Source organism: Hydra vulgaris, chromosome 01 (genome assembly GCF_038396675.1).
Source record: "Hydra vulgaris chromosome 01, alternate assembly HydraT2T_AEP".
Classification (NCBI taxonomy): Eukaryota; Metazoa; Cnidaria; class Hydrozoa; order Anthoathecata; family Hydridae; genus Hydra; species Hydra vulgaris.
Genome location: NC_088920.1, coordinates 41154690 through 41223008, shown reverse-complemented (window position 1 = coordinate 41223008; position 68319 = coordinate 41154690). Strand labels below are relative to the sequence as shown.

Here is a 68319-nt window from a genome sequence, read left to right as displayed (position 1 = left end):
AGTAAGGAAAAGAAATCGGAAACAAAAATAATTAAGAACTAGAATAAATTCTTGTATTAGTTATTATTACTGTAAAGACATGCAAGAAACACATAACAACCTCACAGTATTAGTTGAAAAACTTCAACTTTATACTTGTACTCTCTGGCATCAGACCTCAAACTCATCAACATTTTGTTGGGAATTTCGGTATTTAAGTTACTTAAATAACTAAAATTTATTCTTTAAATGAAATATTTTTTTTTAATCTATAAATATTTTTAAAACTAAAAAATATTTATAGACTTACGGTGGAAAACTCACAGTTGTTCCTGGTGTGACGGAGAAGCTGTTCTTAAATCTGGTAATCTCAGAAGTTCTGGAGACCTAGGTAACTGTTAGTATACTGATGTAGGCTTTCCTGAGAAACAAATGATAAGTTTTAAGGTTTCTAGTTTTAATTCATTAGTAATCTAATAAAGAGCTTTTTATACAAAACTTAATATTGTGTTCCATTTATTTTCAGTGAAGCCAGTTGTCTTATAAGATGATCCTAAAAACCTAGTCATAAATGTAATACCAGAACTTCATCTTCATCTTCTCTTGGGTTTGGTAAATTACATTTGTAGTTATATCATACCCCTCTGAGCAGGTTTAAAACAATACGTTAATAGCCTTGTTGTTATACAGAAAGGTTATCACGGAGGTACATATAATGGTTATGTTTCAAGAGCAATATTGAAAAATGTAAACAGTCTTGTATTAGTAATTCCGATAGAGCTGTTCCCTTTAATTGATACATTAAGGAAGTTTGACAGAGTTGTGACTGGTACATTTAGTGAACCACTAGATCCATAGTATCACAAGTTTATCCAAGACTTTACAGAGAGTTTTGAACATTCTCAAACATACTGTTTAAAAGTAAGTATGATATAAACTTATAATGTTTAATAACTTCTTTTACTTTAAATGTTTTCTTTATATAAACTTATATATTTTAGTTCTTGAATAAAAGCCTTTGTGTGTCATAGAAAGTACATGCAACAAGTTCTTATCTAGGAGCCTTCATAGATATAATGAACTATCAACAGAAGCCTCACACCAAGAAGCCTGTTGTAATAAAATGAAGCCTGTTGTAAATAAATTTAATGTTTCTGTCCTTAGCCCAAAGCACCGTGAAAGAAGTAAACGAATTGCTGAAACTTTTTTCACTGACATGTGTCTACGACGCTAATTTTCCAATTGTTGAAAAAATAATAAAATAAAAAAAAGCTCAAAAAGTCCCTGGATTACAAAGGGATTAAAAAAATCGTCAAAAGTTAAACAGAAGTTATATATTAAATATCTAAAAACATAAACACCTGCTAGCGAAAAAATAAATAGAAACTACAAATATCTATTAAATACGTAAAAACTTAAAAAGAAATTACTACTCAGAACTAATAAATAAATTTAAAAACAATTTGAAAGGCACATGGGAAATTATGAAAGAAATTACTGGAAAACAAAAATCATTCCCAGGTTTTCTGCCGCAGATGATTAAAGTTGGTAACATAAGCTTATATGACTCAAAAAATTTTATTGGGATAGGTCCTTCCTTATCAAATAAGATTCCAAATACGACGGCCTCCTTTAATGATTTCCTCGTACCTATGGATAGTTGCATTTGCTTTGATGAGTTAACCTCAGAATAATATTTTAAGGAATTTGAATCTTTGAATTCTGTGAAACGAAAAAAAGCAACAGGAGCAGATGAAACTTATGGAAATTATAGATTGTTTCGATATATTAAAATATATTCTTTTTAAAGTTTTTAAAGCGTCTAATAATCAATGAATATTTGCAGAGCAATTAAAAGTTGCTAAAGTTATAACTATCTTTAAAGAAGGTGACATATCAAGTTTTAGCAACTATCGTGCCACCTCAAAAATTTTAGGAAGAATAATGTCTAATAGAATATATAAACATCTCAACCAAAATAACTTTCTATACAACAAACAGTTTTCACTTTAAAAAAGGTAACTCAACAGAGCATGCGATAATCCAGTTTGTGCATAAAATCTCGAAATCTTTTGAAAAATTAGAGTACTTTTTAGGTATCTTCATTGACCTATCAAAACAGTAGATCATCAACACAGTTGATTATCATATTTTACTTCTAAAACTTAAATATTATGGAATTAGAGGTTTAAAATGGTTTAGAAGCTACTTAGCAAAAAGAAAACAATTTGCAATTAGTAACGACGGTTATCAAAACAGTTATCTTGATATCGTATGCGGTGTTCCTCAGGGTTTAGTTCTCGGACACCTACTTTACTTAAAAACTAAATATAAATGATTGAATTAATCTTCTAACCTTATAAGCATCATATACGCAGATGATACCAATTTATTCCTCTCAAGCAGTAATATGAGCTCTTTACCGCATTGAATAAAGAATTAAAACATGTATCAAATCGGTTTAGATGAAATAAGCTAACTTTAAATGTTAATGAAACCAAAATTATTCCATTCGTATTTGGATTTAAGCTTAATGTCAATTCCTTCTAAAAAATTAAATGGCTTCCCATTAACCTAATTTTCCAAAGGTATAGCATGACTTTTTAATTGTCCAAATAAACTACTTTTGATTATTCTTTCTATTTTTACAATGTCAACTGTGGCATTCCAACCAAAACAGCCCTAGACCTTAACACTACATCCACCATGTTTTACAGTCGATAATGCACACTATTTTATCATTCAACATTTTTTACAATACAACAATTTTTTTTTCAAAAATATCAAAACATCTAAAAATGTTCGCTCTAAACTTATCAACAATTGTTAAACTTATCAACAAAAAATGTTCGCTCTAAAAATGTTCGCTCTAAACTTATCAACAAAAAATGTTCGCTCTTAACTCATCAACAATTGAAAAAAAATTTTATATAGCATAAGCTTGTTCAAATCAAATTGTCAGGATAATACTGATCAAACTGAGTTGATTTTATGATGTTATTGCTTTGCCTTGGTACAGCAATAAACACATGGAGACAGGGGGGTCAGAGGGTATATTATCCTAGGGCCTGGCTATGTTTAAGGGCCTGGACTTATGAGTTATAAAATATTGTATTCAAATATTTTGCTAGTGACTTTGTTGATCAAAGCTAAGGTTCATTTTCGAAAACACAATTTTCGAAAAATTTCGATTAAAACGTTACCGATAAAAAACTTTTTTTTCGGATTTTGTAAAAACTTTCGAAAGTTATCGATCAGCTAAAATAATTTCGAAAATTTAAGTTTGATTTTGAAAACCCATTTTAATTAAAAAAAAAAAAAGTGGTTTCGATATACTAAATTAATTTCAAAGTTTGAGTTGAATTTCGAAAAAAAAATGAGTTTCGAAATGTTAAATTAGTTTCGAAAAATAAAAAGGCTTTCGATTAAATGAACTTTTTTTGAAAAAAAAAAGAGTTCCGAAAAGTGGAAGTCTATTTGCGCATTCAGAGAACGCGGACGTTTACCAGGGCCGAAGAGGAGATGGGAAGGGGGGGGGGTAGAAACGGCTTTTTTTTTTAAATTATAGATATAAACAACTTTTTTCAGAAATTGACGACTGTGCCCCTCCACTTTGAAACCCGTGTGTCTGTTTACAAAAACTTTTAGTCGCACGGACGCCTACAAGGTCAAAAGTACATGCAACGTTCGACTGTTGGAGGGTACATACAGGGAATTGTCTCACATCCAACTAACTTTAAGGATTCTGTCTTTTTCTTTACCCTCAAAATTTATTTTAATTCAATAAATATAAACCTACAACAGCTAATACACTTGGTTTAACAAAATCATGGGCTCAGGTTAAATTAGGGATAGAACTTTTACTTCCTTTAAGTTAAAAAGTTATTTTTAAATGTAAAATAATAAATATACTACTAAATTAAATACTATTAAATTTAAATAATGATAATAGCTATAATAATAATAATAATAATAATAATAATAATAATAATAATAATAATAATAATAATAATAATAACTACATATTAAAAGCATAAAGTTAAAAGTGCGTAGTGAAAGTAATTTATTTTTACGAATAAAAGTAATTATTACATTAGTAATTAACATAAAAAAGTTACTTATAAATAATAATAATTAGGGTTGTTCATTTTTGCAAAAGTTGAGTTTTCGATTAAAAAAAAACTTTTCGAAATTCTATTTTTGTTTTGGTATAGTCTGGTCGCTACATGTAAAAAAAAAAAGGAAAACTAAACATTTTGAGTGGACATTTTAATTTTTATATAGACTTGTTCCTTGTAACTTAAGAAGTTTAAAATTTTTTACGTGCCACTTGGAAACTGCTTATAACTTTAGTTAGAGACAAAAATAAATGCAACTTTTTGAAAGGATTTCAAGTATAAATTATCCGCCATGTTGTTTACAAATCGAATACTGCAAAGCATTGATTTAGTTTTTACAAATTATCGACAGGGGGTTGATAATATGTAAAATTAAATTTTTTAAGTATAATTATTAAAATATATTTAATCAAAATTTCATAAATCTTTTTCAAAAAAATTTTTAAACTATTTTTTAATATTGTATTAAAATAATAAAATAGTTGTAATTTAATGAATCTAAAAAAGAAAATTTGTTCCCGTTATTTGTTTAGGTTAAAAATGTTTACTTTTCAAAAACTGTTTACTAAAAAAACGTGTTTTATTAATTTTTATTTATTTATCAATATTAAAGTAAATAATGGCGAGTAGCAAAAAAAACACAGCATCTTAATCTAGTTCCTAAAAAAAACTTAAAAATGCTTGCATACTTCATCAAGGAGAAGTTGCCCATAATAATAACAAACTGCGGGGTTTTACATGCGCTTGCGAAAGTGAAGAATGCTTGGTAAGTCACAAACTAAATGTCCAACTCAATTTATTTCTTTATATATGCCTAAAACAATGGTACGGAAAAAACAATAAAGAGCATGGATTTGATAATAATATTTCTTTTTACTATAGTCAAATTCGAAATGACTTTAAAATCATAAACATTCTACCTGATACGTGCCCAACAACTCTCTTGTTCCATCAAAGATGTTACGATAAGTATGTAAATATAAAAACATTAAACATTCTACAACATTGGAAAAGCAGAGCAGAAAAAGTCAACGAGAATGTAGGCGTGAATAATGTATCCTCATCTAAGCGCAGAATCTCAGCTCGGAAAAGTGATAGATCAGGTAAATTAAAAAACCTTTGGGTGGGAATTGCAAAGCAAAAAATATTACCCTCAGTTTTCACGTTTTTCATTGTTTTATGTACTACTTCAAAGTTAAAATAATTCCCTTGTTTTAGGAAAAATTATTGCGGATGAAGAATGTTGCATTAGCTATTGCAAAAAGACTAATAAAGATAGGAACGGATATGAAATGCTTACAAAATGCGTAACGGAAAGTGCAGCAAACGTGTTAAAAGAAAACGCTGTAAGTAAAGCTGACAACCCACGACTCATGGCTAGTATATCAGGCACAGAATGGCAAACCATAATTTCCTTAGAGTTATATTGTCATCGGTCTTGTTACCTTAAATATACAAGACCCAAAAAAACTCCTTTTATTACAACAAAAGATGCAAATATGCGTTTGCTCTTCGACTATGTGAAAGAACACGTATTAGACAACTTAGAGATTATTTATACAAGTAAGCTATTTGAATTTTACAAAGAAAACTGCACAGATCGAACAAAGATTCCAGATAGAAGGACTTTACCGGATGCTGTAGTTGCAGAATTCGGCGGGTCTGTTCAGTTGTGGTCACCAAAATACGGCTATTCTCTCTTATATAACGATACTATTGAGAAGGGAAAAATCATTGAAGTTTTTTTAAAAAACAATTGAGAATTTAGAAAAAAAGAATAATCCAAAACCGATTGAACAGCTTATCGATCATGTCGCAAAAGAGATTCGCAGCGAGGTTTTGTCTATGAAAAAAACATACTTTAAATGGCCTCCTAATGAAGACGAGTTACTAAGAGTTAAAACTGAAATTCCACCTCTTCTGCATCAACTTTTTGCAAAAATTCTATTTTGTGCTACAGTTAGTAAAAGAGGAATTGTCAAAGTAAATTCTCTTTGTGAAGATGTTATTTATAACGTAACAAACGGCCATCATCGATGCTCTAAACACGTGTTATTAGCCGTGTTAAACACGTGTTAAGTGCCAAACGAAAAACTGGATCAAAAGAGTTAATGAAATGACTAAGTAAATTAGGACATGGAATTTCCTATGATGAAGTAAATTATTTAGAAACATTTCTTGCACAAAATACAATGCAAAGTCAAATTTTTAAAAGTTTTTGTCCTTCTGTTCTCCGGCCCTCAAAATTTGTGACCTTCGTTTGGGACAACAACGACATAAATCCTGAAACTTTAAAAGGAACTTCTATGCACGTCACAAATGGTATTGTCATTCAGTTACAAAATATTGGTCAAGTACACAAAAACGAGGTTAACGAAATAATTTCAAGAAAAAGAGAAAGATCTTTTAAAGCAATTGATAAAGAGTTGCCTCTGTACGTAAAGTATAATCGAGAAGAACCAGATTACCTACGTCAAACAAACGCGTTATCTAAAGACAGTAAGTTACTGGTAGTTTCAGAGAAACTGGATTTCTTTTGGACTTTACTGTATCATTTTTCTAGTGATATCCCAAGCTGGACTGGGTTTAACTACCTAATTACACCTAAAAGGATATCAGAAGACATCCACACTATTAGCTATCTTCCTGCTATTAATTCATCGCCTACAAACTAAAGCACAGTGCTTGAAGTTCTGCTCCAGTCCAAAGCTAAAGCCGAGAATCTTGGTCTCTCAGAAACTGACGTTGTAATGGATCAAGCGATATATGCAAAAGCGGTGGAAATCCTGATGAACCCTAGTCATATTGATCTTAAAAGATTTATTGTTCTCCGAATGGGTGCATTTCACACATCTTGTATTTTTCTAGCTGTTATTGGCAAAATATTTAATGATGCCGGATTACAAGACTGGATAATTGAAGCTGATATACCCGGTGAGTGGTTTCTTTATCTTTTTAAATTTTATTGACATTATATTACGTAGCAAATATTGCAACAGATTTTTTTTTGACCAAAGAAGGTTGAATTACTAAAGACATTTTTTATATATTTTTAAGGTAAAAGTTCATTGGAGCGTATTATGAAGGAAAAGCAATATAACCGTGCCGTTCGAATTTATCAATATCTGTATAACGCACTAACCCAGCTGAGGATAAAACATTTTGAAAGTTGGTTAGTTGAAAACAATCTTCCTCGTTGAATAACTTCTCTTCCTCACCTGAGTTCATTACTTGTTTAAAGGAGGTAAATAAATTTGCCTAAGTATACTTCATGTCTGTGAATTTAATGATGATATTAAAATTGTACTTTGATTATTTCTAGACGAATTACGACAATTTGAAATCGTTTTTTGATGATGATTTCTTCAAAACTTTAGATGATCACTTAAATGTGCTAAAAGATATTGATATTTCCGGACCAACTTCCGCTTTTTGGTTTTCTTTAATTGAAATGTTAAATATTTTTTTTGCTTTTCTCCGTTCAACGAAGGTTGGTAACTGGACTCTTCATTTGGAGGCAACACGCCAAATGCTACCGTGGTTTTTTGCATATGATCGTCCGAATTATTCTCGCTTCCTTAACTTTCTATTGGACCGAAATGATGCAACTTCCTGAAACTCATCCAAGTATTTATCAACAGTTTATGAAAGCTTGTACTCCAAAATATTTCGTTTGGATTTCAACAAATTTTAGTTTTAAAAATAGTTTCAAATTAAATCTTTATAACTTATTATCTTTTTAAAAGCAGGGATGGAAGAAGAACGTAAGAAGAACGAGCAGTACGTTAAACAAAGTTCCATCTGACCAATGCATTGAACAAACTATTAATCGTGATCAGAAATGCCAAGGGGGAAAAGGGTATAGTGCGTCTGAAGGAACCATTCAACGCTGGGTACTTACAAGTCATACTGTTTCAAAATGTATTTCAATTTAAAAAAAAATGACATGGGAATCACAACCGAGAAACAAACACCAAAAGATCTAAAACCATCAAGAAAAGATTTCAACAACGGATGTGTAGAGAGAGCTTTGATACTAATAACAAATTGGGGTCCTTTTGAGCAAAGAGATTCTTTGGTGAATATTTGTTCTGGAATTGAAGCACTTGATGAGTTAAAAGATAATTTATTGAATGCACAATCCATCGGGGAAGCAGAGTTCCAAAGATTCTTTAGAGAACGCATTCAATCTTCAACAGTTTTCTTTTACGCTCCAATCAAAAAGTGTCGTCTGCAAACATTTAACAATTTAAATTTGAAAAAAATTTATTTTCTTTAAGAGAAATTATTCACTATATCAGCCAAACGAAGCATGTTTGGGAGATTGCTAGTTATTGCAAGAGGTAGAGAAGGTCTAACTTTGAAACAAATACTATTTTATTCTTTGAGTCCTACCCCATGGACGTTGGGATTACCTGATGGTAGCCTCGTCAAAACAAACAAGACGAACCTTCTTCGTAAGTTAATTTACAACTGTTACTATAGGTATTGATAAATCATCTTATTCAATTAGCAGTTTAACTTAAAATAGTTGCTGAAAGCCGAAATCATTTGTTTGTTAAGAACATATTAGTCGTTCTAAAATAATTAATAAATACAACCAGTTTCGACCAAATAGAAAAGTTTATATGCCAATTATATGGATTGAAATGCAGTGATACAAACAAAGGAAGATACCTCAAGTTTATTGCCAAGAAAGAAGCTCCGGAACCCCAAAAGCTTCCACCTACTAGGGATGTTCTAATGTGTCATTGCAAGAGAGTTTCGTATGTAACAGCAATTGTCAAACGATCACTAGAGGCAAATCCCGATATTCCAAAACCCAATGGATATAGATGGCGAGAAATTGGCGATCAACTTGAGGTTGAATGGATGCTCATTCCACCTGCTCCAGAAGACGTTTTGCAGTTAATTTCCTATGCGTGTAAAAAGTCAAAATGTGAAACACTGGTTTGTCTTTGTCGATCGCATGGATTGACTTGTACGGATTTGTGCAACTGTTCATCTTGTGAAAACACATTATTCGACTGATTCCGATGCAAGTTCAGGATTTTCTGAAACTGATTGAATATTTATTTATGATATATATATATATATATATATATATATATATATATATATATATATATATATATATATATATATATATATATATATATATATATATATATACGCACACACACACACACGCATGCAAAAAACCGAAAATGTGTTTATCCTTGATGTAAATGAAGTCATCAATCAAGAACTTCGACCCTTAATATTTTCCCTTTAAAAAATCTGTTCACGAAATTCCTTTTTGGTTATTTTTTTTTTCTTTCACGAAATTTGGAAAAATTATTAGCGTGACGTCATCATTACCAAGTAAGGGCTCAAATTTGACCCTTAAAGCACTTTTAGGATTGCTCGTAAGTTTTTCTCAAGGTTTTATTATTTATAATAAGGTTTTCTCAAGAGGTTATGTAATTTTTGACGTAAATATGTATTTTTTAGTTTGATTTTTTAAAAAATATATCAGCATGACGTCATCAGTACCAAATAAGGGCCCAAATTTGACCCTTTAAGCACTTTCAGACAAGCACGTAAAGTTTTTCTCATTCAAGATACCAACCTTAAACTATTTAAGTAGTTTTTGTAATGTCCACTTCATTTCCAAGAAAAAGTTACACGTAGCGTCCAGACTAGTAAGTTTGAAACGATTTCTAATTATTTAAATTTGAACCAAAATGAATTTCGTATTACGAAATTCATGATATTCTATCGATACATTTTTTAACTTTCAAAATCCTAAAAATAGCATCGAAATTATTTTTCGCTTTCGAAACTTTAAAAAATGTATCGATATATATATATATACATTATCGAAAATTTACCGATACAAATTTTCACTTTCGAGTCTATAATTTTTATCGAAATATTTTTATACTATCGAAATTCTATAAATGGCACCGAAACATTCTATCACTTTCGAATCTCTATAGTTTGTATTATTTGCCTATATTGCCTATTATTTGCCTATATTGCCTAATTTTTGCCTATATTGCCTATTATTTGCTTATTATATTGCTTATTATTTGCCTTTCAGAAACATGGTGTCACAATATTGAAATTGAAAACAATTCAAATTTTCAGTTAAAAAATTATAAAGTAGTTCATCAACTTAGAAACTCTGAAAAACCATGTGGAGGAGTATGCATCTTTATCCACAACTCAATAATTTATAAACCGCGAAGTGATTATTGTACAGCAAGTAATGATTGTGAGTCATTGTCAATTGAAATATTTAGTAAAACTACCAAAAACATAATTGTGCATATTTTATACAGACCGCCAGACCAGGCAGGGCCGTTCCGAAGGGGGGTTGTGAGGGGTGTCACCCCCCCCCCCCCCCAAAGCTGTTATTTGTGCATGTCAGTTGGGACATTTGTACATTTAGTATTTGAGTTGGCATTGATGCCAACTTGTACATTTAGTGTTTGAGTTTTGTTAAATATTTTTTTAAATAAAAAATGTAAATTCCATATTAATATATTATATACTTTTTGATATTTACGACTTTCGGAAATGAAATAGGGTACCGTTTTGGTGACGTTAAAAAAATTACTTTTTAGGCATATCAATCCCTTAAGGAACTGCGGTCTTTAAAACCACAACAAAGTTGCACTTGATGTTTTGTTTTCTTGAGTTTTATATATTTAAATTTCTGTTACATTTTTAAATATTTAAATTTCTGATTTCTTGAATGAGTAATATAGGGGCAAAACGTAAAAGATTTAAAGTTGAATGTCTAAAATGTGGCAGTATATTTAATAACGATTTTAAAAAACAAACACCAAGAAAAAGTACATAATGGGATATCAGTAAATATAAAACACGTTGGTGCTCCCGAAAATCCTTTTCAAAGTGCAGTTAAAACTTCCAAAGTTGCAGGGAAACGAGAATCGGTATGTACCTGGTTTAATGTAATATTAACTTTAACGATAATTATGCTAATAAATTTGTAGAATAATTTAAAACATCTGAGTTTTAATTTAAGTTAAAACGTAACATTTAAGAAATCAATTAATCCATTATGTATTTTTTAACAAATCAATTAATCCTTTATGCATTTAAAAAAAAAATCAATCAATCCATTATGTATTTTTTAAGAAATCGATCTATTATGTATTTTTTAACAAATCCCTAATGTATTCTGAATAAAGATCACTTATTCAAAGATAAAAATACTAAAATCGTTTTTAAAAAATTAAAAGCATTTATTTTATAACTTCTTTTGGATTAATTTAATTGAACTTATTAAGCTTTTTTAATTAAAATTATTTCCTTATAACTTGCTATTTATTATTTTTTAAATTAAAGATATAAGTTACTTGTTGGTTTAGATTGAAATATTTGGTATATTTATATGATATAAAGTATAATATAATTTAATATAATTTAGAACCATGAAACATGTCGTTTTCAAATGTTAGAGGAGGATTTATTTCAAGAAAATTCAATTCAAATGTCTCCAATAGATGAACCTGACATACAAAATGATGAAGTCAATTGGTTATCGTGTGCTGGCCTGTTAGAAAATATTGTCACAGACTTAAACGAGTGTGGTACCATTTTGTCTAAATTAAAATCTGAAATATTTCCAAATCCTGTGATATTCTTATTGGAAAGCTTCAGGTCATTAGTAGAATAAAATCAAGTTCTAAAGAATTCTTAAAAAATGCAAATATTTTATCGGAACAAATCTCAAAATCACCTGAAAGTTCCAAACCAATTAACAATATTATTGATAACATAATTAATCATGATCCAGGCAGTCGTGATTCGGTTGCTTCAGCATCTCAGCATCAATACCTTATTGCTTTAGGGCCACATCAGCCAAAATTAACTAAATATCCAGTTAATACTACAGTTAACAACATTAAACAGCATAGTTTTAATCCTAAATGGTACAATGAATATCCATTATTAGAATATAGTATTGTTACAGATTCTGCATACTGTTTTGTATGTACTTTATTTTCAAATGGTTCAGAAAGATCTTATCAAGATTCAGCATGGGTAAAACCTGGTGTTCGTCAATGGCATAAAATGAAAAGCTGTGGAGTTAAAAAATTAGGTAAATTACAGCAACATTTTTCTTGTTTTTCTCATAAAGCAGCGTTACATGATTATTATCAATTTATGACAACTGAAAATCATATTAATATAATTTTAAACATATCAAATAGAAAAGAAGCAATTAAGTTAGAACAAGAAAAAGATTTCAATAAACAAATTGTAGTTATATTATTTGATATTGCTAGAACATTATCACGACAAGGATTAGCATTTCGAGGTGATGGTGATGAAAGTGGAGGAAATTTTATGCAATTTGTTCAATTACTCTCTAGGCATAATCCCTTATTGAAATGCTGGATGGAGGAGTCTTCTTTACGATCACATAAAGTTACTTACTTAGGTCCACGATCTCAAAATGAATTTATTGAACTACTAGCTAAAGAAACACATAACATAATAATGAAAGAGATACATGAAGCAAACATTTATTCAGTATCTGCTGATACTACACCAGATATATCAAATCAGGATCGTTTATCAGTATGTGTCCGATATGTTAATAGTCAAGGCAAATCTGTTGAGCGACTTTTGGGAATTGAAAAAGGAAACGATAAAACTGGTTCGGGTACAGCATCACAAATAGTCAACATTTTAGAAAATTTTTAATATAATTTATTAAATCCGGAGTTAATACCCTTTCAATCCTATGATTTTGCAAGTAATATGTCAGGGAAATTTAAGAACATTATGTACAAACTAAAGTATCTTACTGAAACTATTGAGGCAAAAAATTTGTCTATAATTGATGCAACAACTTTAATTGACAGCACAATGAAAATTTTAGCATCAATCAACTCTGATAATTATACAATGAACAATTTCATCAATAGTGCTAAAGAGTTTGCCAACTTACTTGGAATAGACTCTGAAGCTGATTTTCGAAACCATCATCGCAGAAGATTAGCTCCTAAACGATTCGATTGTAATTCTACAACACAAACAGAATTTACAATGAATTTATTTTATAGAAAAGAGTTTAAAATAGTTCTTGATACCGTTTTAAAACTAACAAATGAAAATTTAAAAACATGTATTTCTTCTATTGAACCATTATATCTATTGTTTTCTCAACCATTTAATAAACTTAATATTTCATTGGATAATGTACAAAAATCTATTTCAATATTTCCACCAGCCAGTCAAGGTGCAAATCTTCAAGATTATGACTTAGTTCAAACAGAACTAGAAATATTATTTAATATGTTAAAAGAAGACGAAACATCATTTAATTCCTTAATGGAAAAATCAGAAGAAGTAAAGCATATTTTACCATGTGCTAATCAAAATTTGTCGCCTTAGCCTTGACTATAACTCCAGTTACTGTTGCAACAAATGAAAGAACATTCAGTAAACTAAAATTGGTAAAAACACATCTTAGATCAACAATAGCTGACGAGAGATTGAATTTAGTGTTATTGGGTGTAGAAAAAGATATTGTTGACCAGTTGGATATATAATAAAACAGCACATCAATGGTCGATTTTAAAAAACCGCCGTATAAAAATTTAAGAAGTTTAAACAATTTATTATAAAATTTTATTGCTAACGTCAAGAAATATTGTTTAGATATTATATAATTTTAATAATCTTCTTTTAATAAATAGTATTACAGTATTAAAACTGTATTTTGATATCGTAATATACGCCCATTTCATATATGATAGTTATTACTCCAATGCTCAGTAGGCCAGAATATTTTTTCCGTGGTCGAAAGTCCCAAAAAAGTGAATTCTTCAAACATTTTCTTTTTTTTATTATTAAAACATAAGTACTTTACTCTACTCAAAAATATTTGGCATTGTATATTTATAATTTTTTGACCAACAAGTTCAGAAAGTTTAACATGGGTTCCATTAAATTTCCCTCAAATTACTTGCAAAATCATAGCTTGCCTTAGGCAAGCTCGCTATAACCATTCATAATGGTTTTAAAAATGTCAAATCGTTTATTTTATTTAAAAACTTATCCTTAAAACTAAACAAAGGATTAGGAGTTGATGAAATAAGCAGTAATGTTGTAATAAAATCTATGCATTATTTAATAACACCACTGTTACATATTTTTAATCTTTCTTTAAAACAAGGAATTCCAGAAAGTTTTAAAACTGCAAGAGTTATACCAGTTTTCAAATCGGGTGATCCTTCTAATGTCTCTAATTATAGACCTATTTCCATTCTTCCTTGCTTCTCTAAAATACTGGAACGAATAATGTATAATAGACTATTCTCTTTTCTAGAAACAAATAATATTTTATACAACAAACAATTTGGGTTCAAAAAAGGTCATTCAACTGATCATGCTATTCTTAAACTTGTTCATGATATTTTTCGAGGCTTTCTAACAGAAAGCAGAATGTTTCTTACGATGGTGGTAAAACTGACAATAGGACAATCACTTGTGAAGTTCCTCAAGGATCCATTTTAGGACCGCTTTTATTTTTAATTTACATTAACGACTTAAACAGAGCTTCGAATATTTTAGACTCTGTTTTGTTTGCTGACGATACCAATTTATTTTATTCCCATAGTAACATAAAAACTCTATTTAAAACACTCAACGAAGAACTGTTAAAATTAACTGAATGGTTTAATACAAATAAATTGTCATTAAACTTAACCAAAACTAAGTATATTTTTTTTAATCGCTTTTATCAAAGAGACGAAATTCCTCTAAAGCTCCCAAATATTAGCATCGGGAATCAATTTATAAAAAGAGAACACTCAATGAAGTTTCTAGGTGTTCTTCTTGACGAAAATATCACATGGATAAACCACTTAAAATTAATCGAAAATAAAATTTCTAAAAATATTGGCATACTTTATAAGGTAAACCCTTATCTAAATCAAACTTGCTTAAAATATATCTACTTCTCTTTTATTCATTGTTATCTCCATTATGCTAACATTGCTTGGTGCAGCACCAATAAAAAAAAACTAAACAAACTATTTAACAAACAAAAAAATGCCATAAGAATAATATCCAACGCAGACCGTCTCTCTCATTCACAACCACTATTTATTAATCTAAAAATCTTAAATATTTACCAAATAAATATATATCATCATTTAATTTTTATGTATAAATACAATAACGATACGATACCAAATATTTTTAAAACGCTATTTAAAAAATACAGCACAAATACCTTACCAGACATGCAAACAATAATTATGTTCAAGCTAAAAATCACTTTGAATCCACTAAGTTTTCTATCACAGCTAGAGGCCCACAACTTTGGAGTAAAGTAATTAGAAATGACATCAAAACGCTTGCAAACATAAATATTTTTAAATCAAAACTAAAAGAAATAATTTTAATTAATCAAAACTTGAAGGACTTCTTCTAGAGCTATATTTATTTGTTGGCCTTTAAAATATTGTATAGTATATTTTCATTTTATTTTCAAAGGTTTAAAACTTAGTTCACTCAAAAACTTATTTTTTATTTTTTATTTTCTTTTTATGAAAAACTAAAGGTCTTGCTATAGAAGTTTAAATTCTTTTCATTATAATTAAAAATTAAAATTTCTTAATTAAAAATTCCTAATTAAGAATTCTTAATCGCAATAATTAAAAACATTTATATATAGTTTCGAATATCTTTATTGTTTGTTTGTTTCTTTTTTATTTTTGCTTTGTGTTTAATTATATTTGAAAATAAGTTTTAGAATTTATTATCTTTATTTTTTTGTCTTTTTTTTTTTTGTTTGTTTGTTTTTTGTTTTGTTTTGTTGTTGTTTTTTTTATTTTTTGTTTTGTTTTTTTTAAAAAAAAAAAAATTTCTTTCTATTTTTTCTTTTTATATTTGATAACCTTTTTAATGACAAGATTTGATAGCTATATTATTTACGGATTATTGGGAGCTTGGCGATAAGACTATTTTGTCTTCTTCTTGCCCCCGCCATGTGTATATTTTACCAATAAGAGAGTTGTAATTATTTTAAACGGCAAACTTATAAACTAAAAAAAAAAAAAAAAAAAAAAATTGTATCGAAAAATTTTTATGCGATCGAAATTTTAAAAGTGGCACTGAAGCAATATTTCACTTTCGAACCTCTATAATTTGCGTCGAAATATTTTGATATTATCGAAATCATAAAAACGGTATCGAACAATTTTTTACTTTCGAAATTTCTTAAAATCACTTTAAAATATTTATTTTATTACATTAATTTTGAAACTGCATGTAAATGAATATTTATAATAACAAAAAATTAAAACTCGGGCAAATTTTGCAAATATATGAACATATTAATTTATAAATTTTGTATACACATAAATTCGGACAAATTTTGCTAATTTGTCCGAGCTCATATGTATGGGGCTGTTCATATGTATGAAAAACATTCTGCCTGGAAGAAAAAAACAACAATAATTTAGTGTAATGTTGTTTGTTTCCCAGATGTATTTGACTTAAATTCGATAATCTTAGGAGCGATTTTTATATCTAGAAAAGTTGACAGAACACAAACGAGGTAAAAAGATTTCTCACCTTGCATGTGCTGGATGCATGTTAATAGTGAAATTATATAATAACTATGTAATTATTGCGTTAACAGTGAAATTGCATAAAAAATATATAACATAATAAATAAATTTTCTTATTGTTGTGCTAAGAGTAGACGTTTTTTTGTCTCTTTCTGTAACGTGATTTTTTTGTTAATGCATCTTTCTACCATCCGGGACAAATATGCAGCTGTGGCCTTTCTTTGATCTTAGACACACATTAAAATATGCAGCTGTGGCCTTTCTTTGATCTTAGACACACATTAAAATATGCAGCTGTGGCCTTTCTTTGATCTTAGACACACATTAAAATATTGTTTTTGCTAGTTTTATTTATAGTTTAGTTGTTCTTAAAAAGTTTAGTTTAGAATTAATTCAAATATTTACAACTGCAATATGATAAAAAATAATATATTTATCGGGTATGAAATTAATTTAACCCTGTCTTTTCCAATGTTGCCATTTGGCAACACAAACTTTAAATTCAAAAATCAAACCCTGTTTTATCCTTTTTTTAATTTTAAGTAATGCTTAAGTTTTGCTACTTCCGACTAGATGGCAACATGTGCAATTTAAAAATGAACGCGCCGATTCGCAATGTTTTTTAAAAATATTGAATGTCCTTGTAATTTTTTTTGTCTTTAAATTTCATAAATAGAAAAGTTTTTCTTTGTTTATACATTTTTATTGAATTTTTATCGATGCTTATATAGTATCCCTTTAATTAAAAATGTTTAAAAAATTTTTTCTGCCACATTTTTTAAACTAACTTTTTTTGGCTAGCGTTTTGGCATAGTGATACAACTACAGCGTGAAAGTTAGCATAAACAGAGTTTACGCTAACTTTCACGTTTTTTTTTTTGTTTTAACGTGTTTTTATTGTGTGGCTAAAGGGTGTCATGACAGGACGCGACCAACCCTCTGATGTTTCTTTTGGTTTCATATTCTTTAAGGAGATTCATCACGCCTTTATACTGATCTTCCCCTAGGGATGATGCTAGGGAAGGTACTTCGAGAAGATAAAACTCTCCATTAATATTTAAAAGAACTGCTAATCTATCATTTTTGAATCGCTTGCCTTTTTTTAATTCAAATAAGGTTTTACCATCGAAATAAATGATAAGTGGATATTTGGAGGCTTTTAAAGCAGCTTTAATGGCATTTCTGGCTTGTTTACTTATTATTAAGTTTACCTTTTTCATATGTGATGAGGCTGCTGAAATGCTGCAATGAAGTTTACTCACATCCACACAAGATTTATGAACAACAGAAGTGACAATTTTCTGGAGAACTGCAGGAGATATATCATTAATTGATGCTGCAAGAGCAACAATACCACTGTAAATATCTTTAGGAATTGTGCACGTAATTGGTTTTTCTATTTCTTTTCTCCTTGTCCAATCTCCAGGTTCAAAGTCTATATCATTCAACATTTCTGTATCGCTTTCATCTAAAATTGGTTCCTGATCTAAATTTTCTGTAACTCCTGGAGTGTTGTGCTTTTGCATTTTTTCTTTCTAATACTCTCTCTAGACATTTGACTATTTCTTATCCTCGGTTCCGAGAATAAACTTTCTATCGCTTTCTTGATCATCTAAAAACTTCAAATCTTCGGCTTTGTCTTTATCTAATCTTTTCTCGTCGTTCATTATGGTACGTCTAAGATTTGGTGTACGAATCCAGAACAATTTCTTTGTCTTCTGTATAAAATAGTTTTGTTTTTTTAAATTTGAATATGATCCTCTCTTTTCATGCTTTTTTAAATTGTAGTATTCTTTTTCTAAGCTATTTAGATGCTTTCTAAGAGTTTTTTCATAAACTATTGGAAATCCAGCTTTATTCCAAGGAGCTTTAATCAAAGATAATATGCACTTGCTTTTGTCATTTTTACATCGATTCTTTTTCATCGTATTAGGCATGCAATATAGTATTAATGACTTTTTCACATTTTTTTCCAGTGTAGATTTGATATAGTAAAAGTTTTTCAATACTTCCATTCCTGTTGGATGTTGCATACCTTAACAATATAAAAAGTTTATTTATTGATGTGAATAATATACATACTTCAATATTTCATTACTTACACTAAAAGCTTTTTTTTTTTTGAAAAGCATGTTAATATAAACAATAGCCTTATCATTTTTTATATAAAGTACTCGTGTACGCATTAAATTACGCATACAATGTATCATTTTAATGCAAAATAAAAAGTATATAATTATCAATCAAAATAATTACAATATAGCACCTGATATAGCTGGATTAGCTTCTCCAATAAGGAAATAAAACTTTTTTTCTTGACCTAAGCTTTCTTTTTTCATCTCTGTTTTCCTAAAATACCATAAGTCATAAAACATGGATAAATGAATAAATAAATAGTACTTTCAAAAATAAATTTTACTGTATGTTCAAAAAAAGAAAAAGAAAGAAAGACAATTAGTTAACGTACCAGTAAATTCAAGAAAACTGCAAATTCATAAATTTCGGCAACAATAATACGAATAAAATTCGATAGGGTAATAAGTATTTTTTTTAATTATTATAATCTAAACAAGTAAAATTGTTATGGTCTCACAAATATAATAGAGAAAAGAAAATAACTGATCAAAAACAAAATTAAAGTGTAAAACAAAGTATTTCATCATTCTTATAATTCGCGGCAAAATAATTCTTTTTTTTTGTTGCGATTTTTAACACTATTTAACACAATAAAATAGCAAAATATTCATATTCTACCTTAACTACCCTTTTTATTAAAAATATAAATCAATAGCTGTATTATAAAAAAAAAATCAGTTAAAAATGTTTATATTATCACCTTCCCCTAACCTATCAAACATAGCCGTTTTTGGCGGTTTTTTGACCATTTTTTTTTAATTAAATGGGCTCTGGGGGAGGCACAAGAGTGGTCCGATCAGGTTAATTTTTTTCCAAAGTTAGTTTTAGCACCAATGTCCCACGTTTCATGGGGTAGTTTATTGAAATTCAAAAATTTCCTCAAAAGCAAGTACCTATTAAATATAAATGGAAAATAATCTAGGCTATAAAAATCTTAGTTTTACTGCGCAGTAAAAATTAACTTTTGAAGCAAAACAAATTTTGTGCAGAATTGAAATGTAGAAACCTTCAGTGTTGCAAATGAAATTGAGAAGTTTTCTTATTATTTATTATGTAAAACAACGCAATATTGTAATAACGATATAAGATGTATAAAGCTGAGTTAAATCGTTTATAGCAATTTGCGATATAGATGAGGACGATACAAAAAGTTCTTACAAAATAAAACTGAAAACCATATGAAACTTTTATGAAACCCACAAACAAAAAAACAAAAAACAAAACCTCTAATTTCCCAATTTGCTGACGTGTTATAAATGTTCAAGTCCTATTTTCACAAATGAACATATCTAAAAAAAGGTCCCAATTTACCGACTGATTTATTGAATGGGAGTATGTCACCGTCCTACACTCCTCCCACACATACTCTTTACGCCGGCCTTGACTACATCTAGCCATCAATATTCATTCGTATTTAAAAGGAATAGGAGATTTTGAGAATTGTTTTGTTCTAATTTTTATTAGGGCAAAACAATTCTCATTTGTAACCCCCTTCAATTTAAGAGGGTTACACATTTTATATGGTCATAATTTTCAAAAACTGAGAGATAATACTATGAAACTTAAAATTTATCAATGAATATAAGTCTAGTTGAGAAAAGTACAAAAAATATTTATCAACTTGGTACCTCTCACGTTTGGAGTAGGGGAGGGGGAAATGAAGTTAAAGAACTTTTTCATTCCCAGCCTCCAATCATTGCAATATTTTGCAAAGCATCATTGTTTGACATAAGTATAAACACAGAAATGTTTGGAGTTTGCTCCATGTCTGGAAGTTAGCTATCTCAAACATCCTGGATCCGTCACTGATCGCAATGATAGAGTTTTTGCGGTGATAAAAAATATTTTTAAAACTAAATCATTTAACAATCGCAGGATTACACCAGCAGCAACAAACCAGAAAAAAACAACGATAATAAGATGCATTAAAGTTAAAAAATAAAAATTATTTTTATTAGTAACATCTGAATTACTTTTTTATGACTTACTTTAGCAAATAATTTTCATTTATAAGTAACTTTTTTATGTTAATTATTTATGTTAACTACTTTTATTTGTAAAAATAAACTACATTTACTACGCACTTCTAAAATCAACTTTATGTAATTAAATTTTAGATGCAATTTAGTTATTATATTATTATTATTATTATTTAATAATCTAATTTTAATTGTAAATATATTTAATATTTTACATTTAAAAATGACTTTTTTACTAAAAGGAAGTAAAAGTTCTATCCCTAATTTAACCTGAGCCCATGATTTTGTTAAACCAAGTGTATTAGCTGTTATAGGTTTGAAGCTATTTTTAGGATTAAAATAAATTTTAAGGGGAAAGAAAAAGACAGAATCCTTAAAGTTAGTTGGATTTGAGATAATTCCCTGCATATACTCCCCAACAGTCGAACGTTATATGTACTTTTGATTTTGTAGGCGTCCGCGCTACTAAAAATTTTTGTAAACGTCCACTTTCACTGAATGCGCAAATAGACATTCCACTTATCGAAACTCATTTTTTTCTCTTTAAAAAAAAATTAATTTAATCGAAAAGCATTTTATTTTTCGAAACTAATTTAATTTATCGAAGTTCTTTTTTTTCGAAATTTATTTACCTTTGTAAAACTTTTTTTTTTCCGAAAATAATTTAGCTAATCGAAATGGGTTTTTTTTTTTTTGAAACTTATCTAACTTTTCGAAACTCATTTTTTTTTTCGAAGTTTATTTAACTTTTCGAAATTCAATTTATATTTCGAAATTAATTCAGTATATTTTTTTTTTCGAAATTAAAATGAGTTTTCAAAATAAAATTTTTTGAATTTATTTTAGCTATTCGATAGTTTTTGAAAGTTTTTACAAAATCCAAAATAAAAGTTTTTTAATGATGACTTTTTAAGGGAAAATTTTCGAAAATTGAGTTTTCGAAAATGAACCCTACTTATAAACGAAAATTATTTTCCAAAGTAAGTCATTAAAAAGTTATTTAAAAAATTATAACTCTTTTTTAACTTAATACATCTTATTAACGTTGTTTTTTTCAAATGATTTTGTTAACTGCTGGTGTAATCCTGCGATTGTTGAATGATTTAGTATTTAAAATATTTTTTATCACCGGAAAAGCTTTATCATCGCGATTAGTGACGGATCAAGGATTTTTTGGTGTTTGAGATTACATTGAGCTTACATTCAGACATGGAGCAAACTTCAAACATTTGTACGTTTATAGTTATGTCAAATAATAATGCTTTGCAAAAAATTGCGATGATTGGAGGACGGGAACGAAAAAGCCCTTTAACTTGAAGTTAAAAGGCTTTTCGTTCCCAGTCTCTAATGATCGCAATTTTTTGCAAAGCATCATTATTTGACATAAATATAAATATACAAATGTTTGGACTCCACATCTGAAAGTTAGCAATCAAACACCAAAAAATCCTGGATCCGTCACTGATTGCGATTTCGATATATCTGAAAAAAAACCATTTCAGGCTATGTCCACGTTTTGAATTTGTAAATATTTTTCCCAGTTTGTAGAACTGTTGAAAAACAAGAAAAATTGTTGATATAATTATAGGGAGAGTTATAGAAATGTGGTTATATATTCCTTTTGCAAATTAAAATTTGCAAAACGTATATATGACGTTATTCTAATGGGCTGTTCATATGTATGAAAACATTCTGCCTGGGAGAGAAAAACAACAATAATTTAGCGTTATGTTGTTTGTTACCCAGATATATTCGATATGATAATCTTAGGAACGATTTTTATATCTAGAAAAGTTGACAGAACACAAACGAGGTAAAAAGGATTTTCACCTTGCATGTGTTGGATGCATGTTAATAGTGAAATTATATAATAAATGTGTAATAATTCTGTTAATAGTGAAATTATTTGATAAATATGTAGTTAATTTCTTATTGTTGTAATAAGAGTAGACGATTTTTTGTCTGGCTTTTTTCTGTAACGTGAGGGAAGTGTGACAAGAAATCTTTGATTTTTTGCTGTATTTTTCTATCTACCGGAACAAATATGTTGCTGTGGCCTTTCTTTGAAACGAGCAAAACTTAAAACAACATTTTTTTTAATGATATCGCTGTGTGTCAGATTTCTATTTAATAAAAATTTGTTGATAATAAATTGAGTTTTTAAACTTGAAAATAGAGAAATTAAAATGAGTTAACAAGTTTTCTATAAAAGCGCTAATGTAAACGTACGACGTATTTTGTGAAAAACAAGAAAACTGGAAACAAGTTAAATATATAATATACATTTATATTGGAATAATTATTATAATAAATATATCCATATTGTGGAAAATAATGTAGGCAGTTTTTGGTGATAAAAAAATTATTTTTACTGCGAGAGCCAAAAAAATAAAATGTAGAAACTTACCTTTAATCTTGAAAATTTTCCTACTTTTATTAAGTAAAACCACGTGCAAATAGACCATTATCGTAATAACGATATAAGATGTATAAAGCGGAGTTGAAACGTTTATAGCATTTTGCGATATAGATGAGGATACTAAAAATTCTTACAAAATAAAACTGAAACCCATATAAAACCTATATGAAACCCAAAAAAAAAAGAAAAAAAAAATGGCCGAAAGTTACCCAATTTGCTGCTGTGTGATAAATATCCAAGTCCTATTTTGCCAAATGAACCTATCTAAAATAAGGTCTCAATTTTTCGACTGATTCATTGAATGGGGGTGTGTCACCATCTTACTCTTCTTTCGTACCTCTTCGCGCCGGCCTTGACTACATCTAGCCATCAATATTCATTCTGAAGAGCGTATTTAAAAATGAGTAGGATATTTTGAAAATTGTTTTATCCTAATTTTAGGAGTTTTAATTTTTTGTCATTATAAATATACATTTAGAAGCAGTTTTTAGAATTGATGTAATAAAATATATATTTTGAAGTGATTTTAAAAAATTTCGAAAGTAAAAAATTGTTTCGACACCGTTTTTATGATTTCGATAATACAAAAACATTTTGATGCAAATTATAGAGATTCGTAAGTAAAATATTGCTTCAGTGCCATTTTTAAAATTTCGATCGCATAAAAATATTTCGTTACAAATTACAGAGATTCGAAAGTGATAAAATGTTTCGGTGTCATTTTTAGAATTTCGATAGTATAAAAATATTTCGATACAAATTGTAGAGACTCGAAAGTGAAAATTTTTATCGGTAAATTTTCGATAATGGAAATATAGTTCGGTACAATTTTCAAAACTTCAAAAGCGGAAAATAGTTTTGGTGCTATTTTTAGGATTTCGACAGTTAAAAAATTCATCAATAGACTATCGTGAATTTCGTAAAGTGAAATTCATTTCTGTTCAAAAGTAAGAAGTTAGAAATTATTACAAACTTACCGAAACAAAAATAGGATTTCTAAAAGTTTTTTTTCTTTCGAAAACTCAACTTTTGCAAAAGTGAACAACCCTAATCAAAACACAGTTTCAACATTTGTATCACAGTAAACCTCAAGTTTAAATTGCAAGCAATATAAATATTTTAAAAACTTTATAAACTAAATTATTTGTAAATAATTCTTACTTGGAAGCATTTATGATGACGTTCGTCATATGCGGTACTTTAAATCACTTGTGGTATTTTAGAGTGAAGTCCCAAATTTGCCAATCGAGAGTTGAATTTTTTAGAGTCGCCTAGTATCTTTCTTTAAATAGGGGCTCCATACTGGAGCGCAAAACTCAAGCAGCTTGCGTACATAGGTAGTATATAGTTTTATAAACACAAGTGTGTTCCAATTTATAAAAGTTCTTTTAAGAATATTAAATATATAGTTAGCTTTTATTGCTGCATTATTTATTTGATCACATGAAACTCCAATGACTTTTCAATATCAAACTTTTCAAAAGGAATAAAAGTGTTTGATGAATCAAACATACCGAAAGATCTAAAACATCAAAACAACCATGAAACCTCATTACTCTGCATTTATTTATATTGAACTTCTTGATCCAAAGTTCAGACCAATCTATGAAGACATCCGTATTCTTTTTTACTTTATCTAGATTAGATAAGGATTTGATTTTTGCTCAAAGATTAGTCACGAACAATTTTGTGTACGACTAATCTGATGACAGTATAACAAATTATATGTGAAAAAAAAAGTTTTTTAGAAAAAAGTTTTTAGAAAAGTTTTAAAAAAAGTGTTTAGAAAAAAACATGATTTGTTATCCAAAGTAACTTTTCCAAAACCTTACAAACAACAGAAACAAACAAAATAGGCCGATAGTTTTCTGGATCTGTACGAGGACCTTTTTTGTGAATGTGCGAGATATTTGCAAGTTTCCAACATAACACTTGACCAGAAAGTATCGAACATTTAAATATTAGTAAAAATGGTCTACTAAAACTAGCTGAGTAACTTTTTAAAACATAAGCGTGTATACCATCAATACCCATATCCTTTGAAGTATCAAGATAATAAAGCTTTTAAACGTTTTCTAGAAAATAGGGAGCTAACATTTGGAGAACAGATTGAATTAGTTCTAATATTGAACACTGGTAAGCTTATGTTACTTGTGATAGAAGGAACGATTTGAAATACTTTGAAAAGATAAAAGTTGAAACAACCTGCAATGGAGTTTTTTTTTTTTTTTAGGTGCCCCAAGAAGTCCTAATGGTCTTATCACAGAGCACCGCGGAAGTGCATTTAACCAGGAAGTTCACGCCTCCTTCCTTACCGTGACGCGAAAATTTGTCCAGAGCTCGTTCCGAACCTGGATCTCCTGCTTTGAAAGAAAGCGCTCTAACCACTGCGCCACGGCCGTGGCGCTGTGGTTCTAACCACGGCGCCACGGCCGACTTTTTTATCATCTAGTTGATAACCATTCAAGTCAAAAAGAGTTTACTTTCAAAAGATTTTGAAAGTTTCAAAAGATTTTTGACTGTTCACAAATGAGTAGAGCCATTTTGGATTGGATTAACAATTTGAGATAATGTAACTTTCATATTTATTGATACCTGCTGTAACTAGTTTTTTGGCGGTACAAGATTTTTTATTATTAAGAACGCGTATAATATCTTTATGTTTGGTTGAAACGCTCTAGAGTTTCTTAAATAGACGAAATTTTTCCATTCATTTTTTTTTCCTTTGTTACCATTTTTTATTTTGGTTACTAAGGGTTTCTATTTTTTCATTTGACCTATTATACAGTTACGTTCATCCACTGAAAGCGTTCTTATTAGGCCGGGTGAATAAAAACGAGCAATTGCTTTTACTAAGTAATTGATCTGCTTTACGTGAATAAAAACTAAGGAGTTTTGCTTAAATTTTTAGTCACGTAAACTTAAGCAATTCACTCAGTAATTGTTCAGCTTTACGTGAATAAAAAGTTATTTAAAATTGCTAGAGTTTTTATTTACGTAAAGCTGACCAATTACTGAGTAAAAGCAATTGCTCATTTTTATTCACCCAGCCTATTATGTAAAATCATGACAAATTGGGTTTTTGTTATATTTTTAGAAGGTTAGGATTTAAGGTTAAAGTTTCTATAAATAAAACACTTTTTTCTCAGTTTAAACATTTTTGTGGGTAGCATCACTGTGCAGAAAAACCCTAATTAAAGTATTTTTCCCTTTTGATTGAAATTTTGAACTTTTTTTTTTTTTTTTTGTAGTTATTTTAGGTGCTCCCAGAAGCCCTTACGGTCTTATCACAGAGCACCGCGGGAGAGCATTTAACAAGAAGTTCACGTCTCCTTCCGTACCAATGTCGCTTATATGGCTAGAGCTGGCATCAAACCTCGGACCTCTGGGTTCTGAGCCAGAACTCTAACCACTGCGCCACGGCTGCTCAAACATACATCTACATAGACATTTTGCATGAGATGTAGGAAGCAGATTTTGAGATTTTTTGTAATAAATAATATTTATTTATAAAAAACCTGTTTTTAAGAGATTACCCCCTGGAACATAAATTTTTGAAAAAAAAATCCTAAATCCCATTTATACAATTATCCAACAATTTGTATACAAAATAATTTATACAACTATCCTATCCTACATCCCTTTTATACAATTATTTTGAAGATAATTATACACAATTTCAACCACTATATTTGAGCCTTAAGTTTTTCAAGCGACATCCTGATTCGATTCAAGAAAATTTCAGATTTTTTTTTGTGAATAATTATAGTTCAAATATTTTTAAATCATATCTGAAAATTTCATTGTTTAAAACGTAATGAAAAAGATTTGGTAGACAATAGAAAAAAATATAGCTATTCTCTGAATTATTGTGTATGACCATCTTATGTAAGCAAATTAAATCCTATTAAATTGTATTAAAACAGCTGCAAAAAAAATGCGCATTAGACCGCAAGCCACACTAAAATTAAATTGTTTTTTCGTGTTCTGTAAAAGTCCCCCTCCCACCATTTATTAAATCTGGACCAAAATCCCCCCCTTTTTTTTACCACCTCCTCCCTCACTTGTGTCCCTACCCCTTCTTTTATCACTCCCTCTCTCCCTGCACCCGAGAGCAGGTGATATTTTTTTGATTCTTTAATAACTATATTAGATTCATGATTAGTGTGTGGATGACGGTAGGTAAAGCTAATGAGTATGTGCTCTGTGCTAATAATAACCTGACAACAAACCTGTTCGCCTAATTTTTCGGTATTAAATTTATATTCGAACAATTTGATATCTTTTCTGATATAAATAGCAACTCTATTAACTCTCAGTTCTCTTAGGTGGATATAAAGAATAACACCACCTCTCAGCTCTGTTGCGTAGATATAAAGAGTAACTGTCTAATTTAGTCAGAGAGGTGTGAACCAGGTCTCTGTGACAGCAATAACATATTTTAGTACTGATAACGAACTATTTGATAAATAAGATTTAACTTAAAACGATTTATTGTTTAAATTTGAACTTATATTAGAATTATACAACGATTTCGATCCTCTTGATTTCGCTTGATTAAATTTTTTATCTTTTAAGAACTCCAAAGACTATTTAGACCTTTTATTGGTGTTCTTTAGACACCACACACTGAACAACATTATGATAATTTAGTTGTTCCAGATAATATCGCTTGAACCTTTCCATCAATTATAGTAAATTCAAAAGAATTTACAATGATTGATGGGAATACAATTCTCTTTAATAGGAGATCCGCTAACGTCTAGCAACCAAATCGAAACATACAAAATCAACAACAATCAATACAGGAAATTAACGAAAACTCGATTTAAACATCATTCAGCATAAATATTAGACAGCACATGATGTGCTGTCTAATATTTATGCTATTTATGATTGACATATATTTAGATGTGCTGCACATCTAAATATATGTCAATCATTAGTTACAGTGCAGCAAAAAAAAAATATTTTATTTTTATTTTTTAAAATCTGTGATCTTCAAAGTATTTCTGAGATAACATGCTATGACAAACTTATGCAACAAAATACATTTTCTTATCTCTGAATACTCTATAATAACATGTACCTATTTGGTGTTTTGACAACACAGATGTGATTGAAGTATCGCTACGTTGACCGAAACTATTTATATATATAATAATTTTTCTCTTCAAATTTCAATACTCAAATACTCATAGTCCCCGTAACTAAGGGATTTAATATAAATATTAATAAGTTTCTCTTAATTTATATGGAAACTAAAATTAAATAATTTTTGAGTTTAAACAACTAAAAACTTTCATTTTTTCCACCACTGAGTTCGGACTTTTTCTAAACAATTTAAAAAATAACTAACGTTTTCATATTTTAGGAGCTAATAATCTATTAAATTCTTACGTTTAAATTTTCATACTTTGAGAGCTAATAATCTATTAAATTTATACGTTTAAATTTTCATACTTTGAGAGCTAATAATCTATTAAATTCTTACGTTTAAATTTTCATACTTTGAGAGCTAATAATCTATTAAATTCTTACGTTTAAATTTTCATATTTTGAGAGCTAATAATCTATTATGATAAAATATATATTTTTTTTATAGATTATTTATTTTATAAATGTTAATACAATTATATTTGTAATATAATAAGTTAAAATAAACTATAAATATTACAATAAAACTCCTTTTTATGGATTTTATATTTATACTCTTTATTTACAACTTAACAGTTAAAATTAAAAAATTTATTAAAAAAAAGTTTTGTATTATCACAAAACAAACTACTACTATTAAGTTTATTATTATATAGAGAAGATTCTTAAAATGTATATCTTAACTATATTTTTATCTTAACTTAATATTTTTCAAATGTAAAAGTTTAAACATTTATGTAACATTCTTATATGTTATTTAGAAAACATTTACGTCATACGACATAAATACGATCTTATAAACCATTCTTAAACTAAATGACAATTGAATAAACTGCACCAACTTATATTTTTTGTTGACTCGGTTTTTTTTTTTTTTTTTGACTATTGTTATTTCTTTGGCCCGGTACTACTCTTTATTGATTCGGTATTATTATTTGGAAAGGTTTCAGATTTGAAATATCAATGATTAAAATATTGGTGAATAATATAAAAATATTTTACAAAAGTGAAACATCATTTTTAATAAGTGACCAAAATGTTTTGATAAATAGTTAAGAAATTTTTAAATATAAACAAATGAAAAAACTAAATAATAATTTTTTATGAATCATCAAAAAGTTCTAATGAAACTTTAATAAATACATTGTAATATAAATACAATATAAATAACCAAAATAATAAATACATAATAACATAAATACATTGATAAGTAACAACCCATGAGTGATCACGTTTCAACATGAACTCACAAAAAATGTGCTTAAACAGTTAAATATAAAAAAAGAAGTAGAAAAATTCAGAAGTTTTTAAAAAATCTCATCTAAATTGTCAACAAGTCGACTCCTTAATTCAAAAAGTAGTTTTTTTCTAAAACACATCTAGGACAACCCTAATTCATCTAACACGTTTTTCAGAGTAGGTATTTCGCCATCCTATAAAGAATTGTTTTATAATTGATATATATATATATATATATATATATATATATATATATATATATATATATATATATATATATTCATTCATAAAATACATTCATACTAGGTCTCTGCTAATAAGAAATTTTAAATTTGAATCTGGTATCAAATCGCCTGTATATTTGCAAATCGAATTGAATCTCGAATCTTAAAAAAGTTAGTTTTTTCCCTATTTCTAAAACATATAAAAATGTTTAAAAAGAAAATGTCACATGCTGAATGTATTCGATATGGCTTCTAGATAAGGGTAATAATTTATTATAAGACCTTAATTTATAACTTAGTGTAGTGTAACATTCATTATCATCACAAAATAGTTTAAGCTATGTTGACATTTTGCAGAAATCACAATATTTTTAACTACTTGTTTGACCTTTAGTTGTTTAGCCTTTATTTGTCCTAATTCCCCTTATAACTCCCCTTATAATTAAAGATACTTAACTTTCATTAAATTACATTGTGCAGTGTAGATCAATTACTTTACAAAATATTATAAATATGGAATTTTTTGAATTAAAAAAAAAGTGATTTAATCTTAAATTCTCAATGATTCCCAGGGCCCCAATACATACATACATGGATGGATACATGTATGTATGCATGCATGTATGTATGTATGTATGTATGTATGTATGTATGTATGTATGTATGTATGTATGTATGTATGTATGTATGTATGTATGTATGTATGTATTGTACAATACATAAATAAATGGATCCATATGTGTGTGTGTTTGTCTGTAATATATACATATAAAAAATATTTATATAATATATATCTTTGTATATCTCATAAACAATATCTAGTGTCAATAATTAGACTCGGTCAAAAAATACATTTAATTAATAAGCTATTAAATTTCATGAATTTTTTTCTTATTGCAGATCAGTTAACTAACATTTTTAAAGCTCCTAGACAACATTTTTAGTGCTCCTAGAAAAACAGATAAAAAGATGGAGTCCTTTTGGAACCCTCCATCTCTGCAAATAATACATTATTTTGAATGAACAATTGTTATTTAGAAATTCTAATTTTACAACTTAATATTTACAAAAGTATAAAAATAGCACATTAAATTTTTTTTAAATATATTCTATTTAATAATCTAAATCACCCAACCAAGCCCTTTTAGGAATTTAAAACATCTAAAACACTTTTGTATTTAAATACTCATTTAAAAAGATTTACCTCCTGTGCAACATCTTGGTTAGCAATAGCTTTTAATAATGTATTTTTACTTGTCTCCTGTACTTCTCCACCCAGGATTAGTTCATCTAACACGTAATAAGCCTAAACATAAGGATTAGTCTAACTAACACATAAGCATAAACATTTTAAACACAAACGATAAGCAATAGAACTTTATTTAAATTATTAAAATATAATTTTTCTAATTATATTTAACAACAAATATAAAATATGTTTTTGATTGTTTGCACCGTTTATTAACTTTTGGTTGTTAGCATTACGATTACTTATTAACTTTTAAACTTCATTTCTCGGACTTGAAGACTCTTAACCATAAAACTGAAAAAACTGATAATAGCTTATTATTCCTTTTTTGGTTGATATATATAACTCTGAATTAATTTTTTATAAGATTATCCATGAAATGAGAGAACTTCATTAAATATAAAATTTAAGTTGTTCTGTGATTAGTAAAGCATTACTTAATTCCAGTAGGAAAATTTAAGTATATTATTAGCTAAAAGCAATAAACATAATTTTATTACAAAAAACAATACATACTTTTTCAAAATTGAAAATTATATCAAGTTCACAAACCTAAAAAAAATAATCAGAATTATAAAATATATTGTGTGTGTGTGTGTGTGTGTGTGTGTGTGTGTGTGTGTGTGTGTGTGTGTGTGTGTGTGTGTGTGTGTGTGTGTGTGTGTGTGTGTGTGTGTGTGTGATTCATGATAATTTATGAATTATAATTTTAAATTAAGAATTTATTAAGTATTATTTAAGCTATTAACTTCTTACAGTATATGTTTTCATAAAGTAACTAATAATATATTGAATAACTCACGACCAGGAGGTAATCCACTGATTAGGGTGGTAGCCCTCCTATCAAGTTCAAATGGTGCTTGGATCAAACCAGGAAAAGAAGGTAAAAGAACTAATTGCAATAGCTATAAAGGAAGTTAAAAGCAAACTAATGGAGAGGATTGATAATTTGGAGCAAGTTCTTATTGATAAAGATGCATTAATCAACAATTTTAAATTGAAAGCTGAAATACTGGAGTAAAAAAAGAGTTTACGAAAATGATTCTAATAATAGTAAGAGTACAAAGTGATTTTGCAGCAGCCTTAGCCAAACCTGGGTCACAAGCGAGTACATCTCTCTTAAGTGGAATATCTGCAAATGCTAGAGCAACAGAAAACAATGCCAAAAAATTTGTGTTTTTAGGCTTATCTCTTCCAGAAACCAAAGACCAGACAACTGCAGAATCCATTGTAATTGACAAAGTCAAAGAAATATTATCTTGTTTAAACATTAATGCTAAAATTACGAATACTCATATAATAAAACCAAAATTAAAATTGGGAAATGATTCATTTTCAATAAATAATCAAACTTTGGTAGTTGTGGAATTTGAAAATCTAGAAACAAGAAGTTTTGTATTAGTAGCTGCAGAAAAGATTGCCCAAACAGATCACAAGAACATTTTTATTTGACCCGATAGAACTAGAGCAGAACGAGCAGAATATAACAAGCTGATAAGTGAAAAGAAAGCCGCAAATAACGATCTTGAAAAATATGGAAATCTCAACATGCTCTTTCGGTTCGTCATCCACTGTGAAAAGGTCCACTGCATCGATGTGTCTAGGACCCTCGAAATCAATGGCCAACCAAAACATCCTTTTGTGGACTAGAAAACAGCCTAAAGCGCATGTTCTGCACCAATCAATCAGCAGTAGTATAAACAACATATCATTGTCAACCAAATTAGGCCAACAAGATGTTTTATCCAAGCATATTAATAATAAACCACTGTCATAACTAACCAAATATCTTTCAACCGACCATGTCACATGTTATTAAACTAAGGCCACATTACTTAATAACAAGATGACACAATTAAATACTTTGGCAAACTCACTAAAGTCAAACATAATTGCTATTACCGAAACATGGTTTGACAAATATAAATGCACTTATCTAATAAATTACAAACTGCTAGATAAAAATAGACCCAGTCATGGCGGGGGAGTGCGAAAACAGATTTAATAAGGAAAAAATTCTATTTGGTTGCATTTATAGGCCTCTACCCAAACCAAGTGATATGCAATATGACATACAATTATGTGAAATTGCTTTAAAATGCTCTATTGTTGCAGCCTCAAACTAAGTTAAAAAGAGGGTGTTTTCGGGTATGTGTATTGTTGGGAACTTTAATTACAACAAAACTGTATGAGACTTGGATAACACTCCTTTATTCTCCAGTAAACCAGCTGCACCAGATCATGAGTTCATCAGTACATTAAGTAAGAACTTTATTCACCAACCACTCACCTTTCCAACATTTGTTAATTCAAGTGGTAATTGTTATAATTACCTTGATTTAATTTTATCAGAGTCCATGAATAGAGTTTTTGATGTAGAGTCAAACCCACCGCTAAGTGATAACACTGAACAACTTCATGTATTAATTCGCTGGAACCTATTTATAGCCAATGTTCATAAACAGACATTCAAAAGATCAAGTTATAATTTTAGGAAAGGTAACTTCCTAAATCTAAGTTTTGAGCTAAGCAAAGTTGACTGGGATCATCTATTTATCAACAAAAAAACTAATGATCACTATAACATATTCTTAAAAGCGTACAATTGGCTGATAAACGTTTGTATACCTGTAAAATGCTCTAAAAATCTCAAAATGCAACCACCTTGGATGAACAGATCACTAAAACATTCAAAAATTATATCCATTGTCAACAATTATAAAGCAGTGTGAAAAGAAGTAAAAAGAGTATTAAAAAAAAAGTTAGATTATGAAAAATATATTGTAGATAATAAATCAAATAAAAAACGATTATATGGTTATGTGAAACTGAAGTAAACAGCATCCAAGTTGATAAGCATTATGATTAATACCAATGACTCAGTATCAAAATCTGGAACAGACATTAGCAACATCCTTAATGATTATTTTAAATCTGTATTTGTAGAGGAATCAAATAAAGTACTGGCGCCACATTTTGAGAATCGTACATCAGCAAATATAAGACTTCCTACTCTGTTCATTAATGAAATATTAAATGTCTATTCAACTTGGACATTAACAAAGCTCCAGGGGTCGATGGAGTTCACCCTTGGGCACTAAAAGCATGCCACTTAGAATTATCCAAGCCACTCTTTATGATATTTTCAAGGTCTTTACAGGAAGGAGTTATCACTGACATGTGGAGATTAGCCAATGTGACATTGTTACATAAGAATGGTAACCGTAGAAAACCACCAAACTATCATCCAGTTTCCTTGATTTCAATTCCATGTAAGGTTTTGGAGTGAATCATAAAAGACACAGTTATGAATCATTTCTACTTAAATAAACTTATAGCCAAACAACAACATGGGTTTGTTCACAATAAAGGTTGTGTTACTAATTTATTGAAAACTCTCAAAAAAACAGTAGGCCAGTGTTGTTTTTTTAAATTTTGCCACAGCATTTGACAAAGTGCCACATCTAAGACTTTCACAAGAAGTACAAGCATATGGCATAAATGGAAAATTATTAAAGTGGATATTAAACTTTCTAGTAAACAGACAACGTGTTGTGCTTGTAGAATTTCAAATTGGGCCAATGTCACTAGCGGCGTACCACAAGGAAGTGTGCTGGCACCACTGTTACTTATAATCTATATAAACGATCTTCCAAATGTCTAAAAATATTATTCCTGTAAGCTCTATGCTGATGATAGTAAATTAATAGCCAGGATATCAAATGAAGAAGATTCCCAAAAATTACAAAGAGAAATAAATGCAATAGTAACTTGGACAGAAATTTGGCTTATGAAACTGAATGTTGATAAACGTAAAGTTATGCATTTTGGCTATGGTAACCCTAAATTTAGTTACAATATATCCTTTGGAAAAACTTCTCATGCCTTAGTCTCAACAGACTCTGATTGCGACCTTGGTGTGACAATCACTTCTAATCTTAATTGGAAAACGCATGCAACAAAATGTGCTTCCAAAGCCAACAGTATCTTGAGATGGATGAAAAGCGCTTTCCTGTGTAAGGATATAAACCTCTGGAAAAATTTATACATAACCTATGTTAGACCTCATTTAGAGTTTGCTGTGCCTGCATGTAATGCTTACTCAAAAAAAGATATTAAATGCATTAAGCATGTTCAACATATGGCCATGAAAGTCTCTCACTCGCTTAAAAATTTTGATTATGAAAAGAGTTTGAAAATTCTTTTATTTTACTACTTTAACAGATAGAAGAGTGTGTGCAGTCTGCATTAGACAGTACAAAGTTGAGAATAAATCAGACCATGTTAACTGGTATACCAAACCAGAAACTATTGCTCCACAATAAGGACATCGTAAACGATTACATTGCAAAATTGTAAAAAACTGTGCATACCAACACAACTTTTTCTCTAGCAGAGTTGTCAATCACTGGAATAATTTGGACCATTTGACTGTGTTCCAGAAGAGTGTTGAAAGTTTTAAGAACAGTTTTGACGGAAAGAAAAATCTAACTAAGATATAACAATTAACAATGACTGGTACTATGCCCCTGATCTGCTTATAGCAGAATATGTAATCATGCTCTGTTCCAGGAGTTTCTCTCCATGCAGCGTGTAATAATAAATAATAATAAAGTAGGACAGTAGTTCTTGAAAACTTTGATAATTTTTTAATATCATAGAGTCTGATATTAAAAAAAAAATTTCTTTTTACTATTTGTCATTATTATGATGTAATTAAACTAAAAATATCCTTTAGTAATGCAATTCCACTTGATTCAAGAAACATTAGTTTACATTATAAACTGTAATACTTCGAACTTGCTGCAGTTAGTTGTGGCATTATAAATATGTTTTATTAAAGTGAATATAATAAAAGAAAAAAAATCATTAAAGAAAAAAAACTGTTGCTGAAAAAGACCTTTGTGTAGTATTTAGCTCTGACTTAAAATAGAAAAATCAAATTTATATGCAAGTAAAGCAAGTAAAGTTTTGGTTATGCTAAAGTTTTAACACTGATTTACTAAAAATTTTATACACAACTTGTATCTGTGTAGTCTCCATATCTTAAGAATGAAATTTATAGAAAAGGTTCAGCATTGTGCCACTTGATATCGCCACTAAAAAAGCTATGTTATGAGAAAAGATAAGTTGAACCTCACTTCTTTAGTAAAGCGGGGGCAATTTAATTTAAATATACAAGATACTCAATAAAATTAAAAAAGTTATTTAAACCAGATTATCTTTTTATTGAAATCGACCACTTACTGATGTTGTTTATCTTATTTATGTGAACTCTTATAAAGCTAAAACTTTACAAATGGATTTTAAATAATGTAACTATGTTGAATATTAATATAGCTAAGTACACCAATACAACACTTATAGCTAAGTACTTTGTACACTCACTGAATTATGGGATACAGCTTAAATATAGTACTATGACCAACTAAGAACTGCTATACCATTAACGCATATGTCTAGCATTTTATAGAAATTTTGATTTTATAATAGATAAATTTTGATTTTATAATAGAATTTAGTTTATTTTACTATCATAAAAAGGGATGAAAAGTTCCAGACTCCAGGGATTAGAATTAAATAAATTTAACTTGGACATTTAAAGATCCAAAAATGTTTAAGAACTTCAGAAATCAATAGGTAAAAAAGGACTTTAGGAATTTAGAACTATAGATAAACAAAAGAAAATTAAAAATCCCTGGAGTTCCATCTCTGATTGTATAAAAAAATTTAATTCAAAGAAAATGATCTTAACTATTTTTGAGTATAAAAGATAATTCAACATTAAAACTAAAATAAACAAAAACACTATAAAAAGTTGCGCCATATAAATACATGTACATAAAAAACATTCACATACATTTCCAAAGTACTTATCAAGGACTTCAACATAACGATGAATAATTTCTAAAGTAAGTAGTTCATTGTCTCCTGGCTCGCAAGCAACACAGAAAAAAAGACTAGCGTATCTAAAAAAATATTTGATTCTTAAAATATATTTTAATAAATTTTTAAATAAAAATAGAAAGTACAAGTTCGAAACTTTTCAAATAGAAAAAAACATATGCTGTAATTTAAAAAAAATTTGTCTCATTTAAAAAAGTATTTAAAAACACACTTTAATACCATTCTAATTGTATTAAAAGTATACTTACCAAACCTTTTAACCTCATTTCAAAAGACTTCAAAAGTAAAGTAAATAAAATACACCTGCGTTAAAATACTTATAACAATACTTAAAATAAAATACTTCAACATCAATCTAAAGTTTGGAAAATTCTTTTAAATTCTGACCATGCAGCTGCAATATTTACAGACCATTATACTAAAAATGTAACCATTATACTAAAAATGTAACCATTATACTAAAAATTTAACCATTATACTAAAATCGCAACCATTATACTGTAACAAAATTAAAATGTAACCAAAGAAAATATCTAAAAGTTAAAATTTTTTTTATCTTGTGTAAAAAAACAAAAAAACAAAAAAAAGTATAATAGTAATTCATAAATCAATTATAAAAAGAAGATGTATCATTCAATATTATGTAAAAAGAATGTGTATTATTCAATATTGGAAATAATTAAAAATTGTTACAAAGCTTAAAATATAATTTATATAAATATATAATTTTACAATCATAGATGAATGATAAACGTGTATTAAAAAATATATAACTTTGAACAACAAAGTAATCATAAAAATATTTGCTGATTACTGTCACATCAGTTCAAAAGATGGCGATATGATTGTAAGATGCACCAATATACATTGCAAAATTAAAAATCCCTAAAGGTAAATGGTTTTGGAACAAAAAACCTTTTACCTTACACTTTTACCTTGGTACATCTTACAATCATATCGCCATCTTTTGAACTGATGTGACAGTAACAAGCAATAATATACATTTAAACAAACATTCTAAAAGTAAAAAAAAGCATGCTGAGAAAAAAAAAACTTCATTAACTTTATAAATTTTATTATATATTTTATAAAGTTTTATGTGTAATAAATCGCTACCCTGAAAATCAATTTAAAAATCTTAATGGTATATTTTTTATAATATCGGCTTTGTTTACATTTTTATCCTCTCATTTCTCGAGTCACCTGACCCACAGAAACACTTTATAAAATGTTTCTACTTTTAAAACTATTTTCAAGAAACAAAAAACAACGACGCCTTTAAAAAAAACACGCCTTTAATAAAAACTTTATATAACTATTCAAAATGATCTAGAAAAAAATTCACTAGTTCAAATCCATTTCTTTAAAAAAAAATCCTTAGCGTTTTTATAGAAAATGTTTTTTCTTGATATTGCTTTAAATAAAATAAAAATATTTTAAAAAAGAATTGCTTTTCTCATATTATATTCAAAATTTCTTGTTAAATTAATTTTTAGTTGAAACCTTATTATGTGTTAACAACAACAACAACAACAAAAATAATTTGTATGGCAATATGCTCAAAGACTTTTGCAAGTCTTTGAGTATATTAAGTAAATTTAATAGTTGAGTAACTTAACCGTAGTAACTTAACTGGCTTTTTTAATTTAGTTTAGGTAAATTTACTGTAATGTATTTATCCATTAAGTAAAACAAACTATTTTTAACTTTAAAATAGAAGTTTGATATTATAAGCTTCCACGCAGAGATTTAATGTAATTTAAATTCAAAATTTTGAATAAAACTCTCTGCGCACAAGAGCAAATGACTTTAATTTAAAAAGATAAATTTAGCATGACATACTTTATGACCACTAATAAAAAACTTAAAAAAAAAACATTTCATAATTTTAAGAATGGCCAATCAGAGGTCGCTGCAGTCCAAACCATTACTCAAGAAGGTGAATCAGAAAACACAATTTTGGGCAGTTCTTTAGCTTTGTGCAATTGTTTTAACAATTTTTCTTTATCTAGTTGTAGCTTCATCTGCTTTTTTGAGGTTGAAATTGAATTTTAATTTAAAGATGTTTTATCACACCCATTGGCAGAAGAAAAAAATTATTCTGACAAGCTCCAGAAAAACCCTTTGGTGGGAGCAATTTTGACACTTTCCTGATCTCAAAACTAAAAAAACTGAAATCATCTATCACTGTCCGCAGAAGAAAAGGGCGTTTAAAATTTTGCTTATTCTTAAAAAATTGAAAATGACAGCATTCAATATTTTTTGGCATTTTCACAGTATTATAAATATTCTTTATTCTAGATTGGCATAAAAAACACAAAAGGTAACTGTTTAACAAAAAATTGCAAAAGATTATATAACAAATCAAGTTTTTAAATACTATTTTTTTCTAAAACAAAAGATATTCAATAGTTGTTATAAAATAATCTGCAAAATCAGAAGAAACTACAATGGAAAATTGCATCTTTGATAGTTTCATCAATGATCCTTAGGCTATGGTTGAGTAAACAGCTTTTACTCAACAAGTTATCCAAGAGTGAAAAAAGCAGTTTTTCTCATTGAAGTATTATTATATATTATTATATATTATCATGTATTATATTAGAAAATGTGCACTATTTTCTAGTATTCATACTTTTCTCTTCCTTACAAGCTTTCGCTGTTGTAGCCAACCAGACAGGTTTGCAGCCACTTCCTATACTCAAGGTGATCATTTGGCCTTTTGTATCTAATCAAGTGTAATTTAAAGTTGCGGTGCAAAGCCTCTTATGCCTGCTAACTGTATTTTCCTAGTGGTTCCCTTTGTTTTCCAAGGAACTCTTTCACATGGAAAAATGCGGCATGAACCTTTGGAGTGATGCTTCCTCTTGTTAGAGACAAGTATGCAGAGTGAAATTGATCAATTCTTTTACATAGTCAGGTTCCAATTTGTTTCCAATGCATCCAGAAACCACAAAACCAAACTTTCGCAGTGTGTTAATTATATCAAAGATGTCAAATGCGTAATCTTGTTCTGCCATTGTCTGAAGAAGATCCACATTCTTAAGATTTTTCTGCATTTGTTGCCAGCAAACTGGCTGTGGTTTGATATGCAGATCATTTAACCAAGCTGAGACTTTTGGCCAAGACTTCCTTAGAATATTGTAAAGATGGTTTACAACACCCAGAAGTAAGTGGAGTTCCATTGGTGGAATGATATCCTAGACAAGAATGCTGTCTAGTACATTTAGAAGTGGCAAGTTGACAACATTTTTGAATAGCTTAGCTTTCTTCAAATTCTGACTACTTGCATTGAAATCCTCAAAGCATTGTCTCAAAGAGCCAAATGTTTGAGGGGTGCCACATTGGGCTAAATTTTTGTGAGGCATCACACCATGTGCAAGGGTGAGAGCTGGCATGTGACTGAAGGTCGCAAACAATGTTGGCTTCAAATCTGTTGAGAGAAGGTCAATTTTCTCGATTCCAAGAAGATTGAAGACCTTTTGAATATCACTGTAATTTCAGGCATGTCCTCAGCAATTGCAACTAGCAGTTGCTTCTTGACTCCACTGTCACTGGCAGTTGGTGTGGCTAAAGTTTTCTTGCTTGGTGGTGACCCTGCCTCCATGCTCTGCTCTGCCTCTTGAATGCCCTAACTTACTTTCAAGAAACCACCACCACCATCAAGACCAAGCTTTACAATGTGTAATGAATAGATTTATCTTTTCAACAGAACATCATTGAGAAGATTTGCAATGCACAACAATTTGTTGGGGTTTCTGCAACTTATCATTACTAACCTCAATTTTTGTTTGGATGAAATGATCTTTGAGTTGTTTTCCTGCACCACAAAATTTTTCATGGCAGTCTGAGCATCTTCTTTGAGTTTGGCTTGTTTCCAATTTTTCTCGATCTTTAATTGTGCTTTTCAAAAACTTTCATTCACAGTTGTTGTCTCTTGTTGAAGGTAAAACTTTGACAGATGTGAAGTCAAAAAGAGGTGGTAAATTGACTTCTGCTTCAATCTTTTTCTTTCCTGTGGTGATTCAGCAAGTATCACATATTCCAAGAGGCACTCTGTTGTCAGCAAAATCAAGACTTGATGAAAGTATGCTCAACACAACATCCATCATAGATTTTGTGAGAACTCTGAAAACATTACATAAAGCTCATCAGATAATGTATATCAAAAGAATTTTATGTTAAATATTCAAATGAAGAAATAAATGTTTTATAAATAAATCAAAGTATTAAAGAAAAAGGAAAAAATGACACAATACCTTGAGCACTTTCTCATGCAGAGAAAACAGACGGTTTCTCTGCAGTCATTGTGTGATTTGGCTTAATTTGGCATTCCTTTGCTTTAATTTAAGTTTAGAAACTGAAGAAATTATTTTTTTTTACTATAACAATACTGAAATGTAGATTTTTTAAGTACAAAGTTCAACATTTGAGTAAAAGCTCAAATTTTAAAAATGATAATTGCTGTTTCCTGGATTTGGTAAAAATTATACAGATTCAAAATTAAAAATTATTTTTTATTCTTGGTTAACTTACAGCATAGAAGTTACAAACAATATTTAATTAATGATCGCAAAATTTTATACTGAATATCTAAAGTTAACGTAACAAAAGAGCAATGTAAATCATTAACAATTGCTCATTCTCAGATTTAGTAAAGATGAAATTATTTGCAGTTTTAGATTCTAATTAGTTACTCTAACCAGATTATATGTTTTAATTGTTTACAATTTGAAAATTTTACAGCTGCTGTAAAAATGCCAAAAACTTTTAATGCTATCATTTGCTGTTTTTTATAAAGCAAAAATTTAAAAATGAAATTTCTTCCACGACGGTGATGAATGATTTCAGTTTTTATAGTTTTGAGATCAGGAAAGTGTCAAAATTGCTTCCACCAAAGTGTTTATCTGGAGCTTGTCAGAGTAATTTTTTCTTCTGCCAATGGGTGTTTTATGTTAATAAAGATCGATTATGTAAACAAACAAAAAAATCAATGAGATCAAGTATTTAAACTCTAAAGAATAAAATGCGATTAAACAAATTAACAAGTCTGTAGATTGCGGCATATATTATGTTGACTTTTTGGCCTATAACAAATTGGAGAAGGTTAGTTTTGACTAAAATAAAAAAATTATTTTTTCTTGGTGTGCATTTATTCTTTTCTTTTTACCAATAAAATTTAGTCCAAACATTTTTTTTTATCATTCTCTTTAATATGAAATTTATTTTTATCATTCTCTTTAATATGAGAACAACATTTCTCAGAGGTTTGGGATCTCTTTAAAATTTTTAATTTAGTTTTGTATTTTTTTCTTAATTTTTCCTCTCTTTCCAGTATATAGTTTGTTTATTTTCAGTTTTAGCTAAAGTTTACATGTGTTTATTCAGAGGATTTTTTAACATGATGATTATCTTCCTTTAATTCGTAAAGACTCCAACAGTCACAAACTGGCCTGGGCATTTACTTTTGTAAAAAATCATGCATTTGTCGGTAAACAAGTTTGAATCCACAGACTATTCTTTTATGTGCTTTCATTTACACCACTTTACTCTATGCCTTTCTCTTTGTAATATATTGCTCTCTTTCATCTCAAGTCTGCACTCTTTTCAATATTAATAGGTGTATGCATATGAAACCGCTGTTTAAAATAAGACAAGTTAATTTTCTTTTTAAGACAAAATTAATGTATGGATGATTATGTGTGTGAAACTACGTTCAATTTGCTTTAAATATCATAGTTTTTAATTTGATTTTATTCATATCTAGATAATTTTATACATCTTTCAAAATGAACAACTTTGTGCCTTCAAATATGCATTTGCGGGAAGTATTACTTCACTATTTAATTTTAAAGAAAACTGCTGCAGAAAGTCATCGTTTGCTTGTAGAAGCTTATTCTGACCATGCTTTATCTGAAACAACTTGCAGAGATTGATTTAGAAGATTTAAAAGTGGCGATTTCGATCTTGACAACAAGGAACGTGGTAAACCTCCAAAAAAATTTGAAGATTCAGAACTGCAAAGTTTATTGGACGAAGACGATGCTCAATCCCAAGAACAATTAGCAGAAGAGTTGAATGTTGATCAGGCAACAATTTCAAGACGTTTACAAGCTCTCGGTAAAATAAGAAAGGAAGGAAAATGGGTTCCACATGAATTGAAAGAACGTGATATTGAAAGGCGTTTAGTGACATGCGAAATGTTATTGAATCGTTTTGAAAGAAAGTCTTTTTTGCATCGAATAGTGACTGGAGATGAAAAATGGATTTATTTTGACAATCCAGTCCGCACAACACATTATGTTGACCCAGGCGCACCTGTAAAATCAACACCAAAGAGGAATATTCATGGAAATAAGGCTTTGCTGTCTATTTGGTGGGATCAGATTGGTGTGGTATACTATGAGTTGCTAAAACCTAAAGAAACAATTGATGGGCCACTTTACAGACTCCAATTATTCCGTTTAAGAAAAGCATTAGAAGAAAAACGACCCGAATATGCTGAGAGACACGATAAAATAATTCTTCAACATGACAATGCTCGTCCTCATGTTTGTAAAGTTGTTCAAACAGCGTTGAAAACTATCGGATGGGAAGTCTTATGCCACCCGCCGTATTCACCAGACCTTGCTCCATCAGATTACTATTTATTCTGATCAATGTCACATGGCTTGGCAGATCAGCACTTCTCGAATTATGAAGAGGTCAAAAAATGGCTCGATGATTGGATAGCTTCTAAACCTGAGAAATTCTATTGGGATGGAATTCATAAGTTACCAAAAAATTGGCAAAAAGTAGTAGAAAATAATGGAAATTACATTCAAAGAAATATAAATAAAACATCTCCAAAACAAACGTTCTAATTCAAAGAAAAAACAGCGGTTTCATATGCATACACCTATTAATTCTGATCAAATTGATCAAGCCAATCAAATTATCAAGAGATAAATGATTCGAATTGTCTTTCCAGACAATCTGAGTCATTTATTGCTCTACTCTACTTAAACCTTGTTTCTGATCCTAGACAGTGCTCAGTTTCTCCACATTCACCCTTATGTGTTTCTAGTCACGGTTTGATCTCTCCAAATATATTATCTCATTCTTCTTCATCATCAGAATCCCCTTATCATCGTACCTCTTACAACTACTTTAAAGCTGACTGGGACTCTTTACAGAATTTTCTTCCTGATGGCCCTTGGGTAGAATTCTTTTGTCTTCCTGCTCAAAAATGTGCTTCTTACATAACTTCTTGGATTCAAGCTAGCATGGAATTTTATATTCCCACTTGACAATTTTAAGTCAAGCCTCACTCTTTTTCATGATTTTCCTCTTCTTGTGCTGCTGCTGTTTCCAATTGTAACCATAACTTTCATATCTATCTTATCTGCAAAAAGCAGATGTCTGTCTACTACTGCTAGAAATGATTGTAAAAAGATTTTGTCAAATGATAAAGCCCGTATTCTCAGGTTACGAAATCTTATATTTCATTTCAAAAATTAGGCCCTCATGACTTCTGGAGAATCTCTAACAGTATCTATTACAAGGGTAAATTTGTTATTCCACTTCTCTTGTATGGTTCAGATTTTGTCACCTCACCTAAAGACAAAGCTGAATTGTTTACTAAGAACTTCTCATCAATATCATCTCTTGATTCCAACAGTCACGTTCTACCTGATATTGTCGTCAAACAGGTTAATCCATTGCTCGACCTTCGCATCACTTCGGCTTGTGCATCTAAAGTGATTTCCTGCTTAGACTCTTCTACAGCATATAGTCTGGACAACATACCTATTATAGTCTTACAGAAGTGTTCTCCAGAGCTGTTGTCTAAACTTTCAAAACTATTTAACAAGTGCTTATCAGAATCTTGTTCTCAAGCCTGTTGGAAATCCCTATTTTCAAAAATTCTGGAGAGCAATCTGACTCATCTGACTACCGTCAATTTAGCCTTCGTCCTATCATAAGCAATGTTTTTGAGTCTTTAATTAAGAAACACTTAATCTCTCATCTTGAATCTAATAACTTTCTGATTATCAATATGGATTTTGATGTTCTCGTTTTACTGCTGATTTATTAATGGTAATAATCAAGAGGTTTTATTGTGCATTATATAAATAAGGAGAATTTAGGGCTATCGCTCTCAACATTTCTAAAGCTTTTAATAAAGTTTGGCATCCTGGTTTTCTCCATGAGCTTTCTTCATATGGTGTTTCAGGTAACATCTTTAAGATTATTGAGAACTATTTCCAAATAACTTTTCTTCTATTCGGCTCTTGAAACTTATGGCCATTCTCTCCCTTCCATTCAAACAGGTTGATCAATTGTTAGACATTAAAATCACTCTCACTTTTGTTACCAAAGTCATATCTCAAACTCTTCTACGGCTTGTGGTAATATTTGTGTCATAGTCTTACAAAATTGTTTTCCAGAACTCTCTTTATTAAATTATTAAATTCTTTTAAATCTATTTAATAAGTGCTTGATTGTATCTTATTTTCCTACCCGCTGGAAAATGGCATCTGTTTTTTGAATTTTAAAAACTCTGGAGAACATTCTGTCTCCTCCAGTTATTGTTCAATTAGACTTCTTCATGTTATTACAAAGACTTTGAGCCTTTGATTTTATATTTCATACCTTTTAAACATCTTATTTTTGTTGCTCTTCGTTACTTGCTCTATTTGTCTTTTTTGTAATAAGGATTTCCAAACTGGTGAAGCAAATTCCAAGTGGGATCTAACTAATGAACAATACAGCAGTTTCATTAGGTCTTTAACTAAGTATATAAAACAATGTTTTATTTGAACAAGTATTCTGTTTGCTTTTTCCTGCAATCATATCTATATCATTTTTGCATTTTATACCATTAGAGATCAAAGATGTTTTTATCATAGTGTAATGATTTTCATTGCTCATTGGTTGGCTCATGTAATAATTATAGCAAGGTTTTTTTTTCGCAATATGCATAATTTTGCATTTTTCATTGTTAAAGTGTAATAACCATTTTTTACTCCATTTACTAAGGTTCAATAAATCCACCTGCATAGTATAGTTATCGTTGATATTTGTAATCACATAAAATAAATTTGTATCGTCGGCATGCAACTTACAGCAACTTTTTATTTCTTGTGATATATCATCAATATAGATAACAAATAATAGCAGGCTTATTACTGAGCCCTGTGGCACTCCACTTTTTACCTCCTTCCATTCTGATTTATAAGTACCAAGGACAACTTTTTGAATTCTATTAGGCAAATATGCTTTAAACTAGTTTACTAAAACTTCATTTTCACCATTTTTTTAATTTTATTAACAATCTTTTGTGTGCAACTGTATCAAATGCTTTGAAGAAGTCCAAAAAAGCTGAAAAACTACATTCCATTGTAATTAAACCTAAAGACTCTAGCAAATGTGTGCAACAGTTTTTACTACGAACAAAGCCATGCTGCAAATCAGATATTATTTATTTTCAACAAGATGGTCCATCAAAGTGTCTCTTGTTATACTCTCCATCACTTTGCATACAACAGACGTTAATGAAACAGGGCAACAGTTTGTTGCTTTCAATTTTCTGAAAAACTACCAATTTAATAGTGGTTGCTTGCAGCCTTGTTGGGAGTAAATCAGAATAAAAAAATGAAAAAAAAAGCTCATTAGTTAGAGTATTCCCTAAATTGGAGTGACATTCAAATTTTGTGTACCATTAACAAATTAAAAAAATTATTCAATCTAAATAACTCTTTTAATTAAATTTTTTTTTAATTTTATTGATTTGTAATGAATTTATGTGCAATGAATGTGACCTAATGTTTAGCTAAATACTTTTCAAATATTTTTTTTAATTAAAAGGAATAAAATTACTTTTTTTTTGTTGCTTAATTAAAAAAGAAATTTTTTTAATAATTAGGCAGCAAAAATTTAAAACAAATAAGATCTTATCACTTCATAGAATAATCAATTGAAATCTAAATGTGGTTATTAGCTAACCATTTTTGTGCTTGTTAAATAATAATTTTTTTTCCCTTTGTTTATCAAAATTATATTAAAATGTTTAACAAATTCTTCTGTTGATAAATATTTTGATTAAAAAGGTAAAAATTAATTTTTAATTTTTTAATTTAAAAAATCTAGCAGCTCTTAACTCTCATGTTTTTTTTAAGGAACAGAATGTGTATTTTTTTTTTTTTACAGAAAACAAATATTATTAATTCATTAAGTTGTTGAATAAATTATTTATTGAATTTCTGTTTTTAAAAATATTTTTCTAACAATTACAGTCTCACAAAAACATAATAAAATTGTGTATTTTAACAATTTTGTACTCAACAAAATACTATGCTTTAACAGCCTTTCTTGATATATTTTGTTAAGAAAAAAACAATAACAAGTAAATTAAACATGGAAACACCCTTACAGTATTACATATATTGTTTTATATTATACTTTTATATTGATATTATTCTGTTAAATATTTGATGCGTAATTTAAAGATCAAAGGCTATTCATAACTTGAAAATTATATTACCCAATAGGCATGGAATATTCCCCACTGGGTATTCAGTGGGTACGGGACTTAAGAAAGACATTTTTTAAACATCTTTGGAATGTTTAAAAGACATCTTTTTTAGGTACCATGCCCATATTTTAACTTAGGCAAGTGTTACCACTTAAAAAAATACAAAAAAGTACTAAAGTATATATAAATAGTTTAAATATTGTACAAAAGTTATTTGCATATTTAATAATTTGAATAATATCTTTTAATATAAACAGTTATAAAAAAGTTCATAAAAATATGTACTACATTACTCAAATTTTATAACTTTACAAAATTTTAAAAGCATTAAACGATTAAAAAGTTAAAAGTGGTTAAAAAGTACAAAAATTACAATACAATTAAAATACAAAAGGGCATTTCCAAAAAATCATGCACGGAACACACGTATATTTTTTGTCTATTAATTTCATAATAATAAAATTGGCAATTCCAATTTGCTCTCATTTAATTCTAACCTATATAAATATTTTGTAAACAAAAAACAGTATACATTAAAAATGTTAACAAAGAATAAATTAAGTTTGAAGTGGAATCACATACAGAACAGAAAAACTGAAATTTTAGTTACTAGATAAATAAACTTTAATTCCTCAAAAAATGTAAGTTTCAGTATAATATATATATTTTTAAATGATGCTTTATACATTAGTAAAGCTTTCCAGAAAGTTAAAGGATTGCACTATGTCAAATAAATGCAGTTCATAAATGATCACATACAGAAGTTGCAAATTTGTTAACTTCATGTAGATACTTTCAGGAAAATAAATTGCTTGTGAGTATTTTAAGTTAAATATCATATATATATAATTTAATATATTTTCCATGAAAAATATCAGTCATCAATTATTTCTAGCTAAAGTATTGCGTTTTGAAAATTGTTGTTTATTTTCAAACTGTAGCGATATTATTACGCAAAAAAAAAAAAATGATCAAAATATATATATTTAATTTATTCAGGTAGCCTAAAAGGTGAAAAAAATATTTTTGTTATAAATATTTTTTAAGAAAATCATAATAGTATGAATATTGCTTTTAGTTGTTTTTAATTGCTAAAACAAAGTAAAATAAAAAATCATGCACAGAAATGAAAATCCCCAAAAGTCTTTTTAGAGAATTTTGAATAGATTTCAGTGAGGTTTTGTATTTGGCTACTTTTTAATATTTTTATTGTAATCATCAATAACTAAAAGAGTTAAAAAATTTGCTTTACTTTTAACACATTTTCAGCCCCATCAATACTTAATACCTCTAAATAATAACTTCATAATGAAATTTTTGAAAGTTGATGTTGGTTTCTCACACAAAAAGACCTTCTAGTTAGGGCAGTTCAGATTTTAAAGAAAATTAAATTTATTCATTTTAAAAATTAATTAATTCTTTTACAAACCTTTTGTATACAATTTTTAAGTCTTTATATTCAAGAAAACTACACATTTTTGGTTTTCTTGAGAGGATTAGAGTAGTTAGATCTCTTATAACTTTTTTCTTATCTTTACTAGGAATTGCAAAATACCATTTTTGTAAACGCAACTTTCCTTGACGACTGAACAGTAAAATATATTGTATCTAAAAAAAACAAAAAAACATTTCTATAAAGGTAATGTTTTTCAATATTTTTAAATCAAGAACTTAAGTTTTAGAAATATATTTTAAATGTTTTTCCCTGAAAGATTAATGAAGAGAACAGAGAATTGAACAGAAATAACTAAACATTTTTGAATCTATTTTTATATTGATACAAAATAATTATCATTTAAAATTTAATTTGACACTTATTGAATGAAATTCTGAAAAAATATTTTATATAGAAAAACTACCTACCATGATATTTCTTAACAGGACAGAATAATTTCTAGTACTAAAAAAAAAATTAAAAAAAAATAGACATAAAAAGAAAAAAAAATTAAAAAAATCATATATGATTATCTTATTAATTTCAAGTAATTACAGTAAATATGTAAATTATAAAATAAAAATTTTAAATTATTACAAGCTATTAAAGTTGAACTTAAATTGTTCAATTGATTTAAAATTAAATTTTTTAGTTATATCAAAGATTCTTAAATTTAAAAAAAAAACTAAGTTAAAATATTCTTAAATTATAGAAATATAAGACATCATAACAAAAATTGACTTGACTATTACTTGTTTTATAAAACAAGTAATAGTTTAGTCACTTGAACTTGAAATTTAAAGTAATGCCAAGCCCTCATTAGTTCTTAATATAAATTTAAAACAAGTAATAGTCTTATTGATAGAAATATTTTCATAAATAAAATAATGTACGAGCTATAATGCATATGATGTCACTAATTTTGGCACAGAAAAAAAATTCAAGTTAGAAAGGCTGTAGCCACTGTTGATAAAACGGTATTTTATAAAACTATTTATATATCTTATTTATCTATTTACTATCAATTGGTCCTCTGTTAATAATCGGCGTAAAATTATTTATTTGCTTTTTCGCGCTTGTCACAAACACGTCTGAAACAATGTACTCGCGAATAGAAAAAAGAAGGCAAGATTTAGGGTTAATTTAGGTTATTTTATTTAGAACATTACGCCAGTTCACATTTATGCCAGTTCGCACTTTTGAAATTCTCACTTATTCAGTGGCCTGTAACTATTAAATTCTTTGTTGCTATACGTTTGCACTGAGTAATTATAGAGTATGAAGTTTTTAACCAGTTAAAATGTTTTAAATAAAACTTTGCAATATCATTTTTGATATAAATCTGCGTTCAGTAATTGCAAATTTTGAAATTGAAAACAATTTTTTTTTTTTTAATTCTTCTAAAAGTCAAACTTTTAAATATATTGCAAAATAATAAATGACCAATCCAACTTTTAAGTTTACATTAGGAGATGAATTTCAAATATTACTGTTTCTTGTGATGGTACGTGGTAGAGACAAGGGCATAACTTTTTTTAATGGTAAGTAAATGTTATTAAAGGAAAATGGCTATACAAAACCTTCTTAAACGGTTTAAGAAGGCCTTGAGACTATAGTGTTTGCGCACAAAAATGTCTTGACTATTGTATTTGCACACAAAAATGTCTTGACTGAAGTGTTCGCACAAAAAAATGCAAATCTTGTAAACTCAAAGAAAATATAAAAGAGGAGTATAGAGGGCTGTATTATTTCATGCTATAACTCATTTGTGTTTCAATCTAACTTTATAATTTTGTTTTCACTGAATATTGAAGAAAATAGGTTGTAGCACAAAAGAATATAAAAAATTAGTTTTTATAATTTCAACCTAACTTTATTATTAAGCGTTAGTGAAAACATTGTTATATTATAAGTAAACAATGAAACTCGAGCTTTATTGCATTTCCACTTTTTATAGCGTCTACTATTGTCTCTATAAACATTGGAACAATTTTTGACTATTTTAGGTTTCACGACCCAAGATTTGGTTCCAGTAATAAAATTTTGGGGTATTTTTTCATCTTTTAATAAAAGATGAAAGACTTTTACCTAATTTTTTAACTTCATTTGATAAAATTTAGCTAAAACTAATTTAGTTTTATTGAACATGCAATCTTTTTAAAACTGCACTCGCTTTCCCAAGATTGAGGGAGCCACTAAAAAATTAAGTGAGTCACTACAAAATTGAGAAAGCCACGACAAGATTGAGGGAGCCGCTAAAAGATTAAGGGAGCTACTATAGGCGAGGAAGCTACTCACATTTTTTTTTTGAGTTAGAATTAGAAATTTGTTATATTATTTTGTACCGTGGCGTCACAAGAGGTGTTGGGGATGCGGGCCGCACTGGGTGCTATAATCACGACCCTACCAGAAGGTTGACACCAATATTAAAAAAAAGAAAATATGACAGAAGTTCTCATGCTTGTGCTAATTTATTTTTGCGTTTGACCTAATTAATAGTTTTCGGGTTTTGATTTTTCGATATTTTTATTAATAACTCTGCTATTTCTTCATTTCACACAAAAAATTTTCGTTTTTTATTCACGAAGATTAAAAAAAGATTAAACATAGTATGCTCCAGTTTTTTTTTATTAAAGACCTTTTTTTTTTCTTTTTTTTTAAGAAAAATTTGTTAGTGAAAGTCTAGAGGGGTGACTCCAAAAGTTTAACGCACTGGGTGACACCAACTCCAATGACGCCAATGATTTTGTATATGATATTAGATATATGATATTAGATTTAAAACTAAAACTAAAATTAGTTGTGAAAGTTAGATATGTTTAGTTCTAGAAAATATTTAAGTGAAAAAGAAAAATGAAAGAGGAAGATGAAGTCTGAAGAATATTATAAAAAGTTACATAAAATTAGTAAGTAATTTAAGAACTATGTCTTTATTGATAAAAAAGCGAGTGAATACTGCTCCGAAAGTAAAGGTTTGGACAAACCTAAAAGTAACGGTATACCAGATGTAAGAATCAACGCCAGTGTATATTCAGATCTACAACAATCACAGCAATAAAATTTACTAGAAAATGAGCTTGTCATTAAAGAGTCAATTTTAAGTATTTGTGAAGTTAAGGACTATACTGCTAAAACAATGTCCAGCTTAATTATTAAATTCATAACTATTAAAACCAAGTTACTAAACCCATAAATAAAAAAAATATGCCTCTAATTAAGTGTTAAGGACAAGGATCAAACAATGAAAGACAAAATGGTGGAGTTCAAAAACTCATAAAAGATATCGAGCCATATACGGTATAAGTTCACTGTGCTGCGCATGACTTAAACAGTTGCTCTTGTACTTAATGTTGCAAAGTTATTACAACACAATTCAAAAAAATTTCAAAAAAATATTACAACATTTATAAAAAGTTATTACAACCTTTTCAAAATGTTATTACATTTGGTTTTGAGTAGGGAAGACCGGGGAGACTTTGGAAAGTTTTTACTCTAATTGGGCTTATTTAATAACTATTGCATTTTTTCAAAATAACATATTTTTTTGTCAAGCTAAAATGATTATCTTTTAACATTTTAACTTTCTTTATATTTCTTGATTTTCAATGTTTAAAAACTATTTAAAAAATGTTAGTCAAGTGTCCGAAATTACCCCGCATGCGGGGTGACTGGCAATGCACGCACTACATCGGTATAGGCAATAAATATAAATTTTTCATTAGTTCTTATAAATATATTAAAAGGGATTTTCCTTTTGTAAAACTCCACTTCATAACTACCTTTTACTTTTTAACAAGTTTTCCACATCGATATACAATTTCAATTATAAACCTTCCTTACGGCACATCAAATGTATCAGCATTGCTATTATTAAATCCATCGTCATCAAGGTCATATGTCCTCTCAATTGTTGAAATTTGTAGGTCTATTGATTTATCCGACAAGGGTTCTCAAAGGATTGCTTTTTTAGAGGTTTTTCTCTGTAGAATTTTCTTCTTGGTTGTCTTTTTTGTAAGCTTCTTCGCCATTCTTGCTTTTTTGCAGCTGCAAGTGTCTCTATTTCCGGGGTATCTGTGGCTATTATCAATCTACCCTTACGTCGTCCTTGATTATCAGTGTTTGATTCCCGTGAAACAGCTTTAGGATACGGATGAACTTTTTGTGGGGTAACATGAGAACCAATAGAGTTGCGTTGCTTTGATAAAGTTGAGACATCATTGTTACGAGATGTTTCTGGAAAATTAGAAAGAGTTGATTGCATCCTCATGTTATGACTAACATTATGAGATGAGAAACTCGATTATTATCATGAGGTTGTGCATATGAGCACTATTGATAGTTTTAGTTACTCGCATTAGTTCAACTTTATCTTTATCATCCAACGAAGCTATTGCTAGTGGTTGACAAATTAGTGAAAATGATACACGTTGATCAACGCTGTTATGAGATTTTATAGGGCTATTTGATAATGCAGTTTCTGGTCAATCTGTCACATAAGATGATAAATAATCTTCATCCGTAAATATAGTTTTATCAAAAGGCCAAATACAAGTGCATCTAAATCCAGATTTTATATTTGTAGGAATAGCAGCTCTATCCCAACCTTGGAGACAAATTTGTGGAATATCATAAATGCTAACAGTTTGACCAGGGTGTGATAACATTTATGAACTCATACCTGTATTGTAAAAATGCTTAAACGTCCTAAATACAGTTCTATCTAATGGTTAAAGTGTATTTAATGCTTATGTTGGCAGCGTAAGAAAGTTAATTCCATTTTCCTTGCTGTAATTCAGTCCGTCTACAGATAAATGGGAGTCATGGTTGTCCATAATCAATAAGACCTGGTTTTGTGAAAAACAACCTAAGGAAAGAACCTTGAGGTACCCCAGAAGTTAATGGAAATAAAAAAGAGTGTTGGCCTGCAAGGATGACTTTAATAAAGCGGTTAGAAAGAAACAATTTGATAATATCAAAAACTTTCCCAGTATACCATATAAAACAAGCTTATAGAAAAGACCCCCTTGCCGAAACTTGTAGAAAGCCTTTGATATGTCAAGAACAATAACCCTAGTCTCTCCGCCTCTTTCTAATGCACGATAAAATCTTTCAGTCACAGTAGTAAGCAAGTCAGCCTTAGAGCGAGAGGATCGAAAATCATATTGATTGTCTGACACTAAGTTATTTGACTCAAAATGGGATGTGAGAAATTTGTTTATTAAAGACTCGTTTTAATATTATACTGTCGTAACCAATGCACTCTGCGCCAGGGTAAGCAAAATCCTCCAAAACCAACTTCTATATTGAGGTAATTTATTTTTTAAATGTAATTAAGAAATAACCAACACTTTAAAACCAATTTAATTTTTTCTCTAATACAATTTTCAATTTCAGTACATCCTACATTTTGCAACAAAATTGATATATATATGAGGTAATTTATTTTTTAAATGTAATTAAGAAATAACCAACACATTAAAACCAATTTAATTTTTTCTCTAATACAATTTTCAATTTCAGTACATCCTACATTTTGCAACAAAATTGATATATATATATATATATATATATATATATATATATATATATATATATATATATATATATATATATATATATATATATATATATATAAAACGTAGATAAATAACAAATAAAGCCAGAATAAAGAATTTCGAACATTTTAATGCTTATTCGCATATAAATGCATAAAAAGTCCATAGATATATATTGAAGTAGGAAGAAAAAACATAAAAAATTATTATATGCATTTTTTCAAAGTATTTTTCATTAAAATCCCTTAATAAACCCAACTATTTTTTTAACTTAACTTAAAAGATCAAACTTTATAAGCTTAACCGAGAGCAGTAGATGCTAAATTTTTTTTATAAATGTTCAGGGCCGGTGACGCGAAATAGATTAACTCCCCAAAAAGTTAACTCCCGGTTAAAACATTCTAACTCCCCGGTTAATCTATTTTGAAATAAATTAACCCCGGGAGTTAAATTATTTTAAAATATAGCCAAATGGATTAACCGGGGGCTTAAGTATTTCTAACTCCCACTGAAATAAATTAAACCCCGTTAATACGCGTTTTAAATAATTTAACTTATAATTATATCTACAAAATTGTGTAAGTATTTTAAAATTTTTTTAAAATATATTTAGTATTATATATATTTAAATATATAATATATAAATATTTAGTGAGCGTTGAATAAAATTACTTTATAACTGTTTATTTTTGACAAGCCTTTATATCATATATAAAAAGGAGATAAAAACAATAGTAATAGTATTGCACAAACTGAAGTTCGTACAAGTTTTGATCTACAATTACTATTACTATTGTTTTGATACTAATACTTCAGAAACATTCTCTTTTGCTAATAATAATGTCTAAGGTTATAGAGTTTATATCTATACTATACTCTCTCTCTCTCTCTCTCTCTCTCTCTCTCTCTCTCTCTCTCTCTCTCTCTCTCTCTCTCTCTCTCTATATATATATATATATATATATATATATATATATATATATATATATATATATATATATATATATATATATATATATATATACAGCGGTGGCCAAAAATTAAAGACCACTCATTTTTTTTTCAAAATTTATTTTTAACCTTAGTATAATTTTATTTTGGAAAAAGGTATCAAAAAAAACAAAACATTTTTAGAAAGAATTTTTATTGTATTTTATATTTATTATAAAAGAATTTATAATTTTTTTACAAAATAATGTTAAAAAATTAAAAAACTGACTAGTAAAAAATATAAATGGGAAAAAAAATTGGACAAAATTTTAAGACCAGTTTCGACATTTTATTTTATAGCCAACGTAATAAGCAATTAAGAAAGTTAAAAAAAATAATGCATTATTATTTTTAATAAGTGCAAGTTAAAGATTTGAAAGTGGTCGTTAAATTTTGTCCAATTTGTTTAAAGAAGATTTATAAGTACTCATCAGTTTTTTAATAAGTTAAACGCTATCTAATTAGAATTAGATTAAAAAAATTATACCACTTTAATCCGTATGTTTTAATTAACAAGATATTAAAAAAAAAATTTAATATGTCAATTAGAATCTTCTTAATTTTAATTTAAAGATTAAGAAACTAACTAAAAAATGAGTGGGCTTTAATTTTTGGCCACCGATGTATATATATATATATATATATATATATATATATATATATATATATATATATATATATATATATATATATATATATATATACAGGTGCGGATCCAGGAATTTTTAACTGTGTGGCCAAATCTGGGTTCGGGACTAGCGCAAAGAGCTTTTTTTGAAAGAGGGTGAGGGGGGAGGGGAAGAGGGGGCACTTTTCCGACATTTGCCAACTAGACGAATTCTTTAAATTTCCAGACTTCAAAATGTCGAAATCTTCTAACTGTATTTAAAATTGCTGAATTCAATGCCATTATAGAAAGTGGGAAAGAAGAGGTGACACCACCCCTATTCGGGAGTGGAAATACTTTTCATTTTGTTTTTTCTATGGGAAGTTAAAAATTAATTCTACGGATGCCGTATGTATCATTTCTTTAATACGTCGTTAAATTTTTTTTTTAGAAATAAATCCTTTCTAAATTTACGGTTCAACCCATTAAAAGATATAAATTCTTCACTCATTAAAAATCGCAAATTTTGAAGACTACCAACAATGACATTTATCATTATTATTTAGTCGCTATGTTTTAGTACGTCTTCAGCGAAGACTGATTTATTGGTTTTCTTCTTTACTTACCACCCTAGATTTAAAAAGTTGTCAGAGCAATAAACAATAAGTATAACAAATTTCAAGAATGTGTCTAAAAACATTTGATTTCTCTAAGATGATTCGTTTCCGACAAATTTTTATATAACGACATAAGGACAGGCGTGAAAGAATAACAGGCGTAAAAATTATTATACTTATTGTAATAATGTTCAAATTTACAAAATACAATAAATTACTTATAAAAGACAAAAATAATATCATTTTATTTTAATCTTACTCAGTAGAAATAATTTTCTGCTGGAATATAAGCAAAGTTGATTTTGATATCTTTTGTTAGAAATCAAGTCCGTAAACAACCGTAAAAAAATTTTAAAATCATTTCAGATAAAATATTTCAAATTATAAGGTAAAAAAAAAATCTTGGTAAAAGTTACTTTTCATGGTTTTTAGTTATTTATTTATTGAAAAATTATTTAAAATGTTGCCTTGGCTATTTAGTTCATAAATTAGACATAATACTTGTCTAATTCACTTAACGAAGTGCACCAACGAGAAGGTAAGCCATAGGACTTTGCACTCCATCAGTAAACTGTCGTATTGCCTAAGGTTAGCCCTCCATTTCTGGATTCTTTCCTTTTTTTGATAGGCAATTTAAGTAAAATACTAGTAATGTAGCCTAAGGTTAGCCCTCCATTTCTGGATTCTTTTTTTTTTATAGGCAGTTATGCACAAATTTTTTGATAACATTTTATAGTTTTTTTTCCTTTTTTAACATTTTAATATAATAATATAAAATACAATATATACAGAATATAATACAACAAATAAAATAATAACTAAAAAAGATTTCACCTGAAAATGCTTTCAACATTAGGAATTAATAGAAGCAGAAAATGAAAATATTATTTTAGTAGTTTATATTAAAAATATTTAAAACAATGAATAGTAAATTATTAATAAGAAACGATTTACAGATTATTTAAAAGACACTTATTAAATGATAGTTAAATTTTTTACTAATTACTTTTTACTAAATTTTTATTTGAATAACAATTCTAATTTTCTGTCTCCTTTTGATGCAAAAATTTCAATAACTCTGTTAATATCAGGAACTATTTCCTGATGAATAGACATTAAGGCAAGTCCATTCAATCTATTTTCTGACATAGTACTCCTAGTATAAGTTTTTATTCTTCTAAGAGTAGATATTGACCTTTCACACTCACAAGTTGTAATTGGTATTGTAGCAAGTATATGAAAAGCCTCTAAAATGTTTGGAAAGCCTCTCATATCCATGAACTTTAATGTATCTAAAATAGTAGATGGTAATTCTGTCTTTTCTTTCCAAAATTCCTCCCATAACTCTAATTCAGCATGAATTGATGAGAAATGAGGAAGATCAGATTTATAAAAATTTAAAAACTTAAGGAACTTTTCCTTCCATGGACAAAATTTAATATATTGCTTTGTTAAACTAGCAGGAAGAGCACTAAGACCATTATAAACAATCATACTCTCAACATCAAACCTGTTTTCTAGTTCATTGAGAAGATGATTAACAAGAAGCAGTGTAATAGAAACTTTAAAATAATCAGATATAGTATCACATATTTGATTATCTCTATGCTTCTGAATACCACAAGTTCTAGGTTTTTTTTCCTCAATATCAAATGTTTTTGCCAATGCAAGAGCAATTTTATACCATTTGTTATGGTAAGCATCTGCATTTTTTTGTATTTCTTTTAAACGATTAGTCAAATTTTGTATTTCATCCACTTGCTGGGAAATATCAAAAGATTTAGTTTGAAGGGTGATCGTAATTCCGTAAAAGTAATCCATAAGCTGTTTAGTTAAAACTAAAGAAACTATAAAAGAAAAATTTGACAACAACTTCATAAAAGAAGACGCTTTTGAAGATGTTTCTTTATTGTACTCTTTTAAATTATTGTCTTCCATTTCTTCAAAAGCAGAAAAAACTGCAGAATAATTATCAAAAAACACATCAAGTCCACGAAGCTTTTGTACCCACCGAGTTCGACATGTGTCAATAAGTTTTGCTTGAGCAGGAAGAAGGTATTTTTTTAAGCAATTGCTTCTTTTAGGAGATAAGTTAAAAAAATAAGATATGTCTTTAACTTGCTCAAGCAAATTTTTTACTTGCTGGATTTGACAACTTTTCCCAACAACTAAACTAAGTTTATGTGAGGCACAGTGAACAAATAATGCCTTAGAATTAACATTTTTTATAAGAGATGAAACACCTTTGTATTCACCTGCCATTGAAGCAGCTCCATCATAAGATTGACCTCTGCATCTTTGTATATCTAGGCCGAATTCTTTAAAAGTTTCAAGAATGTTGGTAGCTATGTTTAAACCACTTGTTCCTGTTTTGCATTCGAAAAAGCGTAAAAAAACTTCCTTTATATTACTGTTCAAGTCAACATAACGTATGACAATAGAAAGTTGTTCTAGCGTTGCACAGTCTGAAGCCTCGTCTGCCATAATAGAAAAGTACTTACTTTTTTTAATATCATTTATTAATATCTCTTCAATCGCATTTCCACAACACTCAATTAACTCGTTCTGAATGGTCTTCGAAATATATGTAGAATTTTTTGGGGCAGAGAGAAGATGCTCCTTTAGAATTGAATCACCTGCATCAACTCTAAAATTTAGAAGCTCAATAAAATTACCCAGCCCTGAAATTTTTGAAGATTCTCCAATTTCTCCTTGATATTTTCTATCATCTCTATGACCTCGTAGAGACATATCATTTCGACCCAAAAAGATTATAGTCTTGACAATTGATGCAAGCTTTTTTTTGTTTTCTTCTATACGCTGCTTCCTAGAAAAATCTAGAGAAACTTCAATAGGAAAAGTGTTATTTTTAACTCTAGATAAAAGCATATTATAACAATGCATGGACTTGATGTGCAATCCGTCAACAGTTTTCTCATGATCATTGAAAACTTTTATAGCATTACGCCAGGTATTAAATGGTTCTTTGAATAATTTACATAATGCATATTTGTTTGGTAAGCTTGCACCAAAAAGAGTACACAGAAGACAATATGCTCCATCTTTAATTTTAGAATAACAAAGCCAAGAAAAATCACTTAACCATTTTAGCAAGAATTTTTTTTTTCTGCTTTTACCTGTTAGGGAAAATTGGAAACATTTATCAGGAATCCAGACATTATTAATTAGAGATAACAGTTTGCTATCATTTGATCCTGATTTTAAATTTTCAACCTGTAGATGATATGAAGAAACATCATTGTTTGAATAAGATGCTACCTGATTTATAGTTAATAAACTAACATCAACAACCATGTTTTCATTAAGTGGAATATTTAAGTCAAGAGTGTTTTTATCACTGTTGTTGGCGTCTTTTGAGATAATCAATTCAGTTTTAACTGTTTTATCACAATCTCCAGACTTATCTAAATCTAAAGAGTTCTTAGAAACAGTAGGAAAAACTAATTTAGACTGGATTGCTTTTTGTATTTTATTATTTGTAGGTGGAAAACTAGACTTAGACATTTTTATTTTTTTGATATCAAGTAAACTTGCATCACTCAAAACAACAGCTGGTCGTTTTTTTTAAATATCTTTAATAAGTGGTAAAAAATTATTTGGATTAAAAAATAAAAAACATTTTTTTTTTATTTTATCTAAATTTCACCACAGAATGTTTATCGGACAACTTAATTTTTGGATACGAGGCTTTACAACTGTATTAAAAAAACAATGATACTTTTTAAAACCAATTTCAGGATAGATAGATTCAATAGGTTGCTTTATAACACTAGATAATGCTATTAGGCAAATGAAAGATGAAAATGTTTTATCAAAGCAATTTAAATATGCTTCTTTTAAAAGAAGTTCAGAAATCATATTATCATTAATCGTTGAAAAACTGTCAGAGCATTTAAATGAAACAGCGATAAAAAATAAATTAGCAAGCTGAGAATATTCAGAGCTACGTTGATTAAAATAACTCAAAAAATAATCATACCTTGTGTAAAAATATATGTTTTCGAATAACTCAATTGATGTCAGTAACCTTAGAATTTTTGAAGTATGCTTACTGTCATTTAAAAGCAAAGAGACTGAGCTATAAAGACAATTTCCATCTTCAGTAGATCTGAGAAAAATAGTAAAATATACTGAAATGTAATAATAGGTATAAAATACTAAAATTTAATATAATATTATTAATAATATTGATAAAAAAAAAGATAAAGATTTAGTTTAACTAAAAGTTTTTTTTTCATAAAGAATTATAAGGTGACCATTTTTTTTACAATGAAAAGGAGGAAAAAAAATTTAAGATAAAAAAATTTAATTAAAAATAAAATATAGGGCTACACGAAAGATGCAAGCGCATTATGAATAAATAAAATTAACCCTGGACAGACACAGTGGGGTCTTGAAAATATTTTATTTTTGTATTTTGACAAAAAAATACAATTATTTATGATACTGTTTTGTATTTGCTATCTTAAATACAATATTTACAGCTTATGAAAATGATTGGGTGAAAAAAAGTTCGACGCGGCATCTTTGAATTCAGAGATTAACAGATTAGTTTTAAAATATCGAAAAGGAGGACAGAAAGGAGGACACTTATCGAGGGAGGACAGAATCTACAAAAGGAGGACTGCCCTCCCTAAAGGAGGACGGTTGGTCACTTTAAGAATTAGAGTATATACTCTAACTCTTTAAGAAATAAAATAAATCTATCATAGCCTAAAACTCTCTGTATGTTAGATGATCTAACATCCAACAACAACTTTTTTTGTTGTAACTAATTATTAAATCCTTTTAGATTTATACAGATTTATACTCATTGTAATTTGTTTCAAAATGAATTATTTATTAACCAAACAAATGACTTATGACATAGGTCATTTGTTTGGTTAATAAATAATTCATTTTGAAACAAATTACAATCATGGTAATGTGTTTCAAAGATTTATACAGATTTATGAATATTATACAAGATTTATACAGATTTATACTCATTGTAAAAATGAGTATAAATCTGTATAAATCTGGTAAAAGGATTTAACAATTAATGAAACAACAACAAAAGTTTTAATCTATTTGATTATAATCTATATTGATTTAATTTTGTTAGATGTTAGATGATCTAACATCCAGAATTTTAGGTCCATATTATGATATTATTTTCATTAAATAAAAAACTTAAAAAACTCAAAACAAACAAAACAATACCTTAATGATGTATAACCAAGATTTCTTTTAATTAAGGGTACAAAATCCATCATATCTGTATTAACTTGGTTAGAATCCGGTATTCTTGGCTGCATTAAATTAATCTCTGAGAGCTCTTTAATGAGTCTATTTTTGTAATTTAATACATTAGGCCTATGCTTTGTTTCTATTGCACAAGCAACTAATTCTTCAGTTAAATATGAATTCATATTTTATTATATTTAAAATATTAAATAACTAAAGCCACGTTATCTTTGTTTCTGCAGAAGAAATAAGGAAAACGAATTAATGGTAATCTCACGGTAGCGATCAAAAAACCTTAATATGTAATCATATATTTAACAGAGTATCTTTCCATATCGGACACGTCAAAACCAACTATGTGGCCAAGTTTTATTTTCACGGTTGAAAGATCGATATTTTAATATTTATTTGACAGCTTTTAATAATAGAATAATACCTCGGTAACGTATAATAGGGACCGTTGTGGCCACAGCAGGAATTCTATAGCCAAATTCCGTAAATTACGGCAGACGCAAATAAATTTTTGAGTGATAGTTCTTCAACAAAACAACCAAAAACTAACTTGGCTACCGTTAACTTTAATCTCTATGGCAATAAACTGTTAAGGGTTATACACGTAAAGTACGTCACGCAGAGTTTAAATAATGGTTTAACAAATAAGTAGCTCTCGTTCGCAGAGATTTGAAAGTAAAATCATTTGCGCAAAGTTTCAAATTTTAACTTTAGCGTGACGTAATTTATTTTAAACTATTTAGACACGGCCTACTTAATAACAGGCCTGAAAGACGCGCAAAAAAAAAAAAAAACTGTAGGCGGATATTTTGTAAACAAATATGTCGATTTAAACAATTTTGTAAACAAATAAGTTGAGTTAAAATTTAAAATTCGCTACACTAGCTGCTAAATTGCTTGTTTTCAAATTTTGAGAGCTGTTTATTTTAAAAACCTTTTACAATAAGATAACATTTTTTAATCGATTACTAAAAAAAACAACACTTTTCTTTAATAATATCTTTTCAAATTTCACAAACCCTACAACTTCACAAAACATATTTTACATACATTTACATTTCTGCTCCGCAATGATCATTTTTGTGACAATTTAAGTACTTTTAAAGCTGGTTCTTTTGTCGATCGAGGTGAGTAAAGCTTGCTATAGTTGTTAAATAATATGTTAGATAGTATTTTTCCATGAAACTTATCTATGTTTTCAAATCCATAAAATTCTGCTACCATCATTGTTATATTTATAAAACTTGTCCTACAAACTGATGACATGATGTGATGAAAAAATACATAGCAATAAATCACCCATTGACACATATTGTCTCCAGGTATCTTCAAGCCTCCTCTGTTGATTTCTTTAGTAAATTCTCCAAATTCGTTGTAATAGAACTGCGTATCATATTCATCTACATCATTTCTACTGATGTATCCTGCAATATAAACTAAAGCCATTTTTACAGACTTAGACAAGGCTAACTCCATATTTGAAAGATTATGAAACACATTGAAGGTATTGTCATCATTTAGCAAAAATCCACATTTCAAACAAGCATGTTCACAACATGTTTGAATTCCATCAAAATCTGTGTTTAAATCAAGGAGAAGCTTTGTTTTCTTAATGTTTACTTTTTGTAAAACTTGTTGAACATTAATAAAATATGTTCCACCAGAACCTTGACGTAGCTTACTGAACATTTTTTCAATGGGATCACTAGAAAAATTTCCTAGACATACATATTCGTGTGAAGTGCTGAGGAGATGCTTAGTTAACTCAACCAGTCCTCTACTCGTGTATGCAAGAGCAAGAGCAGTATCTTTGGTAAGTTGTTTTACTCTTTGTCCTTGTTTTTTAGGAACCATTTTTTCAAACATACTTGCTATATCAAGTAAAAAATCTAATCGTTGATCGTTAGGGTTATCAAAGACAGCCCTTTTTAAGTCTTTAGTTTTAACGTCTTCGAACTGACTTTTTACATTTAGGATTTTGAAAAAGTCTACAATTTTTTCTATAAAATCAACAGTTCCACCTGAATCCTGAATTTCTGGATGAATTTTTAATGCAGTTAACGTTTCAACACAAAAAATCTTAAGACATAAAGCAACATTCTGTCGTTCTATAGGTTTTGGACAGATAGAAATTTCATTAAGCTTTGATAGTTTCACAATAGAATTATTTTCTAACTCAACCAGCTTCTTCAAGTCAACCCACTTTGCAGTTTTTTCAAGGCCGCAGTCAGAATACTTTAACTCTTGCATTTTTTCAGTTAACCAATTGTTTCTGATAGATTTGATTAGATGTACATAATCATAGAGCAAAAAAATGTTTTCAGTTGTGCGCCATGGAGAAATCAAATTGAATTTTTTAAAGAATGATTGATTTACTTTATTATTATCACATAAAATTGCAACAGTAATGCCATTACATGAACGAATCAAATTTAACATATTTACAACTTGTTCATATTGAAAATCAGCACTTAAACGATACACTGGCAGTGCTTTGTACAAAAACCTCTTTCCTCCTAATAATGAGCAAATCATAAAACTCAAAACAGTGGTTGCAAAATGTTCTGGATTATTTACTGCTTTTCCAAATAAGTTACCTCCTTGATACGTTAGTTGTGGTTTTACATAAACTTCATCGATTATAATAATTACATTTTTTTGACGAGGATCTTCTAGTTGCATAAAATATTTGTTGAGGAAATCAAAATCCTCTAGCTTACTAACCTTAGATATAAGTTTACCAAGTGTTACAATACTTGGCATTTCATAGTCATCTCTAATACGACTGTAAAGAGATCTTGAAATTGAAAAATACTCAAAAGCCCTACTTAGAATTTCTGGAGAATATTTTTTATTACCAACAAATGTTAATGCATGCATGCTAACAACTTGTTGTAGGATAATGTTTTTTTTATGATCCATTTCAACGGAATGTAAATATCTAATAGCTTCTAAAATTTGTAAGAAAGATGTAATTTTATGTATTCGATTACTGCACAGTGGTATAATAGAGCATCTAGATCCAAAATGAAAACCTTCAAATCGCATATCAATTTTAACTTTTAAAAGAAACTGTGGAATAGCAGAGGTATCAATATAATCCTTACTTTGGATTATTAAACCATCATCCACTGTAAAAGATGTTACTGGAAATGGAATAACTTCTTTGCTTACTTTTAGGCAAAGATCATCAAAACAACTAATTTCATACAAATCCAAGTGAGCTGAAATTTCATCAGGTTTCATGTTACGCGTAGATGGTAGTGATTTTGTTGTTGTTCTTTTTGTTGGTGGAGGTGTAGGAATTTGACTTTGAAATACACAGATGAAAATAGTTGGTGGATTTAAGGGACGAATTTTACCATGAATTTGACAAGTTTCATAATTAACTGGCCAATGATTTTCACAAATGAATGTATTTGGACTATTTGGAATGTTTTCTCTTGGAATAGATCTAATCCATCTTTCTCTTTCTTGAGGATTACGGTTTTTGTTTGGTAATCGAAAAAGTTTAACTTTATGTTCTTTATCATAGTTTCCTCTACAACCAGTCACACAACATTTAAAAGGCATGATATAGTAATTTTTGTTTTGAAAGATTACTAAATACATAAAATACAAATAAAATAATATTGACTATCAAATAATTATAAGCAATTGATTTTAAATATATATTGTGTAGTATATCATATTATGTAAATACATTACTGCATTATATCTATATACATGACTGAATATATATATATATATATATATATATATATATATATATATATATATATATATATATATATATATATATATATATATATATATATATATATATATATATATATATATATATATATATATATATATATATATATATATATATATATATATATATATATATATATATAAACACTAAAAATATAACTAAAAAAACCACAAAACTTTCTCCATTTTTGTTTTGACAAACATCCGCCTACAGTTTTTTTTTTTTTTTGCGCGTCTTTCAGGCCTGTTATTAAGTAGGCCGTGTATTTAGACGAAAAAATATTTTGCACGTCTTTATAATATTTTCCTTAATATATTGCTAAAGTATTTCTATATCTTATACCAAAAATTTTGAAAGACATTTAATTGATACTAAATAAATTTTCTAAGAAATTATTCTGACTTTAAACTATGTGGCCATGGCCACAATGGTCACCCCTTGGATCCGCGCCTGATATATATATATATATATATATATATATATATATATATATATATATATATATATATATATATATATATATATATATATATATACTGTTACTAATAATATATGATATAATAGTAATAGAAATATAATCTATATCCATATCAATAACTAATTAACAGATTTAAAAACAACACATTTGGAAAACATCAAGTTAAAACACTTTTTTTGTAATTCGTATAAGTTGTTCCAATGAGTTAAAATATTATGGGGAGTTAATTTGTTTTGCCGACAGGGGTTAATTTATTTCAAGGGGAGTTAATCTATTTCGAAATAGATTAACTCCCCGGGTAATTTTTTACGCAACGGGAGTTAATTTATTATGGGGGTTAATTTATTTCGTGACACCGGCGCGAGTAGGTGTCACGTAGGAGGGGGGAGGGGGCATTAAAATTTTTGCCAGCATTTGCCGACTGACAACAAGGTCTACATTTGCATTCTATTTTTCTAAAAGGGTCAGATTTGCTGACTAAATGAACAAAAAATTCATTAATGGGGGGAAGGGGGAGTGGTGGAGGGTGTCACACTACCTACATTCCCCCTTCGCCGGCCTTGTAAGTGATATCCAATCATACACTTTGCTTTAAAAAAACTTAAGAAGCATATAAAACGGTTTTAGAATTATTGATTGGTGCTTCTTAAAATAGCTTTTAATCTCGTTAAAAGCAATTTCAGATAGCACCTAGTAGGTTTTAATTTTAATTTTTGTTGTCTAAATAACTTTTATATCTAAAATGTCGTTTTCTTTTAAAAAAATTGTATTTTAAATTTGTTTATTTAATTTACATCAAAACGGAAAAAAAACTATAACATATAGAGAAAAAAGTTCCAACATAGTTATATACCCATTATATAATTACTACATAATTATATAACAATATTAGCTTCTAATATCAGCTTACCAAGGTTATCCAGTTAAGTATCCTGTTGCTGAGGTACCATGAGAAAACCATGGCAAATCTTGAGACAATTTGTTTTTAAAATCGCTTTGGTATATTCCAAAAAAATTGAATATAAATGAATAGTAAGTATATATATATATATATATATATATATATATATATATATATATATATATATATATATATATATATATATGATGGTTGCACTGGACAATCTGTTTATAAACAGTTGGTATCTGAGGAGTCAGCAATAGAAGAGTCATTTTTTCTTGTCTGTCCAGTTCCCCCACAGATAAGGATCAAAGAGGCAGATGAAGTTGTTTGGACAAATTTAAAATTCTCCACACTACATTGCAAGCCAATCAGATTTCAATACATAAAGGGGAGAAAAGATGTTGTATCGGAGAAGATTAACTTTTTAAAGAGTTCCATGCTGTCCCTGCAAAATTAATATAAATAGATTCATGATCTACCATGAACTGGAGGTTGACTATGGTTGATGGAAAAGTTGCCACATTCTTAGTGAAGTAATTGACGCAACTACTAGTTGCAGCATATGCAGCCTGACCAGCTCCAACATGACTGACTTGGTGTGAGTTGTGGCAGATTTTCCAGATATTAGATTTATGGTTATAAGTGTAAAGGCAGCCGCAGGAGACCTGAAACAAAGTCTTCAAGCACAACAGGAAACACCACATCAGGAAGTTATACTGGTCCAAGACAAACAATAACCTCGAGGTAAGGATGCTTTGTAGCTCCAATCATAAGGTGTCCTGAATGAAGAGGAGCCAGGGAAAGTACAGAGACTTCAGTCTATCTGAGATCTACCAAGGAACTCTTCAAAGACAAGTTTATGTATACCATCATCAAAATTCTTGTTTATATAATTACCTTTATGCTTTTTAATGTAAATAAAGTTCAGTGTTGTTGTAAGTTATATGTTTATATTCTCAATGCCAAAGAAATTAAATTCATATATCTATATTTCATATATCTATATTTTAGGCATAAAAACCTCATATATCTATATTTTAGGCATAAAAACCCTTTTTATTATAAAATTGTCTAAACATTCCGTAAACACTCCTAAAATGACCACCTATGCAGTCATGACCACTTCTGGAGACCAATTACGTTCTGATTTGAATCCCCCGACACTTCATACCTATATTTTGACATACAA

General features: G+C 28.6%; 3 protein-coding genes across 3 annotated transcripts; 1 reads left to right on the top strand and 2 right to left on the bottom strand.

The window, feature by feature from the left end:
• The first annotated feature begins 10714 nt into the window (after positions 1 to 10714).
• LOC136075341 (uncharacterized) lies at positions 10715 to 12821 on the top strand. Its single transcript, XM_065788175.1, has 2 exons — positions 10715 to 11041; positions 11539 to 12821. Exon 2 carries the CDS (start codon positions 12186 to 12188, stop codon positions 12819 to 12821), a length of 636 nt encoding a protein of 211 aa, XP_065644247.1. The 5' UTR covers positions 10715 to 11041; positions 11539 to 12185.
• A 16435-nt stretch (positions 12822 to 29256) lies between these two features.
• LOC100212068 (AP-1 complex subunit sigma-2) lies at positions 29257 to 49444 on the bottom strand. Its single transcript, XM_065788174.1, has 6 exons — positions 49392 to 49444; positions 48958 to 49136; positions 36966 to 37074; positions 31622 to 31657; positions 31061 to 31162; positions 29257 to 29826 (listed from the first exon to the last, which is right to left on the bottom strand). Exons 1-6 carry the CDS (start codon positions 49392 to 49394, stop codon positions 29773 to 29775), a joined length of 483 nt encoding a protein of 160 aa, XP_065644246.1. The 5' UTR covers positions 49395 to 49444; the 3' UTR covers positions 29257 to 29772.
• An 8308-nt stretch (positions 49445 to 57752) lies between these two features.
• On the bottom strand, positions 57753 to 60257 carry LOC136074410 (52 kDa repressor of the inhibitor of the protein kinase-like). Its single transcript, XM_065786726.1, has one exon. It carries the CDS (start codon positions 60255 to 60257, stop codon positions 57753 to 57755), a length of 2505 nt encoding a protein of 834 aa, XP_065642798.1.
• Between the last annotated feature and the right edge of the window lie 8062 nt (positions 60258 to 68319).

Bases quoted from the DNA above. Each gene is read 5' to 3' on its own strand.
- LOC136075341 (XM_065788175.1), top strand. From the start codon at position 12,186: ATGAAAAGCTGTGGAGTTAAAAAATTAGGTAAATTACAGCAACATTTT.
- LOC100212068 (XM_065788174.1), bottom strand. The intron at 37,075-48,957 runs GTTTGTAAAAGA...ATATTTTTTTAG, and splicing joins TTAAAAATTGTATACAAAAG to ATACGCTAGTCTTTTTTTCT. The intron at 31,658-36,965 runs GTATGTGAATGT...TATTTTTTTTAG, and splicing joins TTGATAAGTACTTTGGAAAT to GTTTGTGAACTTGATATAAT.
- LOC136074410 (XM_065786726.1), bottom strand. From the start codon at position 60,257: ATGTCTAAGTCTAGTTTTCCACCTACAAATAATAAAATACAAAAAGCA.